Source organism: Cynocephalus volans, chromosome 3 (assembly GCF_027409185.1).
Source record: "Cynocephalus volans isolate mCynVol1 chromosome 3, mCynVol1.pri, whole genome shotgun sequence".
NCBI lineage: Eukaryota > Metazoa > Chordata > Mammalia > Dermoptera > Cynocephalidae > Cynocephalus > Cynocephalus volans.
In genome coordinates this window covers 92,490,571-92,554,128 of record NC_084462.1, presented here as the reverse complement: position 1 = coordinate 92,554,128, position 63,558 = coordinate 92,490,571, and the positions used below count along the sequence as shown (strand labels likewise).

Here is a 63,558-nt window from a genome sequence, read left to right as displayed (position 1 = left end):
AGAGGACAGATTTCATATATCAACATTCCCAAGAGAATGCATCTGCAACATGAGACATTTGTGCTTTTCTGGCCCAGCTCTGTAGCAACCAAATCTCTGACTTAGCAGCCAATTTATCACTGGAGAAAATCCAATGATTTCCAAAATTTTATACACAGCCAATTTAGATAACCGTTTACTAATATAGGACTGACTCTGTTTAGATCAAATAGCACTATTTAATGGTATTCTTAGTTTCTTATGTTCAAAGCCTCTCTAACCTCTACAGGCAGAGTGAAGCAATTTCTCTCAGTATACCAGCGCACCTTGTTAATACCTCTTTTACAGCTCTTATCACATTGCTTTAACAGTTTGTTTATGGATCTGTCTCCATCAGGCTGAGAAATCTGGAGAGCGAGGGTTATAGCTCCTGTGCTTAGCAAGTGAATGCTGCTTAATAAATGTTTTTGGAATTAACTGCCTAATCAAATTTTTATTTTTTCCCCTTAGAATTAATACTACGCTTTAAAACAATATTTTAAATATTTGAGGGAGGCATATTTATAAAATTTTAAAGCTGGTAGAGACCTAATTTTGTAGATGAGATAACCACAGCCGAGGAAGGTTAAATAAGCCATCCAAATTCATTAAACATTGCTGAGATAATCCTCAGCGCAATTCTCTTTTGAAGAGTTAAATTAAAAAAAAAAAAAAACATAAAAAAGGGACTGGACACTTAGCACAATAAGCTCAGTGTTATAACACCCAAGGTCAAAGGTTTAGATTCCCACACCGGCCAGCCTTACAAAAAAAAAAAAAAAAAAAAGAGTTAAACAAACTTTAGGAAAATGGACTTTGATTTTACACTCTGGAAATGTAAATCTGTAAACCTTTAACTTTCAGATTTAGCAAAATGGTGCTACAGTTCTCAAGAAGGGTTTTAAGTTTGGATATTATAGACAGGTGTTTTGCACAACTCCGCCTTCTAAACTTGTAGAAGCTTGTCTATCCTAAGATGTTAAAACCATTTTCAGGGCTTCATGGGAAATTTTATTTTCTACTGCAGTTTTTGGGTTTATAGAAAAGTTACAAAGTGTACAGAGAGTTCCTGTATTCCCTGATACAGTTTCCCTTAATGTTATCATCTTACATGGACATGGCACATTTGTCAAAACTAAGAAACTAACACTGTAAATTACTACTAACTAAACTCCATATTTTTTTTTGAATTTTACCAGTTTTTACACTAATGTCCTTTTCTGTTCAAGGATCCAATCTCGGATACATTTATTTGTAATAAAATGTATTACAAATACATTTATTTGTAATGTCTTTTCTGAGCTCCTCTGCTCTGTGATAGTACATATCTTAGTCTTTGTTTTTCAGGACCTTGACAGTTTCGAGATGTACTAGTGAGGTATTTTGTAGACTGTTCTTCAAACTGGGTTTGTTTTATGTTTTTCTCCTGATTAGACTGGAGTTTATGGACTTTTGGAAAGAATACCACAGAGATATAATACCCTACTCATCACATATCAGGAGGTATATGATATCATCATATCACTGGTAGCATTAACCCTGATCATTTGAAAGTGGTTTTAACATATTAAGGTAGTATTTGCCAGGTTTCTCCACTGTAAGTTAGTGTTTTTTCCTTTTTCCTGGAAGGGTAGAGGGGTGTTTATTTACATATATTGTTGGAAGTTCCTCTGTAAGAGAGAATTATCTCTTCTCCCCTTTTAATTATGGAAATTTTATTTTAAAAAACAATAGCAATTTTGAGTTTGTGGGAAGTTAAAATTAAATTATAATTGTGTAAGACAGTAACTTTTGGCAGATACAACATAAGCATATGGTGTTGGAATTAGTTTAAGAGGTAAAGACTTCTTTAAGGGACACCATAATGGCCAAGACATTTCATATTAATAATGTTTCCAGATAACTGAAGCTTATTCCTTTAATCACTAAAAGCCTTTTTAATATATAAACTTCTCCCATTTTTATGGATGCCTTTCTAAGATGAATCAAATATTTTTATCTTATTGAACAGAATATCCTGAACACAATTTAACCTTTTTACAAAAATTGAAATTCACAGCAGTGATGATGTTGAACTTGATGACATGTAAGGTTTCTTCCAATCTAAGTTTCTATGGCTTAAGGGCTACCACAAAATGAATTAAGCTATGTCCCCAAATAATCAAAAATTTCTTGTTTTTAACTCGAGATTTTTACCTTGGGGTGGGGGTAACACAATAGTCTCAGTCTTACTTCTTGAACAGAGAGGAGCTGGTATTCACACAAAGGCAGCCAGGGTCACACATATGAATCACTTGGGGAGCTTGTTAAAGGGCAGATTCTGATTCAGGCCTAAGACTCCGCGTTTCTAACAACCTCCCAGGTGATGCCAATGTTGCTGGTCCACAGGTTGCATGACGAGTAGCAATGACCTTGGGAACCCCACATACCAAATGCTGTAGACTCTGGCTGTTGACAGGGCAGTAAATTCCTGGGGCAGTGTGAAGCTTTTCTCTCATAATACAAAGTATTTTGAGTCATTTGTTAAGTACAGTCAAAGCTTAAAAAAAGAAGGAGCTAGGTGACAAGAATAAAAGTTCATTCCTCTAATAGAAACCAAAGGAAGAAAGGAGAATTCTTTTCCTTAAGAGAACTACCTTTTAAGGAAAAAATTTCCTTAACTCTTTGTTTCCTTTGATGGTGAAACAAAGTATCCAGACCACATCAAAAAGAGAATAAGCTAGTTTTATCATCAATTTGGTGGAGAGAATGACCACTTCTAGAACTTGAGTTTCCTTATCCTAAAATAGAAAGGTATTTTGTATACATTTCAAAGCAATGCTCATTTCTTTTTATAATTCCATTAATAAAGCTGATTCTGTCAACTTTGTGCCTAATCCTTGAGCAAGTAGCAGCTTTTATGTCATCTTATACCAACTAATCAGCAGAAGAAAAATACCTAAGATTTAGATTTCATTTCTTGAATAGATATGTTGGTGGTAATAAGCTAGCTAGTGATTGAATTGATATTGTGCAGAATTGTTGCTAAAATCTCATTTTCTCTAGATAATTATTAAAACTCAAAGTTTGTAGCATGAATTATACTAGTTGTAAGATTCTGCATTTCTGATAACTGAGTAACAAATACCGTATTAGAGTTGGTTTTAGTAAAAAATGGCTCTGGCTTCATTGACTGCATTATGAAAGGTAAAGAGGAAAACTGCTGGCTACTGTCTGAAAAATTCTAGCTTGGTAAATGTGTACGTAAGACAATGGCAGGCACTATGGCAGAGTGAAACATGGTACAACATAGTAGTAAAGATTGTGGGCTCTGAAAATAAACTACCTAGGTTTGAAGACTGACCCTATATTTTACTAGCTGTCTGACCTTGTGTAAGTTAATTAACCCCTCTGTACCTCAGCTTTCTCAAATGTAATAGGGATGATAATAGTATGTAATTCATAGAGCTGTTATGATGATTAAATGAATAAATACATGTAAAGCGCTTAAAACACTACTCACCGTGTTGGCTATTGTTGTTATTATTTTTAGGAACTGAAATGGTTATATTATAGTTCCCTTTTGGGGGAACTAGTTAAGACAGGAAGGTGAGCTTGGTCACATTAGGGAGGAAAAAGATGCTGAGAGCAAGTTCAGAAATGAGGATGAAAGAAAGTACTTTTCATATCTGGTTCCTACATTGAGCATTCTCTATGCATGACTATAACACTCTTGTATAAAAGTCTTCACTGTGTGTGTGTAGTATTTCAAACATAACATATATATCATCTCATTTAATTATCAGCAATCTGGAGTGGTAGAACTCTCATGTAACCTAGCAAATACTTCTGACTCTCACAGTATGTGGGGTAAGTCAAGCACAGGATGAGCACCACAGCACAGCACAGAAGACCACTGCAGGCCACCTGTTGCAGTATGGATTCTGAGAAGTGTGCCAGCCAGGCTCTTTTATATGTCTCCAGAGATGTAATGTGGGGCCATTTTGTTTCTCAAGATGACTTCACCGTACATTGCCCAAAAGCATTATATCGTCAAATCTTCATATTCAACAAACGTACTTCATATTCCATGGTAGTAGGCACATTTTGCATGCCTTGCCAGGCTTTGCTGTGTATCAGATCTATTTCAAAGTAGCCACTAAAATTGCTGGCTGGTTAGCTCACTTGGGAGAGTGTGGTGCTGGTAACACTGAGGTCACAGGTTTGGAACCCCATCCTCGCCAGCTGCCAAAAAAAAAAAAAAAATAGAAAAAAAGAAAAAAAAAAAAAGCAGCCACTAACCGCCTTTTCTCTGTTTAGCTCTGAGAGATACTTCTACTGTGTTTTGTTTGTTTTTGCTAAGCTAGCAAGACAATATCCTATAGATTAGTGCCACAAAAATATTTCAAATACAATTAGGGAACTTGTAGAAAGGAGCTATATAGTGATGACATAATCTCTAGCCAAGTAATGGGAAATGTCTCAGAGAGGTTATTGGCTTATTGTTATTAACTAAAATAATAATTAACATTGACCACTTAATATGTGCCTGGCTGTATGCCAAGTACATTACATGAATTTAATTATCATGATATTGCAGTATACCCAGCATATAGCAAATGGTAGGAGCTCAATAAATGTTTTTGGATAAATCAACCTATGAGGTAGATATTAGTTTTATCTCCATTTTACAAATAATTAAAATTTGATGTGGAATTTTAAAGCTTTGCCTAAGATCAAATAACTGTTAATTAGTGGACCTGGTTTGCAAATCAAATTTGGTCATAGCACAGCGTAGTGTAGTGGTTCAGAGAGAGAACTTTGGAGCCTGCTAGACCACCTACTTTTGAATCCTACCTCTGCTACTTACTATCTTTGTGAACTTGGGGAAGTTACTTAACCTTTTTGTGCTTTAGTGCTCTCATCTATAAATTTGAAATAATAGTTCCAACCTCCCAAGGTTATTGACAGGATTATATGAGAACATACATGTAAAATACTGGCAGTTTATATGTATAGCTACTATTGTTTAGTAGAGCCTTACATTACATGCTGATAGAGCTTCTACTTTTCAAAAGAAATTTCCATAAATTATCTCATAAACCCTTTTTATGTAGGGAATAATAATTACAATTAGTATAATAGTGTGTCATTTAGTCCTCATAATAATACATTTTATAGATTATAAGATTTGGGCTCATAAAGGTTAAATGAATTGCTCAAGAACACACATGCAAGCCAGTAACAATGCTAGCCCCTGTTGGGAGAAAGTAGAATGAAAAATTAAAGATGACTTAACACATGGTGTCAACTCCTTAAAATCAGGAGGGAGTAGACGGAAGACAGACAGGAAAACAACTAACTCAAAGCAGAAAGAAACCAAGTGCTAAAAGGGGAGTAGGTTATATGCTGAGGAAAACCAGTGGAAAAATTAGTTAATTCTGTCTGGAGGTAGTAGACTCTAATCCAGTGGCACTAAAGCAGGTCAGACACTATTTCATGGTTCTGGAACATACCGAGTTTACCTGAAGTTAGAAAAGGTCTGGGAGTAGCAACAGAGAAAGAAGTGGGCCAAAGAAAATTTCGAAAAATGCCTAGGCATTCGTGGCCACTCCCACACAGTTTTGGGTGTGGGAGGGAAACACTGACCTTCATTTCAACGAACAAATGAAACATTCAGTACCAAGGATAATGTGAACAATGAGATTATTCTAAAGAAAGTTCCATCTGCTTAATTCTAGAGGATTTAGAACATGATTCTCCCTCCCTTTGTCTTTGGTTTTGCTATTTTGGAACACAGTGGATCAGTTTCTTCTAGAGTCAGCCCTCCTATTTTAAAGCCATTTAAAGGTCATGAGATCTCTTGCTCTCTCTCTCTCTCAGGGCTTATACTATTCCAGAGAGATATAATGGTGCAGCAAAGAGATATTTCTGTCTCCTCTGATTGATTTTGCTGCTTTAAGAAAGTAGAAATGAGATTTCATCCCATTTTTGGATAGGATGTAGAAAAGCACTAGAAGAAACTTTGATGAAGTAGATAGATATCTGTGCATCACGATGAATAAGCCATTTTCAGACAGTTTTTTTTCCCTATCTGTAGGTTGGCCTTGTTTCTGGCTCAGTCCCAAAACTAGAACTTATATAATATTAGTTAACTACTAGAAGAGTTTGAGGGTTCAAAAGCTCTAAGGAGTCATTATAAGAGACTAAAATTCTCAGCTCTAATATACCTTGGGTATAATACCCAAGCCAGATTTTCTGAGATTCTTTAAACTCATCCAGCTAAATTCAGATAAAAACTAAGTGAATCTCTAGTAACTGAGGGAACAGATTTAATTATTAAACACCTAGTATTCTGCTCAACGTTGGGGTGGGAAGCAAAAATTATAAAATATTAGAAAAGAGGGATATAAATTCCCAAATCACTCATAGATCTCACTGGAGATAGTACAAAGTCACTTTAAATAATTGCTTAACAATACAAACAGGATGCTACTAGATGCACAATGTATGGATAGTGCAATAGGACCTCAGATTAAGGCAAGAGTAATTTGAACCAAAGATGTGAGGGAAATCTTCCTGGAGGAAGTTAGATTTGTGTTGAGGCCTTATAAGTAAATGGACTGGAACAAAGGGTTTATTTAGGGAGTGAATACCATTAACTCTGCCCTCTCCATCATTGTAGCACTCTGGAAGTCATTCCCTCCCATATCCTAGCATATTGTGTGGCACTCAGAATATATATTTTTTAATATATTTATTTACTACTTTTTTTTTACATTCTAAGATGTTGTTGTGGAGCAGTTGGGAGGGAGGAGGAGAGGGGAGGTTGTGGTCAAGTCTCCAGGCACCACCCTCATTCTGGCAGGGGAGCCTGGGGTGCTTCTGGCAGAGGCCTGATGGTCATCACTGGGCTGGATGCGGACATTGGCAGGGTGTGGCTGAAGCCCTCAGCCCTCCCCCAACCCCAGCTTGGGAGCCTGGGGGGCTTCTGGTCCTTCTGGGCTTTATAGGTGTTCTCTGGTGGTGTTAGACCTTTACTGGTTAACATCAGAACTTTGTCTCTGATCTGTGGTTTTTTTGTTTTCTTTCAGTTCTGTGTTTGATTATTAGCTACCCCCACCACTTAATCTCTGCACTGGAACTAATTTGTTGTCCTTTTCTTACTTCTAAAACAGAGGAACTTCCTGTGGGAACCAGCACTTGAGCCCTGTGGTTGAGCTAAATTGCTGCTTTGCTGATTCTCTGGGGAAGGCTTTTTGTGCAGCACAGTTTTAATTGTTGACTGTGTAAGTACTTCCGGGTCTTGTGAGGGCTAGTACACCTGAGTAGTGTGGAAACTCTGGTCTGGGCCTGAGTCTTTTCAGCAAACTGTACCTCCTACAGTTATATATACCTGACCAGTCTCCACTGAGTGGTCCTGTGCTGATTGAAGGGCTGACCAGCTGTCCATGCTGTGCCCCAATGTTCTCTGGTGAGCCCATCTCCCCCACCCCCCTGAACTTCAAACACTTCCCATGGGGTGGGCTGTGCACCGGTCCCTTGCGATGACTCACCAGCCTCTGAATGGCTCCTTTTTTCAATTGTCTGTGGCCCCTCACTCCTATGTGGGTCTACGGGAACCCTGTCAGTTGTCTTGCTGGCCTGGGGGTCACCAAGGCCCTCTTCTCCCCTGAAGCCTCCAAGCAACTTCACACAAAGGGCACAGCTGTGGCTTTTGCCAGCTCTTGTTCCGTGTGCTCACCAGGGCCAGCCTTGAAGTGGCCGGGGCTCAAAATGGTCAGAGCAGTCTTTTCTTTCTCTCATCATAGCTTCTCTTGCCTTCATGAACTCCATAGGTCTCTTCTCCTCTTCTCCTGAGCTCTAGCGACCCCAGCTTGGCATTCATTGCTTTTTAATAGTTGTAAATTGGTTTACTGTGGGAGAGTGATGCTGGGGACTGTCTGTTCCACCATCTTGACTGGAAGTTGGCACTCAGAATTAACAAAGGAAATGGCATTCAGCCTTTCCGCAACTGAGTCCCATTTTACCAGTCCAGCCTTGCCACTACTCATTAATTCATTCAACAGATCTTTATTTTAACCTTAATGCTTTAGGCTCTGTGATAGGTATGAAGAATCCAGAGAGGAGCATGACCCACTTTCTGTCTTTCAGAGTTTAGACAGACAAGGACACAGAACTATGATATAGTATGAAAATCACTGTAAGAGGGACAAATAGGGTATTGAGGAATCCCAGAGCAGGAACACTTACCTTGGAGGAGAAAATGAAGAAGTTGCTATGAATAAACCATTTTCATACAGTGTCTTCCTTATTCCTGTAAGTTGGTTCTTTCTGGCTCAGTTCCCAAGAACTGATCATATATAATATATAAAATGCTTAGACAAGTCTGAGTGTTTGAAAGCCCTAGGATTCATTAAGATAGACTAAATTCTCAGATCTAATATATGTCAGATATAATCCTCAAACCAGTCAAAGTACAGTAGTTTCCTTGGCTGGATTAACATAGTGGCAATGTAAGGAGAGACTGCAGCGATGGAGTTTAATCAGGAGGCTGTTGCAATAATCCAATAAAAGTGATAAGGATTCCTACTAATGGTAGAAATAGAAAAGGGAAGTTGAATGTTAGATGAGCCAGCAGCACATGGGTTTCCAATTGCATGTTATATTCAACCTTAACATACAGTATTTGAACATTAGCAATGATTATGGAGGCAATCCTGAATTTTAAGACTCTTATAATGATGAATTTAATAAAAAACATAAAAATGTGCAAAAGAAGGAACAAATGATAGAAGTGGCAGGTGGGGGGGAGGGCCTGTCAGGAGTAGGGACACTTTCCTTGAAGTTCACCTTTGAAGTCTACCTAAGTCTGCTCTGAGTAGAATCTGTCTGGATAAAAAAAGATCTAATCTATGCAGCATGAGTAAGCAAACTCTATTCTTTAATTCAATCAAATTCAACAAGTATTTATTGAGCACCATCTATATTCCAGCATACTACTAGATTCCTGTAAAGTATGCCATTGATATATATTTTTTAAAAGTTAGTTTCTATCCTTAAACAACTTACCATCTTCTCAGGATAACAAAACATCCTCCCATATGTAACACATTTAGAAAAAAAAATATTATTAGAAAATGAATGCCAAAGGTGTGATAAGTACAAAACTGGCCTTCTTTTAATTTCTTAAGCACAGGAAGCATATTCCAATTTCAGGGCATTGAAACAGGCTTTTCCCTCTGACTGGCACACCCTCTCTTCACCCTCCAATTCTTCTGCCTGGTTCCTACTTATCCATCAGGTCTTGGAATGTCATTTCCACAGAGAGGCTTTCCCGGCTTCCCTGTTGTGAAATAATAAGAAATATACATATTGGTTTCTGCCCACAGTCCATGGCACAGAGTGCCTAAAACCCTTGCAATTTCCTGAGTGATAGGGGTGCTAGGAGAATCTTTTGTTTTAATGTTTGGTCTCTTCTCTGGTTCCTGATAGTGGGCTCCTGAATCCCTTGGAATTTCCTGGATGATAGGAGCATCTTTTATTCTCATGAGGTGACTCTTGCTGGCCTCCTGGATGGAGGCTGCTCACTAGACAAACCACGATTTTAAGTTTGGAATTTTCAGCCCCACCACCCATTCTCCAGAGAAGGGAGGGGCTGGAAGTGGAATGAATCATCAGTTATGCCTACACGATGAAGGCTCCATAAAAATCCCCGAAGTATGGGGTTTGGAGAGCTTCTGGGTGGTGCACCCCAACTCCACGGCGACAGAAGCTCCTGCATTTGGGACCCTTCAAGACCTCGCCCTTTTTGTCTCCTCATCTGGTTGTTCATCCATGTCCTTTACTGTATGCTTTATTAATAAACCTGTAAATATAGGTGTTTCCCTGAGTTCTGTGAGCCATCCTAGCAAATTAATAGAACCTGAGAAGGGGTTTGTGGGAACCCCAATTTACAACCCATGGGCCAGAAGCCTGTGGGTCAGAAGCATCTGATGCTATCTCCAGATGGACCATGTCAGAACTGAATTGTATTCGAGGACACCCAGCTCATGTCTGCTGGAGAACTGCTTGGTGTGTGGGGAAAACCCCCACACATCTAGTGTCAGAAGTGTGTTGAGTGACCTAGTGGTGTATCAATGTAGAAAAAATACTTTTTTCCCCCCTGTATCCTTAATACCTATATAAAGTAGCCTTTTCTCCTATTTCTTTCATAGCAATTTTCACCATCTTTATTTTTTCTATTTTTTATTTTAACTTCTCAATATACATTGTAGTTGATTTTCATGTCCCTTTTCCCATTCCTCTTTCCCTTCTCCTCCTCTCCCCACCATCTTTAATTATCTGGTTTATCCCTTGTTTACTCCTTCAATGTCTGACTTTCTCACTAGACTATAAGCTTCATTAAGGCAAGAATTACAACTTTTTGTGTGTGGTTCCCCCCCCCCCCACCATATACTCACCCTCTGGTACAGTTACTAGCATAGAGTAGATGTTCAATAGATATTTGTTTAATAAATACATGTTATTATATGCATTAGTTGAACAGTGTAAACCAACATAATAGGGATGTTAAAATTTAAATTTAACTCCTAAAAAATGATGAAATAAAGTTTCCTGAAAATCTGCAAGAATAGACTTGCAGAATGATGTTCTGTAAACTACAATCCACAGGCCGCTTGTAGTTTAGCAAATATTTTCTCTCTCCTTCCCTGAATCTATATCTTCTAAAGAATAACACTACTCTGTATACACGAGAGAGAATAAAGATGGACAATCCTAAAGAACAACTTAAAAAATGTCTTATATGGGGGGATTTTCATTACATATTTTAAGATAACATGTTTGGCATACTAGGTATCTATGGGAATAAGTCACTTGATATATCTGTATGAACATATTGAGAAGAAAACATTTGCAAATCATGCTTTTTAATTTGTGGTTATATGAATCTCTATATTCATCTATTACAGCTCATAATCATTGCTAATGTTCAAATATATTAGGGTTGAACAGAACATGAAAATGGAAATACAGGAAAGATTAGTATTCATTGATCTACAGGTGACTCATGATACTTGCTTGAACATTTTATTAAGATAGTTCCTAATTATGGTATGTTTCCTGTACTGAAATATATTTAATATATAATATTATTGATGCTGAAGGCACAAAAATAATGTGGATAATCATTATTCTAAAAACAAAACAGGCTCCAATTATTTCTTTTGAATTCTAGACAAATTTTCTAATTAAGAGTTTTTATATTTAATTTTATATTAGACCGATTGTAACCTTGAATGTAGCAACTGAAACTATATACAATAGTTTCAAGAGAAACTATTTGTTACATGTATCTGTTCAGGAAAATTTCACAAAGATTTTGTTCAGCAAAGCTATTTGAAACAATTCAAAGCTAGAAATGTTTTTAGGCTATAGCAAGATGAGTTCCATTTGTTTGGATTTTGATTCACCACTACATTTTGGATTTGGGGAGAGTATCATTTTTATTAATACAGAAATCAAATTTTCACTTGGGAACTGAGTTCTACATGGCCTAAAGCATGTACAAATTGTGTGAAAATAAGACAGTTACTGCTATGGTCAGAATGTTTGTGTCCCCCACAAAATTCATATGTTGAAGTCCTAACCCTCAAGATGCTGCTATCAGGAGGTGGAGGCACTGGAAGGTGATTAGGTCATGAGGGTGGAGCCCTCATAAATGGGATTAGCACACTTATAAAAGAGGCCTGGGAGAGCTAGCTAGTCCTTTCCACCATATAAGGACACAGCAAGAAGACACTATCTATGACTAGAAACTGGGCCCTCATCAGACAGTAAATCTGCCAGTGCTTTGATCTTTGACTTCCCAGCCTCCAGACCTGTAAGAAATAAATCTTTGTTATAAGTGACCCAGTTTATGGTATTTTGTTATAACAGCCTGAACAGACTAAGACACTATATAGAGACAACAGATGGTTTCATATACATGGGTGTGAATCCTGAGAAAATTTAGTGGAAGCCACAGTTGAGAACACTTCAATCTCATTACAATCCTGTAGTTTTAAGGTTTAATTGGTTCTGGACTCCCTCTAGTGGTTCAACCTTTTAGTGCTTTAATAGGTGCATTTTGATTTATAGAATTACCAAATTTGGGGACATATTAATAACAAAAAAGCAAAAGAACCACACAAATCCTGTCAACATGGTTTTCCACAAGAAGAAGACTATTTCATTGAATGGTATGATAAATGTGGATGTTCAGACGGTTGAAATAAAAGTGTCGGAAATAGTCTGATCTAAATGGAAAAGATTTTACTGGCTGACTGGAAAAGATGGTTATACTTTTGATGGGAGTGAGCAGATAAGAGTTGAAAGCCCAGGAACAGGATTCCTTGTTACTTTTTTTTTTTTTTTGTCACATAAGGTGAGGATTGGACCTTTTAGGGAGTATGAAGTGAATATTTCCTGGGCATATATGTCCTCCAAAGTCAGAAGATTCTAGTTTGATCTTGTATAAAGTCAACCTCTCAGAACAACTCAAAGCAACATATAGTTTCCTCCACATCATATTCCTATTATCACAGCCTCTGTTTCTGTTTTAAACCAATCAAAAAACTCTAAGATTGATTTAACTTTATTTGCCTCCCTATGTTTGCTACCCAGTGTTGGCTTTGGTTATGCCCCTTGGCTGTATCTTCCACATGGCCATGATCAAAATATGAAGAGGAAGCCTCTTAAGTTCACTCCATTAAACTTTCACTTCCTGGCCAGTCATACACTCTAGATATGCACAAATATAGTAACTCTTTTACTTGATAGCCTTTTACATATTTAAGACAGTTATCATGTTCTCTTTAAGTCTTCTTTCCTTTTCCTTGATCTTCAAAACTTTTTGGAATTAATAAAAGTAATAAAAGTAACTCCATGAAGTACAGGCATCATGACAGAATAACTTGATAAGCATTTTAATTTACACGTTCGGTGTCAGTAAAGATAATGGCTTTTTATTTCAGAACATGCAAAACTTACTGAAAATTCTGAAGACCAAAGAGAACAGAGGCCAATAAGATTAAGACAAAGAAAATAGGAAGTAATAGGTGACTTACCCATTTCAGAACCTCCTCCTGCTACGCTATTTTCTGATTCCTTTTAGGTTGTTTCAGCAGTAGAGCCAGAAAAGTACAGCAGAGACCAGATAAGTTACTGTGAAGTCTAGAAGTCTGTCATAATGTCTGCTATGAAGTTTGGATAGAATAAGACCAGGAATCGACATTGGTCTTAAGATCACAGACCCAACAGTACTTTCCATTGAGAGGGTATTGTTACACAGTCTTTGATTATTTGCATAGATAGAAGAGAACAGCCCCCAGCCTTACAGCAACGTAAACACTCTATCTGCAATATCAATTTTATCTCACAAATTTGGTTGCAGCGAAGGTAGGAAAAATAGAGGTTAAAAGATGTGAGTAAGATACAAACAAGGCGTATTTTCTTTCCCTTGAATATCTGTAGCTCTCTTTGATGGGAATTTAAAAGAATAGAAAATGTATCCCAGCTGATAAAGAGGAAAGAGAAATTCCCTGTGGAGAGAGGAAAGGCGGAAAGCAGGTGGAAAAAGAATAGCAGGCAGTTTGTCTTAATGTAGACAGGTATCACCTTTAATACAAGATAACACTGGTGTGCCCCAGATAGACAGTAAGCACTTCTCATGAATCTGGAAGCTGTACTGATTAAGTTTTGTTGCCAATGAACCTTCAAAGGAGTAAATCAGGAATCAGAACAAATGTATTGGTGTGCTACAAAGACATCAGATAGCCTAGTTTCCCTTCATCCCCTCTCCAAGGGATTATAAATGCCACACTGTACTTCTCTCCTGCTATCCTGGTGCTTTTCAATAGGAAGGTTGTGCCTGGACCTCCCAGTTACGGAAGGCGCCAAGGTTGTATTCTCAGCTACTTCAAGTCACCTAAGACATAGCACGTGAGCACCCCAAAACAGTGTGCCCATGGTGACGGTCAGAATTTCTTCACAAAATAGCGAACTCTCTAGCCTGATAATCCCAACAGCGACAGTGCTGATGCTCCAGTGCGAAGGCCAGGAAAAGATTATGCAATGCCAGTGTAACCACAAGGTCCATACTTACTGACCTAGTGAAGTTAGCTTACGCTGCCTCCTAAACACTTGAAACGAAGACCATCTCGATTAAGCTCTGGTATGGGCGACTCGATTTTATCAAAGCAGACACCAAAACTCTACCCAAGGGCCGGGGTGTTGCCTAACTTTCCGATTGGCCCTTCCGGCCTTCACTCAGCGGCTAGCAACCAAGCGTCTCACCTGGCGCATGCGCGTCGCCTGCTTCCGGCTACGAAACGCGCTGTTCCGGCCTTTCTCGCCGCCGTGGAATTCCTGCCTAACCTTCCTCAGCCTCGTCCTTCTGTATGCAATGGTTCCGGACTCGGGTCCCTTCCCTGAAGGGCCGCCCTTAAAACTGCTACCATTAGAAGCTAGGGACCGGGGCACCCAGCGCTGCCGCCTGGGCCCGGCCGCCCTCCGCACCTTGGGCGCACACTTGGGCTCGGCGGTGGAGATCTCGCTGCCAGACGGCGGCTCCTGCCTCTGCACTGCTTGGCCGCGGCGGGACGGAGCGGACGGTTTTGTGCAGCTGGACCCGCAGTGCGCGAGCCCCGGGGCGGCGGTGGGGGCGACGGAGTCCCTGGGCAGTCTCAACTTGAGCCGCCTCCGCCTGGTGCCTTGTCCGCCCTTGCGGCGCCTCACCGTGTGGCCGGTGTTGCGAGAGCGGGCGGGCGCCCCCTGTGCTCGGAATCCGGCCGCGGTGCTGGAGGCGGCGCAGGAGCTGCTGAGGAACCGACCGGTCTCCCGGGGCCACGTGGTGGCCGCTCCGCCAGGCGCCCCCGGCCCCGTGGCCGCCCTGCACGTCGTCGGCGGAGCTCCCAGCCCCGATCCGGCCGGGCTGGTCACCCCTCGCACCCGCATCGGCCTCAGCGAGGAGCCTCCGCCTGCAGCGGAGCCGAAGCCCGAGGTGCCCCTGGGGGGTCTTTCAGAGGCGGCCGACTCGCTACGGGAGCTCCTCCGCCTGCCGCTCTGTTACCCTCGCGCCCTGGCCGCGCTGGGGTTAGCAGTGCCCCGCGGGGTGCTCCTGGCGGGTCCCCCCGGAGTGGGCAAGACCCAGTTGGTGAAGGCCGTGGCCAGAGAGGCGGGCGCTGAGTTGTTGGCCGTGAGCGCCCCCGCGCTGCAGGGCGCCCGACCTGGAGAGACCGAGGAGAACGTGCGGCGGGTCTTTGAGCGCGCCCAAGAGCTCGCCAGCCGCGGGCCCAGCCTTCTCTTCCTGGACGAGGTGGACGCCCTGTGTCCCCGGCGGGGCGGGCCACACCGAGTCCCCGAGAGCCGCGTGGTTGCCCAGGTGCTGACGCTGCTGGACGGCATCAGTGGGGATCGCGAGGTGGTGGTTGTGGGAGCCACCAACCGGCCGGACGCGCTAGACCCAGCGCTGCGCAGACCGGGGAGATTTGACCGAGAGGTGAATAGGCCCGGCGGATTAGCCCATTGTCCCTGGAACGTCGGCCTCTTCTGGCCTTGGTTGGTTGCTCGGAGGCGTTTGCCTCTTAAGTTTGAGAGTCGGCGAGGCTGGAGTGGGGCTCTTACAGAGAACACGTTCTCTTGCCACGTATGATCAATGAGCGGGACCTGTTTTTCTGCAGAGCCAAATTGTTCTGGGAAGCAGCATGGCCGTTAGAGATTAGTTTTGTTGTGCAGGTCCTGAAGATGAGTACTGTAATCAGTAATATTAATTCTTAAGGGAACTAGGTCTACTACAAGCATGTTAAACTCCTATAGATTTGGAATGAGAATATAAAGTAGAAGGATAGCCTCAAGAAGTAAGTTAAAATGAAAAGGGAGAAGGTACGGAAGAACTAAATCAAAGCAGGCATTAACTCTTCTGGGTTTATTTATTCCTTGTCAGTACACCAGCATCCTGTCCCACAATTGAGAAAGTACCCACAGTTGCTCCCTGAGTTGCCAGGAAGGTTGAATATTCAAAGTTGTCCTATTTTATAAGTTTGGTCCTAAACTGATTCTTGTTTTCCAAAGAATAGTTGGAAATTTAGTGATTAAGCAATGTTTGAATTTTGGTATAGGATTCTAAAGAGAGGTGATAATTGCACACTTTTAGTTTAATCAGTTCAGGCATGTAGTGGATTTCTTCCTTGTACCATCTTATACCTGTCTCCTGAATAAGCTCGATAAGGGCAGGGCCCTAACCTAAACTATCTGATTTGCCCTTCTATCTCTGGCTCCTAGAACTTGGTAGGTTCTCAAAAATAACAAAAGTTTCTTAATGTGGGGTCCGCCAGTGGCTGACCTAACAGCCCTAGCCTCGTTCCTTTCGGTGGGCGAGCAAATGGTCCAGATTCCTCTTTCCCTCCGGTCCCCTTTGGAAGGAGACGGGGTGAAAAGAGGTGAGCACAGCCGCAGGCCCCAACCAGCCCGGTTAAAGGACACTCAGATGCCTCGGGGGTTCTGTCCAGCAGTTCTGTTTATTATCACACAGGCACTTGCTTTAAAAGGCAAATAGGGAAGGGAGGGTTTTTTACATCCTCCAATCAGCTTAAAGGTTAGGAGAGCATGTATCCTATCTCAATGCCTAGCTATTGCAATCAGGCAGTGTTCACTAGCAGGAAGCGCATATTTGGCCAATAAGGGCTAAGGCAAGGTTCCCGCAGACACTCCCACCCTACTTCCTCCGCACCGTCTTAGGCTGCCACATTAATAAGCCCTTGTGGGCCCATAATGGCGCCACTTGTAATGTCACTTAAGGTGGCGTTAGTTTTTAAGGCCGGAAATCTTAAATGACATATATAATTTTCGTTGTGCCACTTTCTAGTCCGTGCTACTCCTCTGGAAAATTAGAATTTTCATATATTCAGAATCTAAGGTATACATAAAAGTGCATGGTACTAAGTCCATAATGGTTCACTAACTTATTGTAAATGTTTGTGAGGATAAAAAATAATATATTTTAAATGGTAAACTTTAATTTTTCTTTTTTTTGCCTTGCATACAGGTTGTCATTGGGACTCCCACTCTTAAACAAAGAAAGGCGATTCTGCAAGTGATTACCTCAAAGATGCCCATCTCTAGTCATGTTGATTTGGGTCTCCTTGCAGAAATGACAGTTGGCTATGTTGGTGCTGACCTGACAGCACTCTGTAGGGAGGCTGCCATGCATGCTCTTCTTCATAGTGAGGTGAGAAGTATTGATTTATGACCATCTATGCTAATCTTTTTATTAATGTAAATTCACTTGGGGGTTCAAAAAAGTGGTAAGTGCATTTTTTCTTGGAATATTTGAAGCTTCCATAACTGTTTCTCTCTCTCTCTCTCTATATATATAATTTATATAGATATGTATGTGTGTGTGTATATATATATATATATATATATATATATATATATATAATTTTTTTTTTTTTTTTTTACATCTCAGCTCCATATAAATAGTGTATGGTTGAAGCTGGGGATAAAGGGCTGAGTCCTCCAGGTCTATCCAGTGAATTTTCCCACAGAAACCCCTCTAGTGCTGAAGCTAAGAGTAGCCAGGAAAGACAATGTGGCCTGAAGAATCAAACTATTTTTTTATTTAAAATTTTTTTTTATTTTGAAGCAATTTCAGACTTACACAAAAGTTGCAAAAATAGTACAAAGAATTACTATGTACTCTTGACCCACATTCTCCAAATGTAACATTTTGCCGCATTTCTTTTAGCATTCTCTTCATGTGTATGTTTCTGTGTATATATATATATACACATATATATACATATTTTTTTTTCCAGAAACATTTGAGAATATACTGCAGCCATGATGCCCCTTTACCCTTGAATTCTTAAGCATATAATTTCTAACAACAAGGATTTTAACTACAGTACCTTTATCAAGCTGAGGAAATTAACTGACATGATGCTTTTGCCTAACCTAAATTTACCTTAATCCAGTACCATTTCGTTCGGTCTTTTATGACCTTAACTTTAAGAGTACAGGTCAGTTATTCTGTAGAATATTCCTTAGTTTGGGTTGACTGATGTTTCCTCATGATTCAATTCAGGTTTTGCATTTTTGGCAGGAATATTACAGAAATGATCATGTGTTTTTCTCATTGTATCTGTTAGGTAGCACATGATATCTCTTTGTCCTATCACTGGTGAAGTTAACTTTGATTTCTTGGATAAGGTGGTATCTGTGAGATTTCTTCATTGTCAAGATATGTTTTTCCCTTTGTTATTAATAAGTATCTTGTGAGGGAAGTAAATTTTGCTAACCTAGGTGAAGATTGGGCACCTGGAATTTCATTTGAATTTGTCTTTGACATTCAGGTCTTTAATTCATGACTAACTTTCTTAATAATATTTAAGATATTAGCTTAAATGTACTAATGCTTTTCAACACTATTGATTGGAAAATCTGGTCATTTTGTGTAATAAGGAATTTTGAATCCCTAAATCCCTTCAGAAACTTATAAATTTCAGCAGGCTGAGGATTCTGGGACAAAGGTTTCAGTCTTGGTGTAACATCAAAATTGTCCTTTGATCTTAAACTACAGAAGAATGTTTATCATCCTAAATTTTGAAAAACCTTTTTACCTAAGTAATTTACACCCTTCCTCACTTTCTCTGTGAACTTCTGAGTCCTCATTTTGTGTGTTTAGAACCAAAACTGCTTGAAGTTTGAATAAATTCCATGGGTAAAGGTGTGAGAAATATACTTGGAAGTCTTTTGAGGGAGAAGGTGAGAGTATTAGGGCATGGAAAGGAAGGCTTACATTTAGGATTCCCTCTGCTTTCAAGTTCCAGGTTTGACTTTAAGAACCTCTGGCTTAGGTGGACCAGTCAGCTGCTGTCGTTCTAGGGTGGAGCCCACTGCTACTTCAGGAGAGGCCTACCCAGATGTAGTTACCACAGGTCATGGCTGAGTTCAGAAACAACCCAAGGGAAATGGAAGGAAGAAAGGCAAAAAGGAAGAAGGGACAGAGACATCTGGGAAGGTACTGGCTCCATCTTTTTCTCCTCTCTCCCACCAGGTAGCTCAGGGGCTGCTGCTGCTTGCATCTGTGCCAGAGCAGACATGGGATACATTAAAGTTTGTTAAACATTTTGTGAAGTATTCCTATTAAAGGATTAGAAATGCAGTTTAACATACACGCATATACACACAGGGGAAAGAATTTATATGTCTGAAAAGGATATGAGAATCAAGTGAAATAATGTATGTACAGTGCTCTTAAACTATAAGTGGAATTTTCAAATGATGGTGTTACCAGAAAATTAATTAGTATTTAGATACCCAACATCTAATACTGCCAGCCAATAAAAAAGGCTATTTTATAATAGTGTTCTTTGTAAGAAATTAAACAAGATAGAAAATTATAAAGAAAGTAAAAATTGCCTGAAATGTCACCTCCCAAAGACTACAATTGTTAACATTTTTGGGGAATGCATTCACAATAGCTCTATTCATTTATAATCACTTACATAATCTTAAATGGGATAAGATTATTATTGAAAATGGGAATTTGTGGACAACTGAATGTTTAGAATTTGTTATGAGGGTAAATACCTTGATAAATGTAATACAAATATTATAAGTAGAAATGTAAGGAGTTTTTAACTAACAAAAATTTTGCTTTACTAGAATTATCAAGGAAATTATAAGGAATTTCCAAAATATAATTTTAGAATGAAGTTGGCCTTTCTAAGCTTAGCATAAAACCTAGTTGCCAAAAAAGAAATGATTTGCTAATTTACCCATTTGGGGATGGCAAAACAATACTATAGCAAAGTCAAGACTAGGAAAAATACTTTTAGCCCAATTTTTTTGATACAGAAAGAACTCTTGGAAATCAATAAGAAAAGACCAACAACCCAGGAAAAAATGGGTAATATGATATGAACAAGTAGTTGACAATAAAAAAAAATACCAATAAACATGAAAAATCTTCAACCTTAATTTCTTAAAAAAAACTAAAAGAGAATAATTTTTAAACTTTTAATTTGAAATAATTTAAAACTTATGAGAAAGTTGCAAGATAGTTACAGAGAACTTCCACTAAACTCTATCCAAAATCACTAATTTTTATTCTCTCTCTCTATACATGTATATACTATGCACATATTATTTATTTTTTTGAACCATTTGAGAATGGGTTGCATATATCATGACCCTTTCTCTCTTAACATTTTAATGTCTGTTTCCAAAGGACAAGGATGTTCCCATATATTTCAGTATATTCACTAAATTTAACATTGATACAAAATATTATCATTTGGTAATTGTTTTGGTAATTGTCCCAGTCTTTCTAGCATTTTTTTCTTTAGTACAGGATCTGGTTCAGGATAATTGATCGCATTTAGTTCTTAGTCTTTTTAATCTTCAACACTTTTTTTTTGTCTGAGACATTTGATTTTGACATAACTTATACAGTTATTTTATAGAATGGTCACGTTTAGATTCCCCTTGGGAATACTACATAAGTGATATTGTGTCCTTAGAGTATCACATGTGGAGGCACATGATGTCTATCAGCTCCTCATTGGTGATGCTATTTTTGATTAACCAGTAAAGGTAGTGTCCAGTTTCTCCACTGCATAGCTACTATTTTTCCTTTTGCCACTAATAACAAATCTGTGGGGAGATACTGAAAGACTGTGCAAATATCCTGCTCCTTATCAGACTTTCACTCCCCTAAATATAGCATCCAGTTCTTGCCCACAACATTCTTTACTAAGATGGTTGCAAAAAAGGTGATTTTCTAATTCCATCATTCCCTCTACCTCACTCTGAATTGAAAAAATTTAACTAACAATAGTGAGTACCATTTCTTGTTTGGTAATATCCAGCATTGGAGATGTGTGGGTAGAACAGCAGCTTCATATTATTGGAGGAGAATAAACTGGTGCAGCTTCCTTTGGGGACAGTTTGGTAATAGCTATCACAATGTAAATGTGCATACTCTTAAACCCAGTAATTCTATTTTAAGGAAATTATTATATAAAATACTTGAACATGAGTACAGGGACTTTCAGTTGCAGCTTTGTTTTTCATAACAAGACAGAGCACCCTAATATTTGTCAGAAGGATGTACTTAAATTATAGTATGTTTATACGATAGTGTATTATGGATACGTCAAAAAGAGTGACGTAGAACTATATTAATTGACATGAAAAGATTTCTAAGATAAGTGAAAAGTACAGATTGATGTGTATAGTATGGTCCCATTTGTGTATCTGTTTAAAAGGATGTACATATGCTTATTGTCAAAACGTACTGGAAGAATACACTAGAAACTATTGACATCCTCTGGGGATGAATACTTGCAGGAATTGGCGGGGAGACATTTACATTTTTGTACTACATGTATAAATTTATGTTATGATAAGATTTTATAATGATAAAATCAATTTACAAATTCAAAAGAGATTTAAAAAAAATTTTTTTTTTTTAAGTAATTGTATTTGTGTGCAACAAAAACGGCCCACCTAATTTTTGCTTTGATTGTGCTTATTTGGATGTATTTCTTCAGAACCAGGACAGTCCTATGATTGATGAAACAGATTTCCTTGAAGCTTTTAAAAAGAGTCAGCCCTCATCATTTCGAAGTGTCATTGGAATAATGGATATCAAACCTGTTGGCTGGGAGCAGATTGGTGGCCTTGAAGATGTAAAACAGAAGTTAAAACAGGTAAGATAGATAATCTGCTTAAGCCAGTAGGATATTACAGATGAATATTCTTTGTGTTTAGGATGAAACATACTTCACTGAAATTGCCCTTGTTCCTATCACTAATGTGATCCTAACATTTAAATCTAATGATCACTTTTCAGTCCTTATTTAACTGGACTTCTATAGACACCCAAACTGTTTTTCATACCTGGCCACCTCAACCTGCTTTTTGCTTGTTTTTTGCTCTAAAGAGTTTATAATCTAGAACAGGGATCAACATATTTTCTGTAAAGAGCCAGATAGTAGATGTTTTAAGCTTTGTGGGCCATACAGTCTGTTGCAACCACTCAGCTCTGCCACTGTAAGGCAAAAGCAGCTGTAGACAATATGTAAATGAATAATCGTATTCTGATAAGATTTTATTTATGAATATTGAAATCATATAATTTTCACATGTCACAATATTATTATTATTTTGATTTTTTTTCAAGCATTTAAAAATGTAAGAACCATTCTTAGTTTGTGGGCTGTACAAATAGAGGTGCAGGACTTAGTTTGCCCTGGCCTCTGATGTGGAGACCATTGGACGGACACAGGGGCCGACAAAAGCACAAGACTGTAATGAATGGTCAGTGTGGCTTGGACAGTTACTTGAAAGTGGTTGGCATCATGGATGTTGAGGGATGCAGCTCTCCAGATCTCTCATCTGCACTGCAGTTTCAGAAATTGATTTTGCCAGTTCACCTATAGGTAATCCTGCCCTGAGGAACTAAGTTTCTCTAACCACACACGTAAAAGACTGATTTATAAGTATCAATCATAATTTGTTCATCTTAACTAGGACCTATATGACCAGTGAACCCCGGAATCCTTGAGTCCATGGATAAGAGCATTTATAATATGCCCTAATTTATTTATATGCATTGTCTCATTTAATCTTCCCAATATGGATGAGAGAAATTAGCCACACTTTCCTGTTGGAAACACTGTTTCCTTAGCTTTGAGAAGTTAAGCTTTCCTGCCTTTCTGAGCTCTCCTCTCCCCTTCTTTGAATGTTAGTGCTCCGGGAGGCTCCTGAGAGTCCTTTTTTTGCAGATTATGTAAGGCCTTGTAAGTAGTGGTAAATAAGGAGTTTGGATTTGGATTTTATTCTAGTTCTGATAGGAAGTCATTGAAGGATTTGAAGCAAGAAGTGATGTGACCTCATTTAGGTTATAAGAACTCTGGGTGCTGTGTGGAGAATGTACTGCATCTCCAGCTCGTAACAGGTGCCTTAGAATTGCTGAATGAACAAATGAATTTATTGGATTATTTGATGTTTTATTGTTATATTAAAACAACTCTTCTTTCCCTTTTTGCATATTTACAGAGCATTGAGTGGCCTTTTAAATTCCCTCGGGAATTTGTGAGGATGGGCCTAACACAACCAAAGGGAGTTCTGCTCTATGGTCCCCCTGGATGTGCCAAAACCACTCTGGTGAGGGCCCTGGCCACAAGCTGTCATTGCTCCTTTGTTTCAGTGAGTGGAGCTGATCTCTTTTCACCTTTTGTTGGAGATTCAGAAAAAGTCCTGTCTCAGGTTTGTTTATTTCTCCATGTATTTAAGTTTACTTTAAAATATTTATTTCACACCTCATGAATTAACCTTATTTTAAAAAATATTACTAGGTCTTTTTCTGACTATAAAAGTTATATGTGTTTGTTTATAGAGAATTTAGAAAATACAGGAAAGTATAAATAAGAATTCCTCAGTAATCTCTAGTTATTAACATTTTAGTGAATTTTCTTTGTCCTTTTTTGTTCGTTTGTTTTCTTTTTAAACAAAATCAAGGGAAGGTTTTATATCACTTTTGAAATTCTATGATATTAAATATTCTTTGAGAACTTTGAAAATATGATTTTTTAACTCCTACGTATTATTTTATTGTTCCTTTTTTTATCTATCCACTTCCCAATTCTTAGACATTTAGAATTTTTCTTTTTACATTTTAAAAATTATAAATAGTAATGCAGAGAACATACATTAACATGAATAATGTATAACATGGCTTTAAATTTTTTTTTTTCTAACAAAAGGTATTTCGACAAGCAAGAGCAAATACTCCAGCAATTGTGTTTTTGGATGAAATTGATTCAATCTTGGGGTCTCGCTCAGCCAACAAAACGGGATGTAATGTTCAAGAGCGAGTTCTTTCTGTTCTCCTGAATGAATTAGATGGTGTTGGACTTAAGACAATAGAGAGAAGAGGAAGTAAATCAAATCAACAGGGTAAATACAAGGAGCTGGAAAAAAATGAAGAGGTATTTATTAGCCAGAATACACCAAAAATCCAAACCAACTTACATAGAATGCATATATACAATAGCTTTTCCTATGCTGAATTCATCTCATAGAAAGATTTATATAATTTCAATTTGACTGTGTTGAGAGTTTTACAGAGCTTGTAAAAATTTGGCTGGGAAAGGTGAGGTAAATTTTATAATAAATTATCTTAGATATATATGAATGTGAATTTTATTTTTCCCAAGAATGAGAAGTATAATTTTACTTAGTGCTAATGGAGAAGGGAGTTTATTCTTATTTCTGTATCCTGAAGAGCCAGTGTTCATCTCTTACTAAAAATTTTTTTGTGAAACAAAACAGATAATTATTTCCAATAATCTTAGTAATTGAAAACTTCCAGTTTTCTTGAGGAATGGATTTCCTTGGTTATAATGAAGTTAAAATGACCTTTGGAAGTCCCCTTCCTCTCTCTGAGTCTCTTCTCCGGTAGAGTTTGGTATCCTTAACATTAACATTATTATTATTATTTATTTATTTTGGTGACTGGCTGTTATGGAGATCTGAACCCTTGACCCTGGTGTTATAACACCATGATCTAACCAGCTGAGCTAACTGGCAGCCCTGAGTTTGGTATCATTAATTTATCCCTGATAGATCATTTTTATTTTCTTTTATTCCTCTCTGTTTTTGTTTTCCCATTTAAAAAATTGTTCCATGGAAAGAGTCTTACAGCTCTTTAGGAACATATCACACTAGAATTAGAAGAGGGGACTCAACTGCTTATCTAATCAAATCTTTTTTTTTTTTTTTTTAAACTTCAGAAAAAGCTTTATTCCATTTATTTATAAAGGGAGTCATCCTTTTTTTAAAATTTAATATTTACTGAATCAAAATTGATTATACATATTTTTGGGGTTCAGCACTGAGATATGTTGATCAAATCAGTATTACTAGCATATATATTGTTACAAATTGTAATTATTCTTTATGCCCCTTGTCCAATCCCTCCCCCCTCCTCCCTCTAATTACCCTAGATTTTCTCTCTCCCTCTGAAAGATTAATGGTTACTCTGTTGATTTGCTGCCCAAATGATCTGTCCAATGCTGAGAGAAATGTTTAGGTCCCCCAGTACAATCATAGAGCAGATGCCTCTTCTGTCACTCTGAAATGGGCTCTGTGGGGAGAGACATCCTCCTCCTTTCTTTGTCTCTGCTGTTGACTCTTCTTGTGTCAGTGCACTCCTCCAGTGGCTGGCAGACCATCTGCATGGTTGTTGTGGTGTCTAGCCGCCTTTGTGGCAGCCATGGATATGGTGACTGAGGTGGGCCACCCACATGGAGGAGATGATTTTGGCATGCTCCTTGGTGCTGGCAGTGTGCTTGGTTGTGGAGAGTGTCCGATCCCTGGCTCCATGCCCTGAGGCACTGGCATGGTGAGCCTGGTTGCAGGAGGGGGGTCTAGTCCCCTTCTCCATGCCCCGCATCCCCAGGCAAGCCCGAAGGTGCTGGCGTGGTGTGCCTGGTTGTGGGAGGGGGGTTCCGGTCCCCTTCTCCATGCCCCGGCTCTCCTTCTCTATGCCCCGGGTCCCCTTCTCCATGTCCTGGGACCCCAGATGGGCCCCGAGACACTGGCGCGGTGTTCCTGGTTGCAGGAGGGGTGTCCAGTTCCCAGATCCATGCCGCGGGTCCCCAGGTGGGTCCCAAGGCGCTGGCACGGTGAGCCTGGTTGTGGGAAGGGGGGTCTGGTCCCTGGCTCCATATTCCAGGACCCTGGGCGGGCTTTGAGGTACTGGTGAGGTGTGCCTGTTTGCAGGCGGGGGGTCTGGTCCCCTTCTCCATGCCCTGGGTCCCCAGGTGGGCCCCGAGGCATATCTAATCAAATCTTCTAATGCAAGAATTCCTTCTACTAGTACAGCATCTGACAGGTGTTCACCCAGCCTCTGCTAAAATACCATACCTGCAAATATAGGGAGCTCACTACTTTGAGGGATTACGTTGCTGGAGAACTTCTATGAATATTCAATTTGGACATTTAGCGTATGTGGAGCCTTGCTCTGTCTGCTCTCAGACAGTCCTTACCTTCATCCAGGATTTGCATACCTGCCACTTAGGTTAATTGTCATCATTCCTGACTCTGGAAAGAAAAATAAAAAGTAAAGTAAATCTCCCTCTTCAGGGATATGATAGCCAAGACTTTTCATAACCATACGTCACTGTTAGTCATGTGCTTCTGTCTTTTCAAGCAGTCTGTTTAAGTTGTAATCATTCACTGAGGGCTCAGGTCTATTCAGGTCGTTAGATGGATGTTCTCCGTTGTGGTATAAGACTTTTCATCAGTTCTCACATGGAGAAATGTCTCTCAGGATTAGCCACTCCCTTCACCATGCATACAAAGTAGCTCTTTGATTCATGATTTGTTTCTGGGGTAAGGATTTGATTCTGGGAAAAGGATATCTCTATTTAAAAACAAATGGGCCTTCTGATTTACAGCCTTAAAAAAATTCAATAATTAACAACTTCTTGACATTACTTTTTGTTGTGTGTTTTCCCTCAAAGTTTCAAGAAATTTTTAATCAAAATGTCATGATTGTTGCGGCAACAAATAGACCTGATATGTTAGATGATGCCTTGTTACGACCTGGAAGACTAGATAAGATTATTTATATTCCACCTCCAGATCAAAAGGTAATTATTGTACACATTTACTCTATGTGAGCATTCTTAATGGTACATCAATGCCTGTGCTCCATGGAGCTCAGCAGAATTGAATTCCAAACGATATAGGTGTACGTGGTGTCCTACTCACACTAGGTTCTGCATTCTTCCTTGCCTAGTGGTCCTTCATAAAATCATATGTTGATCTGCTTTTCCTGGATACTCTGGCCCTGTTTTCAGAGAAATGTAAGCCTAAAAAGTAAAGTAGTTAGTTATCTTATTTCAGTATTGTGGCAGACTCAAAATACTGAGTCTGTTTGACTCTTGAGTTTGCTCAGTATTATTTTGCAAGTAGAATGGAAGAATCCTAAAATGGTAAAGGGGGCTAAAAAGGTTTTGGAGATTATCTGGGTTAGCATCCGTATTTTACAGTGGAGGAAATCTGAGATTACAGAGATTATGCAACGTATCCACAGTCAGTCAGTAAATCCTTTGCTCTTAACATCCAGAGCCACTGACAGGGAGTGGTAAAAGATACAGAGAATGAATTTTTTCCTTCTTTGGAAAAAACTTTATCAAGTTTTGAAAGGATGAAAAAAATTTCAAATGTCTCCTATAGTTATAAATTGTATCTGATAATTCATGTATTTGCTTCTTAAACCATGTCTAATAGCATTGTAACCAAAAGATTTATTTTTTCTTAAAAAGATATGTCTGGTTGGCTATTTTAACAATTAATTGTGATCGTATTAAAGTTTTTCATGATGTTATTTTTCCTTTGCCATGTGGACCATTGATGACTTACTCTTTCTTACCCTTCAGAAGCAATAAGTGACTTTTTTTATTGTTTGATTCTCAAATACACACACACACACGCACACACATTCTCTAATATGATAGAAAATTTATACTTAAAATGTTTTACTATATCATTGTGTCAAACATAAATGTTATGTGATTATTTTTTATTTTGTTCCAGGGCAGGCTTTCTATTTTAAAAGTCTGTACAAAAACCATGCCAATAGGAGCTGATGTTTCCTTAGAAAACCTGGCAGCAGAAACCTGTTTTTTCTCTGGAGCAGATCTTAGAAATCTCTGCAAAGAAGTAAGTTAATTAGTGAAGAAGTCTGTGTGGTCAGAACATATCTTCATCCATTCAAGTTTTCATTCACTCTGCAATATGACTAAGAGACTTCTTATGTGGCAGGTACCATGTCACTTGAAACAGACAGATACGGCCCCTTCCCTTACAGAGCTTACAGGTTGGTGGGAGGTGCAGAAAGGCAAAGCATAATTCTGAATTGGCAATTGAGAATGTGCAGTGAGTTGGGGAAATTTAGGATGCTGTAGGAGCACCTAGGAAGGACACCAGACTAGATTTGGGGTGTCAGAAAAGGCCGTTTTTGAGAGAAGGGATGTAAACTTCTGGGGAGGGCAGAAGAAGCCATTTTAGGTTTCTTCTGTTCCATAAACTTTTGCTCAATATAACATTCAGAAAAATGCATAGATCATAAGGATACAGTTCATTGAATTAGTATAAAGTGATCATACTTTTAGAACCACCACTTGTGTGAAAAAATAAAATGTTATCAGCACCTGAGAGTCTTCCTTTTGGCTCTTTCCCAATCTCTGTTCCCTGCCTCCTCTCAAAAAGGAACCAACCTGCAGACTTCCTACACTGGAGATTAATTTTGTCTGCTTTTGAGCTTTATATAAATGGAACCATACAATACATATTATTTTCTGTCTGCTTCTTTAATTCAAAATTATGTTTGTGAAATTCATCCATGGTTTTTTGTGTAGTCATAGTTTGTTCAATACCATCACTTTATAACATTCTCATATATGAATAGTCAATATTTATCCATTCTTCTATTTTTACTTTTTTGCTATTATGAATTATGCTGCTGGGAACAGTTTTTGCACACGTCTATTGGTGATGTATTTATGTCTATCTTGACTATATAGTCTTGAGGAGAATTGCTGGGTCATAGAGTATCTGTTTGGTCTTTTCCTTTATGATCAGTGCTGTCTACAATGTCCTTTCTACTCCGAGATCATGAAGATATTTTCCCATCTTTAAAAATATATATGGACTTATATATATTATTCCACAAGTTTTTTTTTCCCATTTAGAAAAAATGGGTTAGAGTTTAATGTGGGAAAAGTTATGATCTACTAAGTGGATTTTGGGTGTGTGGGGGGGGGCAGCTGATCAGTACAGGGATCCAAACCCTTGACCTTGGTGTTAGGACACTGCTTTATAACCGAGTTAACCAGCCAGCCCCTAAGTGGATTTTTAATTACCTTATTTAATTTTTTAGCTTAATGTTTTTAGTGAAATGAATACTGGAATCCTATGAATTGACATGTATTTTGCATTCAGATTTTAAAGTATTACCATGTATTGTTAAAAAAAAAATGAAGCAAATTAATTATTTCCTGTTGTTTGTTTCTTACAGGCCGCCTTGCTGGCTCTGCAAGAAAATGGACTAGAAGCAACCATGGTGAAACAAGAGCACTTTCTTAAATCCTTTGAGACTGTGAAACCATCCTTAAGTCTCAAGGACTTGACTTTATATGAAAACTTATTTAAGAAGAATTGTCTATCTTAGAAGGTATTTAAAAATTACTTTATGTCCTTGTTCAGTTCACATTAATTGAAATGTGAACTTGCCTATAGTTTGCAACTTTATACTTTTAGAGTTTTGTGTGTATATTTCCTGTAAATTAAAAAAATTGTGCCTGCTAAGCTAAGACTCATGTTATTTCTAAAAGGTATATTAAAATTTAGGAACGGAGTATGTGTGTATGTTGATTTCATTGTAAGGGTAGTTGTTTTTGGTTGATTGCGTTCCCTTAACTTTGAAATAATTTCATACTTATAGTAAAGTTGCAAGAATAGTACAAAGAACCTTATATACTCTAACCCAGATTCACGAATTTTTAACATTTTGCCACATTTGCTTTCTCTCTGTCCCCCCATATATTTTTATATACGTATGTATACACACGAAGTATTTTTTTTAAACATTTGAGAATAGATTATATACATCATGTCCCTTTACTCCTTAGTACTTTAGTGTATATTTCTTACAAATAAGGTTATTTTCTTACATGACCACAGTGCATTTACCAAATTCAGGAAATTGGACATTGATAGGCTATTTTACTCTATTGTCTAATGAATTTTTATGCATTGTCCAAATAATGTCCTACATAGTAATTTTTCCCTTATAGTATCCAGTCAAGGATGACACATTACATTTAGTTACCATGTCTCATTAGCCTCTTTTAATTTGAAATAGTCTTTGGTCATTCTTGACCTTGACATTTTTGAAGGGTATATATAGACCAATTCTTTTATAGAGCGATTGGTTCCTGGAGTTGTGTTTCCCAGCCATTATCATAAAGGCAGGTATCCACTCTATAGTTATTTTTCCTTTTGTAATTATAAGTAATTTTGAAGGAAATTATATGTACATTTTTATTTTTATTACAAAAGTAATTTAAAATACTGGAAAATACGGATAAGCACAAAGAAGAAAATCCTTTGGTATTTCTTCCAGTCCTTTATGCACATATAGATTATTTTTTAAAACCAAAAAGGAATGATCATAACCTCTTGTTTTTTTTCACCTAACAGTGTCTGGTATACATCTATACATCTTACTAGTCCATTCTTCACTCAAGGTGCCATGCTAGGTGCTGAGATGTTCAGTGAATGAGACAGACATGGCACTGACAAGATGGCTGGGAGCACAGGCAGACATCAAATTATTCAGTGAATTAATTGTAATGGTGAGAACTGCTTCAAAAGAAGTACAGGGTATGATGAGAACGTAGTGCATAAAATGTATGTCATAAATGTTAAGTAGTTGTTGGAGTTTCTTATTTCTGACCGGAGCTAGGATTGTCAGGAATAATTAAGGAAAGGACCTATATGATTTATAGGTACAAATTTTGTTTTGTTTTTGGCAGCTGGCCAGTAGTACAGGAATCTGAACCCCTGACTTTGGTAATAAAATGTAATTCAGGGGGCTGGCTGGTTAGCTCAGTTGGTTGGAGCACAGTGTTATAACACCATGGTCAAGGTTTGGATCCCCATACCAGCCAGCCGCCCCCCACCCCCTAAAGAAATGTCTGACAACACAGAGCACCGTGGTCAGGAGGCTAGTGTAGATGCTTCAGTTGACAATCCCAGCTGAGCCCAGCTTTCCAGCCATTCCAAGACACAGACCTGAGTGAAGCCGCCTTGCACTCTTCAGATCAGCCAATCAGCCAGCTGAATACTACCCATGACTTCACTGAAAGCCACATGGGGCAGAAAAATGGGCTAGCTAAGCCCTACTCAAATTCCTGACTCACAAAAAATTATGATACAATAAAATGGTGGTTGTTTTATACTACTATATAATTGTATGTGTGTGTGTGTGTGTTTTAATTCAATTAAAATTGTTCTATCAAATGGACCCTCACTTTTGAGTAATAGGAAAATACTTAGAAAATTTACTAGAATTCTGACTATTCATGCTCTTTATTGGTTATTGATGTTATAGAACAAGGCAGCCATAAAACCTTTGCCATCCTAGACCTGATAAACCTTGGCCTGAATGCCTTAACTCAGACATCTAGCTGTGGGCCACGTGTTCTTTCCCAGAACAAGTTTCTAGTGGTCAGGCTGAGCATTTAGTACCCACACTTTTGTTCAAGGCTGAGTTTATTTAAAAGTGTCTTTTGAACTATAATTATAACTTCCCAACAGAACATTGGAAGCCTCCTGAGAACAAAGACCATGTGTCTCTTCTTACTGAAATGCTCAATAAATGACAAAGTCATATCAAGAATTTCTTTGACTCAGTTTTAATTTGATTTGAGGATGGTTCTGGCTTTTTGAAAGCTGTACAGATATTCTTAATCTGTGAGAAAATTAAATCATGTAAGTTTCTAAGCACCTTTTTTCTAGTATACTGCGAAGTGCGAACAGCTTTCCCTATATACTGATGTCAAACTGTTTTCTGGGCCACGTTAACAGTCAACCTAAAGCAATATATGGAACATCCCCAATAACCCCCAAACTTAACAAATCCAGTATTGCAAATCTGGTAATAAGGCAGCCACTGAAGGATAGGGTATCAGAATTAGGACAGTCCAGTGTCAGACATGAGCAGAAAGAATTTCAATGAAAGAATTTTTAATAATAGAATAGTCTATGTTTCCTATAAAGCCTGAGCTGGGCTGATTAAAATTTAAATTCCTGGGGTGAGAACCAAGCAGCCATGGCTTGATGCCCCTGCAAGCCTGGATGGCAGTAGGTGGGGATGGTTCTAGAAATTTCTGGCAATTGGGAGTAGGGAAGGGAAACTCCCCCAAAGAATTATGGGCTTTGGAGCAGCCACAGAGGGTGATGCTTGTGAGCGTCCAAAGTGGGTTCCTTTGTGGAGGCCAGGGTTTGAAGGGGTGGGAGCTGTACCTGCTTCTCATCCTGGTCATCCAGGCAGCACCAGCCTGGCAGCGCATTCTGCCTTGGCCAGCACACAGGGCTGAGGTGCAGGAAGCACTGTGATTTCATCCATACCTTCCTGTTGCCAGTGGTGAGACTATGAATTCTGTTACATTTTGGGATAGGAAGTGTCCTTAGTGCTAAAAACTGGGAGACAGAAAATTATTTTCTGGGTAGTTTTGCCTACAGTAACTTCAGACAAAAGGGCAAAAAATAAGAAGATTCTCTATGGGATACAGCAAAAGCAGTTCTAAGAGAAAAGTTTATGGCAATATATATCTACATCAAAAAAGTAAAAAGACTTAAAATACCCCGATGTTACACCTCAGGAACTAGAAAAACAAAAAATGAAACACCAAATTAGTAAAGAGAAACAACAAAGATTAGAGCATATAAATGAATTAGAGATTTTAAAAAACAATACAAAAGATCAATGAAACAAAGAATTAAGTTTTTTGATTGATAAACAAAATCAATATGCCTTTAGCTAGACTAATGAAGAAAAAAGAGAAAACAAATAAAACCAGAAATGAAAAAGGAGACATTACAACTTATACCACAGAAATGCAAAGGATCATAAGAGACTGTTATGAACAGCTATATGCTAACAAACTGGAAAACCTTAGAAATCTTGCAGGGGGAGCATTGAAAGTTTCTCTAATTCTATGTAATACAAACCAGGAAGAAGTAATGTTGAATTTTCTTTGAAGTATCTGATGTGGATCGAACCAATCAGCAAATGCAGCTGGTTACAGCTCTGAAGTTACTCAATAAGAACTCTTACCAGAAAAAGTATGGGGGGGAGGAGAGGAGAACTACATTTTTAACCTGCCTCACATAAAAAAAAATCTTTACGAATGATAATATTTATTGAATGCCTACTATAGGCAGGGCAGAATGCCACGTGCTTTACATACATTTTATCATTTTTTTCCAACTCCCTCCTGAGCTTGTCCGCATTTTGCAGATATAAAACTGAGAGTCAGCTAAGCGTGGCAGGGCTGGGCACTGAAATCAGGCCCGTTTGACTGCAAAGTCCACGTCTATAGTTACAATGGGATTGAAATACTCTTACAGCTGGCCGTTTCCAGGAAACATTAAGATGTTTTAACTTTAACTTCAAGCTTCAGCTTAAAACTTTTTAAATAACGGAGCTTCTGCCCTTGACATGAATGCAGTAGCTAAGGGAGGGATGAAAGAGCGGTGGTGGTGGGTGCCAGACAGACCTGCGTTCCGATGACATCTCCGCCACTTACCAGCTGTGTGACTGGAGCATCTTTGAGTCTTAATAACGTACCCACAAACGTCAAAAATGTCGAGAGGGACCCGGCTCAGTGTCTGAACAGCCGCCGTTTCAATGGAATTGTTATTCTTTGCGCGGCTTTGCAGCCGCCTGCAAACTCTGCGAGTTGAGGCTGCTGGCTTGGGGGAAGTTAAGAGGGGACCCAAACACGAAGCCGGACAATGTGGTCGTTTGCAGAAATAGACCTTCTCTTGGAAACCTTTCCAGGGGATTCTTTTGTTTCTTCTCCATCCAACCCCCGATATTTTAATGGAAAAAATTAGGACACCATGGGAGTTATTCTGAAATGAACCGTACAATTTAATTTTAATTATGTGCGCTGCATCACATTTTGGAGCTTTTAATGTGACTGGGTTAATTCCAATTTACCCGCCTGCACCTGGGAACCTCCCCTGAGACTCAGGGCTGTAAGCCAGTCCTGGGACCCTCGGCTCTGCGGCTCCTTTTTCCGGACTCCCTTTTGGAAGGGTTGGTTTTCACCCAGACCTTGGCCATCATCCCTCCCCTTGCTCTCAGGTCCCACCTCCCACACCCGAAACCCCCAGAGCCCTTGCCCGCGTGGATAAGGACCGCGGCGAGCGGCAGGGGGCGCTGGCGCCAGCGTTGGGCGGCGCCGCGTCTGCCCTCACGACATCCTGCAGGTGGCGCCCGGGAGCCAGGCGCTGAGCGGGGAAAGCGAGTCAGGTCCCGCAGGCTTCCCGCCCCTCCCGCGTGACTAGAGCGCTGTGGCCCGGCCCTTCCCGAGCGGTTGCGGCTGGTATATAAGGCGCGGAGGCCGAGTGCCCGTTCGGTTCTGGGCGTTGACATCTGTCCGCGCGCCGACCCGCCGCAACCCCAGGTGAGTCGCCTTCGGGCGAGGGCGCTGAGAGCCGGCCCTTGGGTGGCTTTTGGAGCTCGTTGGATTGGTTGGGCGCCCGCCCGCTGGGGTCCTAGTGGCCAAAGTTTTGATCAGTATCTCAGATTTTTAAATTTTAGATTTGATATTCTACACTGAAGTCATCATGAACTTTTTCCAACTCCTGATGAAAAATAAGGAAGTAAGTTTTTTAAAGCAATTGAAAATCTTGACTGAAAGTGAATTTTTAAGGATGAAAAGATGGCACAGATTTAGAAGTGTAAAGTGATAAATAGCAATTTGTTATATTTTAAATGTTTCATATTGAAACATCTGAACATTTGTCCTCAATCTGCTACGTTAGCTTGTTCCCTTGGTTCTGTTCACGGCCGTGGCAGCCACCGGAGCCTCTTCCTTTGCTGTATATTCCCTTCGAAAACCCGATGTGATGTAAGTAGGCCTCGTTTATAAAATCTTTTGGTGCTGTTTGGTTGACCTTTGGTTTATGAAATGCATGATATCAATTTCCTAGTTTCCCCCCCAAGGATATGAATGTCAAATTGTGAACCTGGAGTCAGGACTAAAGTATCCTGATATCGGAAGACTATTAAATTATGATATTAACAAAATTAGCTTGCTCCTTGTGCCTAAATATCCTTTCATCCATTGGCCTTCCTTCACTCTCCTGCAGTGAAGTTTGATTTTTTTTTTTTTAAACTTAAGTTTTGAAACTTAAAGTCTTAAATGGTTTTTTGAGAGATATATCAAAAACTTAATCACTTTAATTAGTTTAAATTTCAACTTATTAGAAAGATCTTTCCCGATGTGGTAGAACTGATAGACTCAGTTGTCTACAATGAACCTAATCTCAACTTTGGATATAAGAAGGTTAAAAGCGATGTATCTTGGAATGCGAGGAAGATAGAAACTTGAAACTGATCTGGACCCTTGCAGGGCTGGGGAGCACGCTAACTATAACCACGGGCAGGCAGAGAGGCTGAGTGCCCTGGAGTTCACCACCTACAGTTTAAGCCCAACCCCTCTGCCCCTCCCAGAAACCAGCATAAGGACAGTTACTGCGTGTCCTTAGCCTGGCCCTTCCACCCACTTTGTTATTTGGTTTGTGGGAGCAGTCTCCAATCTAGCCAGTTAAAGAGAATACAGACCTCCTACCCTGCAGAGAAATTGGTCCTTAATGTTTGAGCCAAACCATGAAACTCCCTTAAGGAATCTATCAATTTCAGTTACTACTGATGGTTCCTGATAGTTAACTAACAGACCAATGCCGAAGTATGGAGATTGGGTCTGTCGCTAGCATGTTTATAAGCCCAATATCAGTGTTGGTTTAAATTCACTTACTTTAATGTTTAATTAACTTCCCTTTATTTTTAGCATTGATAGAAAAAGAAATCCAGAACCTTGGGAAAAAGTGGATCCCAGTGTACCTGGAAAGGTAATGCTAAATTAAAAACAAGTGACTTACATTTAGCCCAAATCTTAGCACCTTTGTCAGAGAAGTATATTTAATACCTTACACTTACAGAATGCCTTTTAATGTAGTGTTAAAGACAGTGCTGTAGAATTTTAGAGATCTAGTTAAAAATACTACTTGGGCCATTAGTCACAGGTGGTTTTAGACAATTTGGCCTCTCTGAGGCTCTCTGAATCTGTAAAATGGGCACAATAATAGGGCTCTACCTCAGCATTAAGAGAATTAAAGAAAATAAAATACATAGAGCCATTTAGCACACTCCTGGCCCACAATAAGCACTCAATTATAAACTTTTATCATTATTGGAATACATTATCTCCTTTTATCCATTAATTATCTAAATGTAAAGTCTGTTGTGATAAATAATTGGAGCTCTGAAAATAGGAGTGGCATTCTCTTTAAGTGAAATTAACTAATATCTACTCATTAAGACTATTGCAAAGATTTCATTTTTAATGTTTTAAATATTTTGGAAGTTAGAAACATTGTTTGTTGGAATGAATACTAGTTAGGTGTCACTTCTCGCTGTGTGATGGAGATGCAAAGATCACTCAGAGCCCAAATGTTAAGAGCAATGAGAAGCCTGAGGAGGGGGCTGCACTGAGAAAACTCCCTCAAGAAAGGAGTCACCAGATGCAGCCCCAAGTTGGTATTTGCTTCAGCTTTTATTGTAAAGACAAGGAAATATGAGAGAGAAAACAACTTAATCAATCATTTATCAAAGGAATGAAAAGAGATTGGCTATGGGGCATTCTCTGGAAAGCATCTTGAGAAACGAAAGGGAGTGAAGCTGGATAAGAAATGACCTTAATGTCCTTATCTAATCTAGCAGAACATACTTGAAGATGTTCGTTATGTTAAGGGCTTTTGCCCTTTGAACAATCCCTGTTCTGCCTCAACTCTCTTACCTACACTAAGGGCTTTTGCCGTGTGTAAGTTCCCTGGTCTTTCTCAATCTTAACATTCCTACACTCCCCCACAGTTAGGTCTATCAGGAAAGCTTTTTTAAAAAAAAAAAATACAAAACTCTCAGATAACACAGTTTGACCTAGTGAAGGACATTTAGGATCTTTTAAACTACCTACATCTCCTAGCTCCTGGGGTAATAGAAAACTTGTGACTATAAATGAGAATCTCTGAATGTGAGTTCTTTGGGAATCAAGAACTGTCCACAGCTCTATCCCTTTTCCCTGATTGTGTAACTCAGATCATTTGTACTCACTGAGTAAGTATACTGAACAGCATTTATTAAGAGCCAATATGCCAAGCTCTGTGCTAGGAGATTTGTATATGTACTCATGAGGAGCAGACACATTCTTCAACATATGGCTCACATAATATCTTGGCAAATTAAAAAATCTGCATAAATGAAAGTAGGGCATATATATATATGACCTTTCTCTCTGATCCCGTAACACATAAGAATCCAAGGGTTTTTTAGAGGGATGGAGTGATGTTTTAGAGATGGAAAGAGGTGGTTCCTTGATGACAAACACTATGGTGATGCTTTTTCTAAAGGGGAGCATGGACAATTCCCAAAAAGGGACATGAAGATGAAGCACAGATCCTTAACAAAACATTTTTTCTTTTTTTCTTTTCTTTTTAAGCTTTTAACAATCAACCAAGAGTGGAAGCCCATTGAAGAGTTGCAGAAGGTCCGAAGTGCGACCAAATGACCAATTCTCACCTCTTTCTTCCAAAGAGTACTCTATGAATCTAGTGGAAACATTTCTGCACAAACTAGATTATGGATACCAGTGTGCGGAAATGCTTCTGCTACATTTTTAGGGTTTGCCCACACTTTTTGGACTCTGGATAAGGAATTAAAGGTAGTACAGTAATAACCACATAGTTCAAAAATAAGTTTGTGTTTGTTTTTTCTTGCTGTAAATTTGAATTTTGCATATTGAAATTTTTATGTTTATGATGCCTGAATGTTTTCCTTGAAATGTATAAAGATTTGTAAATTAGATTGTCATCTGCAATAAAATGCCATTTGTGCAAGTTTTATCAAAGATTGGGCATATATTTAAGTGGAGGAGAAAATCTTATGGAAGAAAAACACATTTCGAAGCATGAAACTTCATCTTTTAAATAATATCCAGTACACATTTCTGTGTAAGCTTATTTCCAAGTTTATTCATTTACCAGAAATTTATTGAGCACCTATTCTTTGCAGTAAAGTAATGAACAAAACTAAAATTTGGAGGGATATGAATAATAGATGGTAAGTACAGTGAGGAAAGTGGGGAATGGGGTAGGAGACTTGTATGAGGACTGGCCTTAGAAGTAGTGCTGGGATTCTGGTGGTGAATAGGAATGCAAGGCATGCAAGATCAGTCCTAAAGATGCCAAGGCAAACTGTGGTGCTCCTGTGAGGACTGGGGAGGGCAGGATGGGGAGCTTTGCAAGCACCCTGCAGAGTCTGGGGCCACTCTTCACTCTGGCCAATGGTGACTTGGAGGTGCAAGGTGCAGTCATAACCAGCATGCCCCTGGGCTCCCTTTATTGTCCTTAAAAAACGGGATCAAGTAGAAAGTTGCTTTTAACTTAAAAAAAAAAAATTGAGATGTAATTCACATGCCATAGTATTCACCCATTTAAGTTGCACAATTCAGTGGTTTTTAGTATATTCACAAAGTTGTGCAACCATCTCCACTATCTAATTCCAGAATATTTTCACTGCCTCTAAAAGAACCCTGTACCCATTAGCAAGTTGTTCCCCCATTTCTGACCCCTCTGCTTCCAGCCCAAGGAAAATACTAATAAACGTTGTCTCTATGGAGTTGCCTGTTCTGGGCACTTCATATAAATGGGATCATACAATATGTAGCCTTTGTGTCTGGCTCCTCTGAGCATAATGTTTTCAAGATTTGTCCATGTTGTGCCATGCCATCAGTGTTTCGTTTCATTTTCTGATGCAATACTATTCCGTTGTATGGTTATACCACATTTTGTTTATTCATTCATAAATTGATGGATACTTGGGTTGTTTCTACTTTTTGGCTATTATGAATGACACTGGTATGAACTGCCATATACAAGTTTTCATGTAGCCATGTATTTTTCAATTCTCTTGGTTATGTATCTAGGTCCATTAACTCTTTTAAAATCATAAGTGCTTTTTCCTTAATTTTCCTATGGGCATAATGGAAATAAGAGAAGGGCTAAATTCTTGTCACCTTCGTGGTAATAAAAGATAACCAGCTCTTGCTAGAGATTTGGCAATTCTGAAATGATTAAAGCAAGACTACTTCCCCAAGCCTTGCTGTTTCCTTATCACCTCAGGTTTTCCCAGGTGAAAATCTCCAATGGCTGATCTCAAGGAATTACAAGTAGCAATCAAGAGGCACGTTTTTATTTGCTTAAGCTTCTAAAGCGGGATATGATATTTAAGCAACTAAAATTGAACAGCCTGGTGATGGTTGGCTAACTAGGAGAACAAATTGTAAAGTGCTTTTGGAAGGATAACTGTGCCTTTCAGCTTTAAAACACAAACCTGATTGAAATGCAGTGGTTTTATGGTGTGAACGGGACAATGGGAGGTACCGTTTGGCAGGTTTGGAAGAGAGAGAGGTCAAGAGCAGTGTTGACATTTAAATTTCAAAAGGTTTTTTTTTTTGGTTTTTCTTAGCCTTTTCCCCAGATGTTTTATTTTTTTAATTTGAAATATGCAGAGAAGTTGAAAGATTAGTACAAAGAATACTCACTTTTTATCAGTTAACCTGTTATCACATTTGCTGTATCTCTTTGTATATGTATACTTTTTAAAAAATGAACTTTGAAAATAAGTCATAGACATCATAAAGCTTTTCTCCTAAAAACTTAAGCATGTGATCACTGCCAAGAGAAAGGACATTCTAGCCGCCTTCATCCCTAAGAAAATTAACATTAATTCAATAAGATCACCTATCATACAATTCATTTTCTCTTTTTCTAATTTCAAAAATATCCTTTATAGCTGTATTTTTAAGTCCAGAATCCAATCCAGGTTTCACTTGTAATTGGTTGTTAGGTTGTTTTACTGTGTACTTGACAAATGTGTGGTCATGAAAATGATCCAAAGGAGCTTGTGTAGAACTGCTGTCTCTACAGATAAGGAGAACATTTTCTGGAGAACATCTTGCATTAAGCCTTTTTTTAAAGATATGATAATGCCATATTTTTATGTAGTTTAAATGTATAAGAAGTTGTACATTTATTGAGCATTCACTATGTGCTATGCATTGTGCTGCCCTCAAGGATCTGATGGTCAAGGAAAGGGAGACACACCTATGAGCAAATAAAGCATCAAAGCAATACCATGAAAATAAAGCAAGGACAGAAACAAACACATGACACAAAGGAAAGCTTCCCAAAGAAGGTGGATCCCTGAAAGAATAATCAGACTAATTTCTTGAAAAACCAGTAATTAGAAGTCAGCAAGGGAATTGAAGTAGAGGTACATATTCACCTAGACAGAGGCCTAAAATAGCACAATGTCTTCTGGAAACTTAACGTGTTTAATACATGGAATTCTTAATATTGGAATATGAAATGGGAGACGTGGCTGAAAAAAAGTAGGTGGAATGTGTAGGGCCTTTTATGCTATTATCTTGCAGGCACGGAAGAACCTGCAGGATAATTTAAGTTGGGGAAGGAGATAATACAGTTTACTTAAAGGAGAGTTGTCTATAGCAACTGGGGGCGGGGCATGCACACTGAAAGGGACTTTGGTTGGAGGCCAGAGACTTGTTGCTGCCAGTGGTCCAGGGGACAGGTGCTGAGGGCCATGACTAATCAGAGCAATGGTGGAGGGAATAGGAAAAAAGAAGATGCATTTGAGAGCAGTTGAGGAGAAATAAATGAGAAGACCTCATTGGATGAAGAAGACGTATTGGATATAGCTGGGGATGTCCAGATTTCTCACCTGTGTGGCTGCGTGGGTGGTGGTGCCAAGACAGGACTTCTGTAGGGAAAAATGAAATGTTGGGGGAGAGGTGGATAAAAACGATAAGTTTGGCTTTGGAATTGCGTTGCAGGGCCCAGTGAGCTGTCTAGGTAGCTACACCTGGAGAAAGGTTAAGGACTGGTCAAACCAGGGTCGTGGATGAGCTGGCCTACGGAGGGTTTCGAAAGTGAAATGAAGACTGAATCCAAAGAAAGGTTGTCACGTAGGACATGGGCAGAGCAAGAGGATACCATCCCTGATAGGGAAATAGAGAAGGAGAAGGAGAACCAGGAGAGACATGGTGGAGCCCAGGGAGGAGGAAATGCTCTTCCCTGTCAGGAGATTGTTACTACTTGCAGTTAAATCAAAGCCCAGAGTCCTTTCAATTTTATGGTCTTGAGCCTTAAGCAAACATCTATAATTCTGCTTTACATACATATAAAATATGAAGTAAGCTTTCCAAATAAATTACAATCACATTCCATATCACTAAAAACTGGATTGAGAGCTGTTAAATATTCATCATTTTTTATTTTCTTGGAGAAATTCTCTCACGTTTTAATTGAGACTTTGGGGAAGAGAATGAAGTTACAGGCTCTGAAGTCAGACTGCTCTTCCTTTTACTATGTTGGTTTGGAAACGCCTCAGATTCCTCATCTATGTAATCGGGTTAATTTGTACCTGCTTAGGCTAGTAGTGAAGATTATATAAGATAATAGCTATAAAGTACCTAACATGGTGCTTAACATGTACTAGCTGTGCAACAAGTATTCCCTTCTCAGAGGCTGGCTGGTTAGCTCAGTTGGTTATGGGGTGGGATTATAAGACCAAGGTCAAGGGTTTCAGATCCCAGTACCGGCCAGCTGCAATTAAAAAAAAAATAGAATTAATCCATTCTCCTTAAAGAAAAAAAAATGATTATCACTATAAAGTAAAACTCTTAATGTGTTTAAAGTTATATTCTTCCATGAGTGGGGGCGTTGCCTGTTTGAAATTCATGCATATGTACCTCTGGTGACTCCTGGCCATCTTTGATTCACAACCTCGCCCCCATCACAGTTATAAAGTTTTAAGAGAGGACACGCACATCCACAGATAAATGCATCTCACATTCACTCTCACATACATAGATGCTTAGCTGAAAATAAGAACCCCTGTACACATGCATTATAGATGACCTCATATCCAGAAGATAACAAAAGCAATTATATGCATATATGCTTAGAAACAAATGTACATATTTTAGTAATCACTATATGTACACAGCACATTATATACTCATATTCAAAAGTGATGGTATGTGGTTTGAATAAAGAAGGGTGAAGTTACGTGTATGTATCTAAGATAGCAATATGAATGAAACTTGTTTTTCTGGTAATTATTCCATATAATGCCTTTCTCCCAAGCTTGAAAAATTGCCTCAGGTGATTTTACAATTTTTCTCTAGAAACTAAGACTTTGTTTTTGTTTTGGTAGTGCAGTGTTTTACTACATCATTTGCCTGTATACATCCTACTTATTTTAAAATGAAAATTAGAATAACATTAAGGAAAACCCCAATTTTATAACTCTTGCAGGCAAGTTGAAATCAACTTGTTCATTCACCTGGTACAATTTATAATACATATATAATAAAACGCTGCTTATTTGGAGAGTGGGCATGCTGTTTTAAAGAAACTCCACTTTTTTGTGTTCACATCAAGTAATACATGTGATTTTTCATTTGTTTAGGTGTGTAATCACAAAGTTGATACTATTTCTTGGTGTTTGCTAAGGCTCTATTTTCTCAGGCAAGGTAACCTGACTTATTTCCTTATACTTTTTCTTATCTGAATTCTCCTTATCTTTATAATGAGAAATGGATTTGAGAGATGGATTAATACAAGGCAAACGTGACCTACTGTTTGCTTGTGTTGAGGTTCAGAAAACAATAAATACCCCAAAGTGAAGGCCTCAGGAACAGCCTCAGAAGCAAATTTTCTTTCTGTCCTTCTGTCCTCTTGTCTCTTGTCCCTCACTCTCCCCTGAGGCAAGCCATAGACACTAGAGTCCCTCTTCCAGCTGGCCATAAAGAAATGAAGACCCTCATTCCAGAGGGTTCTGCCCCATACCTGGGAGGAAGGAATGTTGCTCAGAGAGGCCAAGAAGAATCTGAACAAACAGGCTTTGTTGTTTCCCACTCAGTCTGTTAACATTAGATCAGATCCTTTTTGCCCAATCACAGGTATACATGGCTGTGCATTTTTCATTGAACCTAAGCATAAAAATTTGCAGTTTTCTCTGTATCTCATGTCATGTAAAACTGTGATAAAATAAATTTGTTGTTTTTCTCTTGTTAACCTGTCTTTGTTATAGGTGTGTTGGCTGTGACCCTTATGATGGGGAGAAAAGGGATTGAGAAAGAAAGTAGTTCAGGGTAATCTAAAAAATGTGAGGTCACTGAACTTCTTGGGCCCAGAGAGATATGAGCCTGGAGCTTTGGTTACATTCCCCTCACCCTTGTCTGGTATCATTGCTAAAAGGCACATTCTAGTAGCAGTTTCCAGATTGCTGGGACCACCTGTGGGTATAGATTACCCAAACATTATCACTAATCATACAATGTGATCCTCATTCTTTGTTGCAAAGTCCCTGGAATTCATGACTCAAAGAGCATTGTATAGTTAATCAGTAGCATATGTTATTTTAGTGAACCATTGTAAATTCTTGTCAAACAACTTTGGAAGTGCTCCCTTAAGATTCTCCTTTTTCCCTTAATTACTACTGACTTCTCTTTTGTCCTCCAGAATACGTTTTCAGGGCAACTTGAGTCTGTCTCTCCTGGGCTGCAGTCCAAAAATTCGGCCTAAATAAACTCACTGTTTTTCATATTTTTGCCTCAGTTTCTTCCTTAGTTTGACAGGATCACCCTCTTTCCAACCATGCACTTGTTATTTTGGAGAAAATTTCATTGAATCAGTGGCTACTGAATATTTCTCAAATTTTAATTGTTTCAGATTTTTTGAAGTGGTACTATTTACTTTTTAAATTATTTTTTTTGAGGTGTAGTTTAGGTCAAATAAACAGATCTTTATGGTTGTTTATGGAAGAGTTTTGATAATTGTATGCACCCATGAAACCAATGTGCAAAATGAGCTATCAGATATTTCTATCACTCCAGGAAGTTCTCTTGTGGCACCATGTACTTTTTAAATTAAAAAGCATCAAGTTGCACATTTTTAAAAGGTGAATTTTATGGTATGTCAATTATATCACCAAAAAAGAAAAAAAAAGTCTGCCCCACATTTGCCTGGTATCTCACTACAAGAAATAAGAATATAATTTTTTCCCACCGTGTATAGTATTCCCTCTCCCATATGTAACACTTCATTTGCTTTTCTCCCTAAAACAGAAAACTGAAAGTTGAGCACTGTAAGATACACACCAACAAGACCAGTTGTGCCAGGGCTTATAATTCAGTCTACCTCTGCAGTGACGGTTCTGGGGAGCAAAGTGCAGACACTGGGTTTACCTAGTGTCTGAGAGATGCAAATATTACCACCCTCAGAGCAAGGGCCATGCAGAGTGCAAGAGTCACCAGAGCCTTCTGGGCAATAAATCTTCTCCAGGGCAAGGCTGCAACCAAGTGAGGCAGGAGAGGTTACAGTTGACTTCACAGGTAGATTAGTATGTGCTTCACCAGCTCCTCTTCCACTGGTGAATGTCAGAGCTTACCCAGAGAGCAGAGAACCTTCTTTGTCCCAAAATCAAATCCTCCCAGACCACAGTACGAATCTAACTAATTCAGTAGAACAGCAGTTCTCAAACTTTAGCTGTGCATCAGAAACTTCTGGAAGGCATGTTATAATGTGGATTGCTGGGCCCCAACTCCAAAGTTTCTGTTTCAATAGGTCTGAGATGAGACCAAAGTATTTGGGTTTCTAACCGGTTCCGATATGAGGCTGATGCTGCTCACCTGGGAACTTGTTAGAAACCACACTTCGAGAACCACTGTGCTAGAGCTCTCTGCTCCTTATAACATTTGGTAATTAGTTGGGAATTCTTGACCAGTCAGTAACATCCAGGACCAGTCCTGAGCCATCAGTCATACTCATGCTATCTGGAGAGCAGGGTCAGGCCAGGCATGGAAGACCCAAGGGTGGGAATGCTTCCCTGGCCGCATGTTCAGACACACTGACTCCAGCACCCTAACCCGAGGAGTGGTGGATTTATTAGGTGTGTGGATAGACTCATGTGCATTTATGTACACTGTCCTTTGTATGCAGAGATGACACTACTGACCAGTCATGTCAGGACAGTCTGGTGGTGGTTTTGCCAGTGACAATCAAGTGTTACATAATTCAGCCTCACAGTTGACTCAGAGGGCCAGGAGCAAGCACACAGGTCAGTGATGAATCCAGGCTCTGCCAGTCATGAACTGTGTGACATAGACAAGTTCCCTAACTTCTCAGAACCTCATTTTGCAAAGGAGGATTCATCTCAGGGGTAAAGCTGTGGAGTGGTTTTGGCTGAAAATGTTTTTACTGAAATGTTTCTTCCCTGCACTTTTCCAAGATCGCTCTTCCTTCCTCCAACTTTAAGCTGGGGTCATTCTTTGCTTCAGGGTGAGGACTGAAGGTTCAAGGACAGTCCTACTCCAGGTGAAGCTGGTGTACTGGCAGCATCAGCATCACCTGGGAAGGACACAAATTCTGAGACTGCACCCCACACCTACTGAATCCCAGTCTCTGGGGGTGAGGCCCAGGAATCTGTGTTTTAACACACAACCTCATTAGGCCACTATATATGGCTAAAGTCTGAGAAGCTCTGGTCTAGAACAAAGAAGTTTCAAACGTAGAGGTTTCAAAATCCATAGCTGAGACCAAAGCCTGAAAGACAGTATGCATATGCTTTATGTTAGAGAAAAAGGGTTTTTCTTTGGAGGGCAAAGCTTGAGAAACTGAGCACAGAGTATATAAATCGTGGAGTCGGGGAGAGTTTGTGATGACATAATAGCCATCTCTGCACCTAAAAGGAAAAACAGTTCGATCAGCAGGAATGAGAGAAGGATCAGATGGGGATGAGATTAAATCTGAGAAGACTTGTGGTGTCTTGATTCCCCTTCTCAAAGACCCCACAGGCCCTGGCTTGAAAAGGTTTACTAGGTGGTCAGGCTCTCTCAAGAGCTTGAAGTAAGAGACGGACAAGAGTTACAGTCAGAGGCACACACCTGAGAAGAAAGGGCTGAGAGGCTGTCATAGGGTTACTTGGCACCCCAGATTATTGAGAGTAGAGACAGAAAGGAAGCCAGTGAAGAGAGAGAAAGGAGAACTGGGCAGAAAAGTGAGGTGAGCCAGCACATGGCTGGGCTTGGAAGGACTATTATTATGAGCTAAGAGCTCTGAGGAGAGGGGGCAGCTTCAGAGGTCAAGCATTGGAGGGGGCAGTGTCATCACCCTTGTCCTGGTTGGTGGTAGACAGGATGGCTTATGTGCCTCATCTGGAAGGTCCTGAGGGTCACACCACACTTGCCTATGACCTCACCCTGCATTGACCCTGGGGAAGGTTCTATCTGGTGTCGGAGGCCGGCTCCAACGAGAACAAAGGTAACCTGAAAGTAGAAGACCGCTGGGAAATAAAGACAGAGAAAAGCGGGGATCGAGGGGGCTAAGAGCAGGGATGCTGCTCACTAGCAAGTTTATTCAAGTTACAATCTTATTTATATCCTATTGGTTACAGTCTACGTGAAAGAATGCAACAAACAAGTTTTTTCAGAAACAATACAGATGGCCTTGGTATTTCTTTGTTCTCTGCTCCCACGTCAATGGGTCGTAAACATATAAGGAATACAATGTTTATGGCAAACATCTGAGAAACATGACGTTTATAGCAAGTACCAGATCTAATCTCAAGATGTTTTCTCAAGCAAGAACACACGCATACACTGACCTGTGCATGACCCTTAGTAAGGACACCATTGTTTCAGATCTCCTACTTGCTTGCAGGACATACAAGAGAGACCCCTTTCAAGGCCCTCTTTAGCACCCCACAAGCTAGTCAGGCCTGCACAGGTCCCTACAATCTGGGTTTGTCCCCTGCAGACCTTTGGCTATGAAGAGGCTGGTGCTGGGGAGAGCATCCCCTCAGGACCCCACAGCTGAGGAAGTGTCCCCACTGCCCTGCCAGGCCGGGCAACCCGGGTGTGTTCCCATGGTTCCTGGATAGCTGGCTCATTCCCTCCCTCCTCACTGAAAACAAACACAGAAGCCCATGGTGAGGTCAATTTCAGTTGAAGCTGCTTTGCATGAAAAACAAAAATTCTCTTTCCTCTTGTTGGAAATACTTACACCTAGAAGCTTTTTGAGTGTGGCTTCGAGGACCCGGCAGTCAGGAGGTGCAGGTTTCCTCTTGCTAGGGGAGATCACTCAACCAGCTCTCCTGTGTCGGTGCTCACTGTGTGCCAGGAGCCTTTCTAAGCACATAACACATCAGTCCTTGTGGCAGGTGCACCCTTTCCCTGGCTTCTCTGATGCTGAGAAGTCGGTGCTTTGCCGGGCTTGCACAGCCCTGTAATCAGCAGAGCTTGGACTCATGCCCAGGGTCCAGGACGAAGCGTTAGGGGTGTCTCTGAGATCTCTCCCAGTGCTCAAACTTCCCACCTCTCTAAGTCATGGGCTGTCTGACTGCAGGAGATCATCACCTGTACCTGTTTTAGTCTCTGGGCTAGGATGTCCTCTATGGCTTCATCCCACTCTGACTACCGGGGAAACAGCTTCACCTGCCTCCTGCAGCTTCCTTAACAGGGAAAAGGGGGTAAGACACCAGAGCAGCCACAGCGGAGATGTGGGTCTCACCCCCCCAGCCTGTACTTTTCAAAAATTTAATTATTTTTTAAAATTAATTATTTTTTTTACATTCAAGGATGTTGCAGAGCAGTGGGAGGGGCAGGTGGAAGGGGGTAGGGAAATGGAGGTGGGGGTGGGGCTGGTCCACACTGTACTTCTTTTTGAGGGCAGAGACCCTATTTTCTTTACTTTTGTATAACTGTCTCCCTGCCCCATATTATAGAGTACATGGCATGTGGTAGATGCTCCTTAAATGTTTTTTCTTTTTTTATGTTGACCAGTAAGGGGTTCTTAACCCTTGACTTGGTGTTGTCAGCACCACGTTCTCCCAAGTGAGCCGTGGGTCAGCCCACATGTTTTCTTATTTAACCCAGTGATGAACCCTTTTTAAAAATTCATACCGTAATTGATCTCTGGTATACTTAATCACAAGATTTTTTAAAGTAAATATTCAGCAAATATTTAAGTGAGCGCATATACCAGGTGAGAGTGATCCAATGGCAAGCAAAAAATAGCTCCTTACGGGCCTTCAGTCTTTTGAAGGAAGAATTTAATTAATTTGCCAAATACACATAAAATGACAGCTGTGATAATGTACTGAAGGATTGTGGAAGTGTAGGCAAGAGGGCCCGCCTGGGGTTTAGGGAGGGCTCCCTTGAGGGAAAGGCTTGAGCGCTGGTCCACCCATGCACCCACCACCCACTGTGGACCATGTTCCAGAGGGAGCTCCTTTTCTAATTGGCAGGTGGATCCTGTATTCAGTGATGGAAATTAAACATCCATTGAAACTATTTTGAGGCCACACTACATACCCATCCCGTTATCAAAAATAAATAAAAATATGAAACTTACCATTGACAAAGCTATATGGAAATAGGTGCAAATTACACATTTTGAGGAGCTCTGTAAGTTAGTTCACCTTTTCTGGAGAAGAACCTGGCACTGCTGCACTTCACCCTAGGCAACCCACTTGGGCGAATATTCCAGAAGAAAATACAGTGGTATTTATAATAACAAAAATTTTTTAAAAAGAAAACTAGTTAATATCTAATAAAAGGGAACTCTGTGACATATTAAAACATGAAAGACAGCAATGTCTAAATACATGAGATGCAGCAGGTGCTAATGGGTTCTAGTTGTGCATGTGCCATCCCGGTGTTTACATCATACCTTGGACGCTCACAACACTTGTGTGAGGAACAGGGGCTCAGGGCTCCCAGCTATTGAGGGCAAGTGTCCCCTGTGCCCACACGTACTCCACGCTGCCGACCTCCGTCCGCTCCAGGCTCCTGAGAGGGCACTAGGCTCAGTCATGCTCCCCAGTGGGTGAGGGAGCTGAAGTCACCATCTGCTTTCGATACTGTCCCTGAGTCACTGGCGGGGACTGAGAAGGGGAAATCCAGACCCTGCCAGCTGCAGCCACACAGCCTGGCTCGGCGGGTTCTGGGGGAATGTCACTGTTGCGGCAGAATGTCACCGGGGTCTAGCGGCTGCCGCGGGCAGCAGTCCCCGGGGTAGCCAGGAGCCCTCTCTGCGCTCGGCTGTCCTGCCCCACGGACCCTGCCTACTGAGATCTGCGGGGGGCCGTGGGGTTTTCCAGGTCCCTTCCGTCCAGCGTCAGGTCTCAGCCCACAGCAACCCACACTGGGTCCTCACGTCAGCTGTCACCTCTGTGACCCGCAGAGCTCGGCTTCTGCATACTGAAAGCTGGGTGGCGTTCTGGAGAACCCACACCCCCTTGCGTGGAAACCATGGAATTTCCCCAGTAAGGAGTCTTTGGCAACTCCAGGCCACAGGAAGGTCGCAACTGGTGAGACACGGAGAAAATGCGAGGGAGGAAGCACCAGCCCAGCCCACGCTGTCTGGGGCCCCTCCCAAGAAGACAGGGAGGCGCTGCGACTCCACAAACAGGACCCCGAAGCCTCCAGCGAGCGGCTCGGCTGCAGGTGGGTCTCCCCTCGCACACTTTACACAAGCCCCGCCCTCCCCCTCCCCTCCCCTCCTTACTTAGAGCAGCGTCCTCAACCCTGGCTGCAGGTTAGAACCCCCTGGTGCCCAGGCTGCACCCAGACCAATGACGTCAGAATCCCTGGGCGGGACCTGGCGGGCATCAGTACTTTTTAAAGCTCTCCAGATATTTGCATCATGCAAACAAGGCTGAGGGCCACTAATTACAAAAATAAAATTCTTTCTTTCTGTGGTTTGGGATGTGCTTCTCTGTCTGCAAATCCTGCTTGTACTTCAAGGCACATCTCAAATGTCCCCTCTTCGCTGAAGCCTTCCTTGACCTCCCTGTTTCCCAAGGCAGTGAATTTCTCCTCACCCAGCATTAATTCCATTAGGTCTTAAGCTTGGCATGTGGGGACTAGGGACTGCTTGGGTTCAAATCCTGCCTCCACTACTTACTAGCAGGGCCATCGCCAAGTCTCTCCCCTTCTGAAAGCCTCAATGTCCTCATCTGTAAAATGAGAATGATAGGGTTAATGTATAATCAAATGCAATAAGCCACTTATAAAAGTAGAGGTCAGTAAGTGCTAGCCATTTCCTTATAACTCGTGTTCTTTTGTCTTGTCTTTATCTTCAAAATGTAAACTCCTCAGGTGGGGGGAGGGCGGGGGAGGACCGAGCATGTGTCTACCCCAGCTTGTGTTGCCAGTTCTCTGTCTACACAGTGCTTTGCACATAGCAGTACTCAATAAATATTTGATGAATAAATGAGTTGGAAGGGAATCCTTGCGTAAAATTAAGACTTGCTTCCTAATTTAGCTCTGGAATAAATCCACAGTCTGTATGTTCATTTGTTTAGCATTTTTTTTTTTTTTCCTTTGTGGAGTGTCTCCTATGTGCTGGGCTTTAAGAATATGAAGATAAAGACACAGTTGCTGTCACTGAGGAGTTGAGACTCTGGTGGAGGATAGAGATTTATGACCATGTCATTTTCTTTATTATACTATAACATTGGTACAGCCGTGCTATGGGCACACACTTGGGAGGAGAAGGGGGCGGGAGGAGGGAAACATTGGTACAGAGGATACAATGAAAAGGAGCTGGCTAGGAGGAGAGGCAGGGAAGGGCATTTGAGGCCAAGGGAACAGCACCCGTGAAGCCAGGGGGCCCAGCAGAGAGTGTGTCGAGATCTGAGGTTGGTGTGTTATGGCAGGAAGGCGCCTGGGGTCCAGAGTGGTGGGGGATGGAACTGGACAGGCAGATTGTGGCCGAAATGGGAGACACCTGAGGACTGGACTAAGAGGTTGAGACTTTATCCTGCCAGCTAGGGAAGGTTGGGTCACGTCTGTGAGCCAAGAGGGTAAACAGAACATACCGGTGCTGGTTTCCTTCTTTAAGGTGTCCTGGCAGCTCCTCCTTATGCAGGTGAGTCCTGACTCAGAGCCACTGTGCAGTCCCTTCTGTCCCTGCCTGGAGCTTTGCCCCAACCTCTGGGTCAGAAGGGCAGATGAATGAGGGTGGGTGTGGAGGAGGATAGGGGTGGGGGTGGGGATGATCCCAGTGAGTTTCGTTTGTTGGAGGCGTAACTTTCGGGCCAAGCCAGCTGGCAAAGTTGGGGCAGCCTGTGAGAAACAGGCAGAACAGCAGGGTTCAGTGGAAGGGGCCCAGGGCTAGGCTGACAGGCAGGAGACCTGCCTTTTCTGTTTGCTTGTTTTAAATCATGACTCTGCCCTCACCTGCTGCCATACCTTGTGTACTTAACCTTGACACAGGACCTCAGTGTCATCCTCTGCGAAATGAAGGGGTAGACCAGAGATCTTCCAACTCTATTGTTCCAAGGAAGGAGGAAGTTCAGGGAACAGTGTGGGATTTTGTAGATAAGCTGCCATGGGTAGGGACTCCAGACAGAACAAAGTCTTTTCTACAGGGGACAGCAGTCTTTTCAGAGTGGATGGATAACGAGTTCTGCTTCCCTGCCCAACCTCTGCTTGCTCCTGGGCCTGGCCTCAGCCACAAGTTCGGGCAGATACTGGGCTGGGGGAGGTGGGAGTAGTGGAGTTCCTCCCCTTGACCTGGCAGAGAGGAGCAGAGAGCCCAGCAAGACTGCTTGGGAAACGTGCTAGGATGCTGCTAGCCTGCAGCTGCTCCAGCCCCCTTGGGGGTTCCCTCCTATCCCAGCTGCTCCTCTCCCTCCCCAGCGATGTGCACCCCACAGGAGCTAAGTCCAGGAGCAGACCAGACTTCTCTTGGAAGGGTGGTGGGTGACAGTGGGAGGTCAGCCAGGGCCCTGGGCCGAAAGCCCAGGGAAGAGACGGTGACCACAGCAAAGACTACATGAGGCTGGGCAGCCAGACCCCTCCCCTCCACAGCCACACCACTGTGCTGGCCCGAGGTGTCCTGCAGACCCAGCCCTCCACACACTCTTAGTCACAGTCACCCCAAAGCCCTTAGGTTCATAAGCACCCTTGTTTTAAGCATTATTTTTCTCCACCTTTATTGGCTTTTCTGAATATGTGAAATCAAGGCAAATAATTTTATAATTTTTAAAAAGTTCAAATGTTCATACATGGATTGAGAGGTCCTATTAATTATTCACACAGCAAACATGTACTGAGCATTACTATACCAAACCCTGTGCTGGGCTCAGGGGAAACTCAGGCCCCAGGTGGGAGCAGGATCCCCTGGAACTGGGAGGTTGAGGGAAGATGGTTGAGGGAAGACTCCCCGGAGGAGGGAACCTTGAGGGCCAACTAAAGGAAAAGGGGCATCTCAAGGAGAGGGAACAGCCCAAGCCAGGGCCAGAAAGCAGGAACTAGGAGTGATTTATTGTGGCTGAAGCAGGGAGTGGACGAGGAAGTGTGCCTTTTCCTGCAATTATCCCAATCATAATTATTTGTAAAAGTATTTGTTTAATATCTGTGTGCCCTGCTAGATCACAGGCTCCAGGAGGGGGAATGGTGTGTGCCGTGTTCACTGCAGCCTTCTGGTACCAAGCTCAGTGCCCAGCATATAGTAACTGCTCAATTAAATCGATGTGTTGTTTTGTTTGTTTTTTGTCTTTTGTGGCTGGCCGGCCATATGGGGACCGAAACCTGTGAGTGTGGAGTTACCAGCACCACACTCTCCCAAGTGAGCTAACCGGCCAGCCCTTGCTGTTAATTCTCATGTTAATATGGGTTAGATCAGACAGGGCTGTGAAGCCATGCTGATGAGTTTAGACACTATCCTGAGGGCAGTAGGGAGCCACTGAAGGTTTTAAATAGGGGAATGACTTGATCGGCTTCACACTCTAGGAATCCCTTTTTGGTTTTGGTGTAGAGAGCGGTTGGAGGCAGAGAGTCCAGGTGGCAGCGGGTGGGAACATAAACTCAAGTGGTGTCCATGGAGATGACGGGACGGCACAGATTTGAGAGTTTAAGGAGACTTGGTCCAGGGAGTGATTGGATGTAAGGAATGAGGAGACAGAGGTGGCAGGAGGATGCAAAGCTGCTGGCCTCAGCAGGTTTATCACTGTGGTCCCATAGTACCACATGCACACCCCCATGGTCGTCCTTACCTCGGGGTGTTGTTGAGATTTATTATCCTTTTATGTGACTCCTGTCCACCCCACCCCACCTAGTCAGCTGTGAGCCCTGGATAACCAGGCCCAGGCCCCATTCACCTCTGCATCTCTCATGCCTAGCACAGTGCGGCACGTGGTAACTGCCCAGTGACTGGTTAATGGATGGAATTCTGATCTGAAGGTGTGTATATACATTATTATTTAGTAAATACAATGTCATAGGCATTTTTCAAGACAGCACACATGAAAGAAAAAGTCATTTTGGTTTGTGAAGCCGTGAGCAGCGACCTGGGAGGTGGGTGTAAGGAGAGGAGGAGGGCTGTGGGAGCCCAGACGGTGGTGGCAGCTGCACAAAGGAGCCGTCTTGATGCTGCCTCCCCTGAGAGGGAAGCCGTAGGTAGCAGCAGGTTTGGAGGAGAGGTGACAGTCGGTGTCTGTGGGACATCCGCATGATGTGTAGGGTAGAAGATGCTGGAAGCCTTAGGTGTGAGTGAGAAGACACAGAGGTGTGGATAGGAGGGCTGGGGAGACCCACGAGGAGTTCCTTCAGGACTGGGAGTCCTGTTGATCCTCTCCAGTTCCTGTCCCCTCCCATTGTCACCCAAGAGCCAGCAGGGCGGTGGCCAGGGGCCAGGGAGACGTAACAGCACTTTACTGAGACTCCAGCTGCCGGGTCAGCTTCTGCCTCCCTTTTGTGGTCACAAGAATGCAAAATTCTGTGGTCTTCCCTCTGGGTCTTCATGGGCCAGCCTCCCGGCCTGCTACTCTTTCCCTTCATCTCAGTTACTTATTTCATTCCTGCAAACTAACCTGGTTACCTCCTCATACCCCTGCTTTCCTCCCTGTAATTCCCCCAGATCGGCCCTGCCACCCCACAAGTGGACCAGGTTCTTCCCGACTGTGTCCTTGATGGGGTCAAGGGTGTGTCCACGTTTCCCGGGCATGTTACCACCTTTCCCTCCTGCTTCCTCCCTGCTTGTCCTTCCCTGTCCTTTGGTCTGGCTGAGAAAAAGGCCCAGAGCTGGTGGCAGTGGGAGGACCCCCATTGCAGGCCATTGTCCCAGCACAGCGCGTCCAGGTTCCAGGAGCTGTGGGTGAGGCAGCTTGGCCATGCTCTGGTAAATGTGTAACAACTGAGGCAAAGAGCTCTGGTTTGGAGCATTTGATGATTTCTATTGTGCAAATACTCCCACTGTGGCCAACTTCAAGTGATCACCATGATGTCATTGGAGGCAGAACTGGGAAGGATGTGCAATAGCACCTGCCATGTAACGTTCCCACCCTACAGAGGCAATGGGTGTGAATGACCTCCAGCATCTGTGACTGCAGACACAGTAACATAATTTGGAAATGATAAGTTTTGAGTATTTATTGCTTTTTAAAATATAACTTATTTTCTCATAAGTTTTAATAATTTAATATTTTAAATAATGATGGTTTAACAACTGGTTTGCAAAATTCCTGCAAATTTAACAATTACCTCTTGCAAGCAGCATGAGCTGGCTCCCACAAACCACTGGCACTACCTGGACCTGGAGAAAAGGGGGAGACTCTAAACCCCAAACTTGAGGGGGCTCCAGTCACACGGAGGTGCCCTCTCTCCTGGTATCCGTCCCTGCCCCCTGTCCTTGCCCAAACGCTGGACATCATCAGTTTGGGTGGCAGGTGATGGGCAGCAGGCTTCAGAATCCCCACTTATAGTCAGACCCAGAGGAGCAGAGCCTGGCCCTGGGAACCCCCTCCCTGGTGATGGTGCACTGTCCTGGCCTGGGCCTATGGGCCTGGTGCCTGCCCAGACCCCAGCCTCTGGACACCTCTCCTGGCAGCCCTAGAGCCAGGAAGTTTTCATGGTGCAATGTCCTTCCCCTTGAAGGTGTGAAATCCTGTGAGGGCTGGTATTTCCACATTGCTCAGACAGCAGACTTGCCCAGTCATCCCCAGTGAAGGAACCAAGAGAGAACAGAAGAGGCCGACACCTCTTTCTGAGCTTGTCTTTATCTGCAGGGCTGTGAGGGGCCTGCGCTGGGTCTAGCCGAGGTGGGACTGGGAGCTTCGGGGGCACACTTGACCTGGAGTCATTGCTGAACAGCGAGGATGAAAAGCAACAAGGAGTTCATTCAACAAATTCTAAATGTGCCAGTCTTTGCACTGCCCTTGGGGACATCAGAGTGGGTAACCACAGCAGTGAAAACCCTGTCTTGGCTAAACCAGGAAATGAGTTGAATTTCTGGTCCCATGTTTGTGTGTTCTGCTGATAAGCCATTATTCACTGGTTTCCAACGTAGTGGCTCCTGCCAGAAGCTTGTCAAGGTGGGAGAAAAGGAGTCATCTTCTCACCACATCCCAAATATGCCTCGGGCCCTGGTTTACATCTTTCAACTAAAGATGCCTTCTCTTGGGGCCAGGCTGTGGCTCACTTCGGAGTGTGTGCTGATAACACCAAGGCAAGGGTTAAGATCCCCTTACCGATCATCTTTTAAAATAAATGAATGAATGAATGAATGAATGAATGAATAAATAAATAAAATAAAGATGCCTTCTTTCTCCCTCACAAGCACAAGCCATGCCAGCCCAGCAGGCCCCTCCCATGCTCCCCTTTAAAGGAGCTTCTCTACTTGTGCGACTCTCCTTTGGGGTCTTCCTTTGAGTGTGGGCTTTCTTTGCTGTGGTTTCTAAGCTCAAGAAGGCTAGGACCTTGTTTTTCATTCATTTGGCTTGGGCGGGGTGAGTGGGAGTGCCGGGGAGGAGGAAGGAGGGAAGGTTTGTCCAAGACTGTGAGGGGTGGCAACTCAAGGGGAGCCTCCATCCTAAGTGAAGGCAGGAGAGTGTGCTGGACCCAGAGGGCGAGCAAGAGAGAGGAGGCTGCCCAGCACCCACAAAGCCTCAGGATCCAAACATTTTCACTCTACAAACACCACTTCCATCAAAGTGAGTGGGCCTGGTTTCCTGCTGGGTTTCCGAGGCACACCAAGTCAGTGTAAAGCAATCAGAAAACATAATTAATGAAAACAAAACTGAAAAGAGAAATAAGGGAAGGGAGATGGAAAAATATTCACAATCCCTTGATGAAACCTGTTCTACTCTCTTCTCAGACCTAAGCTAGTGGGTGCCTGACTTTTGTAAACAGTGTTCCAATGTAGTAATTCCCTTTATTTATCTGCCTGCAGGTTACTTCTCAGAAGGTGTTTCTATGGATTCCACCTGGTCCCTGCCTATCTCAGGGAAGTCTCACCTTGGTTTTTCTGTCTATGGTAAAGACCTTTCTATTTCTTTATTTTGAGGAGTCACTTTCCCCCCAAAGATTAGTATGTTGTTCCCACCAAGAGGCCCAGTTCTAGCTGTATTCCATTTATTTGTAATGGTTGAAAATTTAATCTCTGACTCGTTAGCATTACTTACTTGCAAAATATTTTGCAAGGTTTAGCTGAAATTCAGGCCCACCCCGTGAAAAGCTCAGGTGTAAGGCTAGGGCGCCATCTACTGGCAGGTTCTGAATATGACAACATTGAACTTGCATTGAGCCTCCTGTTTACACAGGTGAAAATTAGCTGATTTAAAAGTGGAAAGGTATGTGCGGCAACACGTAATTGATAGTGTTTGTGTCAGAATCTATAAAAAACTTACAAGTTAATATAAAGAACTTAATAGAAAAATGAGCAAGAGACATAAAGGGGCAATTTGTAAAAGAGGATATCCAAATGAACAATGAATGTATGAAAGATTTTCAACTTTTTATTCTTAGAGACTCGGGGCGGGGAAAGAGGTGGGGGAAAGTCCAGGCAGCTTGAATACTCAATACTCTGTATATTGGAAGTCTATATACGCTGGAAAAAAAAAAAAATCTCCCTGATAATTCAGATTTTATCCACTAGGGGGAGTACCTTCACTTCAGTTCTTTTTAACTTGCGCTAGGGAAATACAAATTGAAATTACAATGAGATACCATCACGTACACCCCAGGATGGTTAAAAAGAAAAGACTGACAGTGCCATGTTGGCAAAAATGTGCGGCAGCAGGTACTCTCGTGCACTGCTGGAGGGAGTGCAAATTAGTATAACCTTGGAAAAGGGTTTGGCATTATCTAAGAAAAGTTAAACAGGAATATTCTATGACATAGTAACTTGACTCCTTGGTATATACCTAACAAAAATATGTGCACATGTGCACTAAGAGGCATCCAAAAATGTTTATAATGGCATTATTGATAATAGCCGAGAACTAAAAATAATTCAAATATCCACAAAGAATAGGCTAGATAAATACATTGTAGTGTATGATGCCATGGAATACCAAACAAAAAGCCGCAGCTACACACAAAAAGGGTGAATTTCACAAACATAATGCTAAGCATGTGAAGTTAGGCATAAAATAATGCAATACTGTATGATAATTACATAAAGGTCAAAAACAGGAAAAACATTTTATAATGTTATGTCAGGATAATGGTGATCTTAGGCACGGAGGATAGAGACTGAGATTGGGAATACACTTCAAATAAAATTTAAAAATATTTTTAACACTTTATGAAATTGAAAAATAAAATGATAAAGATGGAAGGGTGTCATGGGATTTCTAGTCAGGAGAAAATAAGGAAGAGCGTGGGAAGTAATCAGAAAGTCAGGAAAGAAGAAAAGCAGGCATTAGTTGCAAAAACACTCCAGGTAATTCAGATCCTCCCCTCTAAGGGGTGTGCCTCCCTCTCATTTCTAGCCCTGAGAATTTTAGCCCTATGTAAACATTTTGCTTCTACTTTTTTTCCCCTCCCTTGAATTATTTCAGTGGTGAAAATTTCCATGAGTGAAATAATTTGGTCAAAGTGTACGGCTATTTTAATGCTCTCTTTTATAAACTTTGCCAGACTGTCCTCCAGAAAGGCTGTGCCAATTGATAGCAACCCAAGAATGCTCCAAAGTGTGTTCCTTGAAGCCTTCCAACAGGAGACTTTCAGATTTTTAAGAGCTTGTTAATCTAACAGTTGCAAAACAGTACCAAAGTGGATTAGTTTAAATTTCTTTAATTATAAATGAAACTAAACATTTTTCTTTAAAATGCTTTACAATAATTTCCTTTTACACACTGCCTGGTCAATGAGGCCTTTGCCTATTTGTCTGGTAAGAAGGCTGTTGTTCTGTTTGTGGATTTGTATTTGATTTATATATTTTTTATTAGTAAGTTTTTATCTGTCACGATTGTCACAACTTTTCTCTCTCATCTTAATTTTTATTATTTTCTTTTGACATATGCTTGAATGTTCCTGTGGTTACACTTTTCTACTTTTAACTCTAAAAAAAATTTTTTTTTTTGGTGGCTTGCCTATACAGACAGGGCTTGAACGCTGGTCCTAAAAATTATTTTTCTATTACCCCAATAGTAAGTGATATATATATATTCTTTCTCAGGTTGGGATAAGTATGTTTTCTTTTGAATAGTCTTTCCCAAACTGATTTCTTCTTATCTCTTTGGATGTTAAAATTTTTCTGAAGGGATTTCATGGTCAAATAAGTTGGGGAAAAAAACGAATTAGACAAACTAAACAGCTTCCTTTATTATAATACTTTCAGAACTTAAACATGATAATTTGATAATTATAATTGGATAAAAATGGTATTAGAACAAAACATTTATTGAGCATGTATTATGGGGCTCTCTAGGGCTGGGAATATAGCGGCAAACAAGAGAGATACATGCATGTTGTGTATTTCTAGGAGAGGGACATTGTGTATGGATTTTCTCCAATGTATTTGAGCAAAACTTTTTTATGTGTTACCTATTTAATCTTTTCCACTGTTCCACAGATGATCCTAATGTAGAATTTGTTACAGCATGAAATGGAAGATATAAGTCAACTTTCATTTTCCCTCATCAATGCATCCATATTCTTTAGCAGAATTTATTAATATGATTTCTCCTTATGTGTTTTGTAGTCCTCTGTTTATTGAATTGAAATTTTTCTATAATTTGGGGATTTCTATCTTCATTAGTTTATATTTCTGAGCTGTGTCTTTATAATGAGTGAAATATATCCCAAAAGGAACAAGAACCTCTCGCTTTCCCCACCATTAATTGCTGTTAAGATGAAATGGTGTCCTGGGGCCTCAGTTTCCCTGGGCTCCTGCCAGCAAGGGCACAAGCAGGACAGCACAGGGTGCAAAGTCACTGGAGACACCCAGCCTGCACAGATCCATCTGGCCCTCAGGATGACTAGCCCTAGTTGGGGAGGAGTACTCGGGAGCTGGGGAGGCTGAGGAGTAGAATGGACAGGTAGTTACTGAGTTCTTACTATGTGCCAGTCACTGTACAAGTGTGAAAAGTGAGGCAGCTTACCCAAGTTAGCACAGAGACTGATCCAGACACTCCCAGTAGTATCAGCCACCAACCATATTTATGGACTGTCTCTCTCTCCTTCCTCTCCTGTGGTTCTTTTGCTTATAATTAGTTGCTTTCACAGTTCAGATTAGCAGAAAAGCAAAGGCTCTGCTTCCCCAAACCTTGGGGACATGTGGGTACACAAGGATGCCCATAAAAGTAGGAAGTGTGAGCTTTGTGTTTTAGTTCTCCTGTCTTGGGTCCTCTTTCTGGGGGCTGTGAAGCTGGCTACAGTGGCAACTGCGGAGGCAGATGGCACCACATCACTCGTAACAGCTTGTACTTGATGGAAACAGTCGCATTGCTCCTGCTTCTGCCAGGAACGTCTGATCTTTCCCAGGCTGAGCATGGGGCGTGAGATGAAAGGACAGAGCTCTGGAGGACTCTGACATCTAACAGAGCAGGAGGAGGTGAGGGAGCCAGAGCAAGTGGCCAGAGAGGTGAGGAGAGACCCAGGAGAGAGCACAGGTGCAGCACCGAGAGGACAGTCTCCGTGAGGCCCCGGCCAACTGGGCCAAAACTGACAGAGCCCGTGAGAACTCAGCCCGTCGGAAGCCGGAGGAAGCTCTGCAAGTCCTGCCACAGAAGGCGGCTGAGATGATGTTCTCGATTAACAGAGCAAAGCACCAGAGCAGGCAGTGTGTGGGGACGGGGAACGGGGAGGAAAATCCTGGAGGAAGACACCCGAGAAGCTAATGCCAGTGTGTCTTGTTGGGGGACAGACAGTGAGGATGGTGGGAGCTGAGGCACCGGTGAGATGTTTTCTGTCTCTCTGACTTTTGAACCATATGAAGGTTTATGTATTGAAAACAAAGAAAAAATTTAAAATCTATTAACTTAAAGGGCCGAAACATGTCCAGTAGCTTTGTCACTTAGAAGAGCACTGGTGACCTCAGGCAAGAGATTTTGGTCAAGTGGAGGACGTGAAATCCAAAGTATAGTAATTTAGGGGGGAAAGGGACTTTGCCTATAAAGGGAAGGATGGAAGGAGGGCAGAAGCCAGAGGGAGACTCAGGGTCAGGGCAGCTTAGTTTGTTGTTCTTTTAGCATGGGAGAGATTTAAGGTATTTAGGGGTGAAAGGGAAGGAATCACAGAAGAGAGAAGGTTGAAGACGGAGGAGGATGGTTGACGCAGCACAGAGGGATAGAACCAAGAGCCCGAGCCGTCTGGTGAGCCCCAGCCAGAGGCAAAGTACGGCGTAGCTAAGGCCTGGGTAGATGGGAGGTCACAGGAGCAGTCCGGGATTTGGGAAGCAGATTTATGCTTTTGTGGAGGGTTGGGCAGATGGCTTCTGAGGCCCTTGCAACTCTGTTTTTCTGTGGTTCTAGAGATGCACTGTTCAACTTTCTACAATGATGTTAATGCTGTATATTTGCACTGTCCAAAATGGTAGCCACTAGCCACATATGGATATTAGAGTCCTTGATATGTGGCTAGCGTGACTTAACTGAATTTTCTAATTTATCGAAAATTTTTTTCTTGTTTTTAATTAAGGTACAATTGACATATGATACCCTGCACATATTTAAAGGGTACAATTTGATAAGTTTTGGTATATGTATCCCCATGTGATCACCACCAAACTCAAAACAATGAACATATCCATCACCCCCAAATGTTTACTCCTGCATCTTTACAATCCCTCCCTCCTGCCCTCCTTGCTTTCTCCCATCCCCAGACAGCCACCAAGCTGCTTTCGGTCACAATAGATTAGTTTGCTTTTATTTTTTTTTTCCCCCCAAATCTTATATAAATAGAATCATTCAGTATTTACTCTTTTTTGTCTGCCATTTGTTTTTTTGTGCTGGCTGGTATAGGGATCTGAACCCTTGACCTTGGTGTTATAACACCATGCTCTAACCAACTGAGCTAACCGGTCAGTCTTGTCTGCTGCTTTTGCTCAGCATTATTATTTTGAGATTCATCTATGTTGTTGTGTGTATCAATAATTCATTTGTTTTTGCTGTCCAGTAGTATTCCATCATATGGATATACCACAGTTGGTTTATTCATTCATCTGTGGATGAATATTTGTTTTTTCCCAGTTTTTAGCCACTGCAGATGAAGTTGTTGTGAACATCATTACACAAACCTTTGTGTGGACATACACTTTCATTTTTCTTGGGTAAATACCTAAGAATGAAATGGCTGGATCATAAAGTACAATTTAGGGCCAGCCCATGGCTCACTTGGGAGAGCGTGGTGCTGACAACACCAAGTCAAAGGTTAAGATCCCCTTACCGGTCATCTTTAAAAAAGAAAAAAAGTAGAATTTAATTTTGATTAGGTTTAACTTAAATTTAAATGACCAAGTGTGGCTAGTGGCTATCATACTGGATAGCACAGTTTTACAGTATATTCATTACTCCACTGATTCTGTACCAGGGAGGGACTTCTATTCCTTCTCTAAAATCTGAATTTATTTGCTTATTGTTCATTGAGCAAAGATTTAGTGAAGCCCACTTTGTGCCATGCATGGTGCTAAATTCTAAGGATGGGGAGGGGCAAGATGGGTGCAGACCCTGTCCTCGAGGTACTTATCGTCTGGTGGATTCGGTTTGGTTGGGCTATGGGTGTCCTCAACATTGAATTCCACTGAGGAATGGGAGAAAGGATCCAATGTGATTATAGAGAGGAGTAGTTTAGGAGGTGGTCCCAGGAGGGGTTTGGAGTTGGATGAGGGATCGAGGCTCTCCCTCTCCTACTGAGGTAACCCTGGGATGAGGTGGTAGGTTTGGAGGATGAGGTGTAGTTGTTGGTGAACTTGGTGTTTCAGGTGTGTGTGGGTGGGGGGGGCATTTTTTGTAAAAGGGAGGAGGACTGATGCTGTGCTAGTACTAGCTGTGCCTGTCCTGGGGGCATGGTGGGGGCACAGTAGGGGAAGATTCTGCTCATGGGAACTCCCAGTAATCTGAGCTCTCATTCTGTCACTGTGACATAGACACATCTCTAGTTAGATCTAGTTAGATCTCTCTCTAGAGAAAAACTATTTTTAGGCCGTGATTTAGTGGGTGTGGGTGTACTGAACCAAGAGGCTTCCTAGGAATTTTTAGGTCCTTCTGCTCATGACTGATCAGATTCTGTCCCTGGACACATTCTCCAGAAGCAGCTCCAGCCATAGGCTTTAGGCAGCTGTGATAGGATGTCATTCCTGAGCTGATGAAATGTTCTGTGCTGGGATGGTTATGAGTGACTCCCGCATGAAGCAGACCCTGCTTCCTACTTGTATATTTAAGACTGTGACTTTGAACCTGTTTACAGGGTGTCTGGAAAGCTTCTTGTGAGGCCAGGGAAACTCGGGAAACAAAATAGCAATAATGATAGCCGTATCCACAATTTATTGGACACCTAGCATATGCCAGGTACTTTGCATGCATTATCTCATTTAATTCTTGCACAGCCCTATGTGGTCATGTCATGACCCCCCACTTTACCAGTGAAAAAAAATGAGCGTCAAGTAATTTACCCAAGGTCACGCCGACAACCTGGATTCAAACTCGGGGTCAGTTTTTCCCCACTTCGGAGAAGCTAATATGTATGAAATGACCTGGCATAAACCCCCGAGAACAGTTAGTTTCTTTCCATCCTTAGATTAATCCCTGATGAGAGAATCCACCTGAATTAGACTAAGTTAACTAGATGTGTCCAGTAGGAACGCTTGCAATTTCTCAATCAAGGAGTTGGGGGGTGAAGGAGAGATATAACACTTTATTGAATATCAAGCACTATGCTAGTTATTTTACACACATTAATCTCTAAAGCAACCCTGAGAGGTTCAGAGTGTTATTCTCTTGTATACCTGAAGAAGAGGGGTTTAGAGAGGTTTAGACCCTTCCCAAGATCATACAGTTCTTCAGTTCACAGAGCTGAAATCGAACCTCTTGCTGGCTGGATCCGAACCTTGTCCTTTCCATTGCACTATGCCGTCTCCCCTTCGTATCTCACCAACAAAAGGTACAAGAAAAAAGGTAGTAAGAGCATAGCCCCCTAAGGATCTTTATTTGCAACAAATGTCAGAAAGCCTCTGGCAGTTCTAGGAGAAATGGGACACAGAGTTAACAGGTATCATCCAGTTGGGCAATTACAGATAGTACAGGTGCATTCCTGCCAGCTCTCCCAC

At 41.2% G+C, this 63,558-nt stretch overlaps 2 protein-coding genes and 1 long non-coding RNA gene across 5 annotated transcripts; 2 read left to right on the top strand and 1 right to left on the bottom strand.

The window, feature by feature from the left end:
- Nucleotides 1-9,156: 9,156 nt before the first annotated feature.
- Nucleotides 9,157-13,210, bottom strand: LOC134373182 (uncharacterized). The gene is made up of 2 exons (XR_010022949.1): nt 13,107-13,210; nt 9,157-9,343 (listed from the first exon to the last, which is right to left on the bottom strand). It is a non-coding gene; the product is annotated as an uncharacterized LOC134373182 (long non-coding RNA).
- Nucleotides 13,211-14,404: 1,194 nt separating this feature from the next.
- On the top strand, nt 14,405-29,394 carry AFG2B (AFG2 AAA ATPase homolog B). Of its 2 annotated transcripts, XM_063090711.1 has the most exons (8): nt 14,405-15,538; nt 17,084-17,266; nt 21,597-21,755; nt 23,107-23,316; nt 23,814-24,038; nt 26,577-26,705; nt 27,655-27,780; nt 29,138-29,394. In XM_063090711.1, the coding sequence occupies exons 1-8, from the start codon at nt 14,444-14,446 to the stop codon at nt 29,288-29,290; spliced, it is 2,280 nt and encodes a 759-aa protein (XP_062946781.1). In that variant the 5' UTR covers nt 14,405-14,443; the 3' UTR covers nt 29,291-29,394. The 2 variants fall into 2 exon arrangements, with proteins under 2 accessions (XP_062946781.1, XP_062946782.1); XM_063090712.1 differs by lacking the exons at nt 27,655-27,780; nt 29,138-29,394 and having other exon boundaries at nt 23,814-24,006; nt 26,577-26,670.
- A 4,882-nt stretch (nt 29,395-34,276) lies between these two features.
- Nucleotides 34,277-37,823, top strand: C3H15orf48 (chromosome 3 C15orf48 homolog). 2 transcript variants are annotated; one of them, XM_063091905.1, is made up of 5 exons: nt 34,277-34,319; nt 34,442-34,518; nt 34,681-34,766; nt 35,709-35,769; nt 37,416-37,823. In XM_063091905.1, exons 2-5 carry the CDS (start codon nt 34,483-34,485, stop codon nt 37,482-37,484), a joined length of 252 nt encoding a protein of 83 aa, XP_062947975.1. In that variant the 5' UTR covers nt 34,277-34,319; nt 34,442-34,482; the 3' UTR covers nt 37,485-37,823. The 2 variants fall into 2 exon arrangements, with proteins under 2 accessions (XP_062947975.1, XP_062947976.1); XM_063091906.1 differs by having other exon boundaries at nt 34,286-34,319; nt 34,457-34,518.
- The last annotated feature ends 25,735 nt before the right edge of the window (nt 37,824-63,558 follow it).

What these genes read in the sequence shown, in the direction of transcription:
- AFG2B (XM_063090711.1), top strand. Translation starts at nt 14,444, where the DNA reads ATGGTTCCGGACTCGGGTCCCTTCCCTGAAGGGCCGCCCTTAAAACTG. An exon ending in ATGCTCTTCTTCATAGTGAG is followed by an intron (nt 17,267 to 21,596) that starts GTGAGAAGTATT and finishes GTATTTCTTCAG; the next exon opens with AACCAGGACAGTCCTATGAT. An exon ending in CAGAAAAAGTCCTGTCTCAG is followed by an intron (nt 23,317 to 23,813) that starts GTTTGTTTATTT and finishes TTCTAACAAAAG; the next exon opens with GTATTTCGACAAGCAAGAGC.
- C3H15orf48 (XM_063091905.1), top strand. Translation starts at nt 34,483, where the DNA reads ATGAACTTTTTCCAACTCCTGATGAAAAATAAGGAA. An exon ending in TCCTGATGAAAAATAAGGAA is followed by an intron (nt 34,519 to 34,680) that starts GTAAGTTTTTTA and finishes CTGCTACGTTAG; the next exon opens with CTTGTTCCCTTGGTTCTGTT. An exon ending in CTTCGAAAACCCGATGTGAT is followed by an intron (nt 34,767 to 35,708) that starts GTAAGTAGGCCT and finishes CTTTATTTTTAG; the next exon opens with CATTGATAGAAAAAGAAATC.